Source organism: Mustelus asterias, unplaced genomic scaffold (assembly GCF_964213995.1).
Source record: "Mustelus asterias unplaced genomic scaffold, sMusAst1.hap1.1 HAP1_SCAFFOLD_216, whole genome shotgun sequence".
NCBI classification, from domain to species: Eukaryota; Metazoa; Chordata; class Chondrichthyes; order Carcharhiniformes; family Triakidae; genus Mustelus; species Mustelus asterias.
The window spans coordinates 583,281-655,369 of NW_027590202.1; the positions used below are offsets into that span (position 1 = coordinate 583,281).

Here is a 72,089-nt window from a genome sequence, read left to right on the forward strand (position 1 = left end):
CTCCATCTGACTCTCAGCCAGATCCCTGCTGGAATTGAGTTGAACAACAGAACAACTGTGTCTGCTGTTCGTTTTTCCAGTTTACTACTGTCAGGAAAACAGCGGTAATGATCAATATTTGCATTGTTAAATAGTAGAAGTAAGGAATAGCTTAAAGTGGGTTTAATTTCGTGTTTCTGTGTAAGAGGAATAAAACTCTAACTGGATTCATGCTGGACAAGGGTGTTTGTATCTGTGGGATTTTTGGTCAGTTCAAACTGTGTTTCTCCTGTGCTTAGAGAGGGTAAAACGTAAAAGGTAAACACGCTGGGAGAAGTAAAAGTTGTTGCTGACAAACCAGGTGCACCTTTCGGGTGTCATTTTTAGATAATTTAACAACACTTGCTTTTAGAAAGCTGGAGAGCGAACAGCTCTCTGTTTTGCTGGATAAAAAGCCATACAATGGAGTAATTGCTAATGAATGATGGAAAGCGTCAGATTTTCTGAGATTGAAAATACTCATGTGACAATCATCTGGGGCAGTTTGAGGAGAAAACCACTAAAGATTGGTTGATTGGCACAGGCCATTTAATTTCAGAGTGCGGTGTTACCTTTGAAAACAGTACGCATTTGTGAAGCTGAGAGGGGAGTAAAGGAGTATTGTACTATAATCAAACGTTTAATGTTTAAGAAATGCTTTTTCTGTTAAAAAATTATTAGCAGCCCAATGACTCTGTTCCTCATGTTATCTAAGAAAAAAGAAAAACGTAAAGTCCTGTAAGCTTCCAACCAGTAGTAGTAACATAAGTTGGGGTTGTGACACTTCTGAACCCTTTATATTCAGCTGTTATAATCCGGGCCAGAAGCGCCAAGGTGTTTTATGAAGTCAGCCCAGAGCAGAAGTTTTGCACCTTGAATCTGGCACGGATAAGCATAAAATATTTCGCTCCAGGTAGGATCCAAATGTCCCTCACGGGACCTTTTACCAAACAAAGTTTACTTAAGTACACAGTTAACAGATAATACAGAAATCAGCATAACTTTTACCAATTACAAAAAAAAAACAACCATGATCTTGGATAAGCCTCAACAGCTAAATATACTGTCCCAAACTAAACAGCACCCACAACCATATATCCTGTTCAAGGCTGAGCAAATTAAGCAAGTATGCTCACATGATGCAGCATTTTGCAGTTTCGTAACACCTGCTGCGAATTAGTCCTGTGGAAATGGAATTGAGAGAGAATCACAGAATCACAGAACACTGCAGTGCAGGAGAGGGCCTTTGGCCCATCGAGTCTGCAATGACGGAAGAAATGCCCTGATCTGCCCACCTAATCCCACTTGCCAGCACTTGGCCCATAGCCTTGAATGTTCTGGCTTGCCAAGTACTCATCCAGGTAATTTTTAAAGAATGTGAGTCATCCCGCCTCTACCCCCACCCCTCTGCCCTCCGCCCAGGCAATGCATTCCAGACTGTCACCACCCTCTGAGTAAATAACGTTTTCCTCAAATCTCCCCTAATCCTCCCACCCCTCACTTTTATCCTATGTCCACTCGTCACTGACCTTTCAACTAAGGGGAACAGCTACTCTCCATCCACATTGTCCATGCCCCTCATAATTTCCAACGCCTCAATCAGGTCGCCCCTCAGACTTCTCTGCTCCAACAAAAGCAACTCAAGCCTATACAGCCTCTCTTTATAACGTACATGTTCCATCCCAGGCGGCATCCTGGCAAATAACCTCTGCACTGCCTCCAGTGCTTTCACATCAGTCCTACAATGTGGCGACTAGAGCTGCACGCAGTCCTCCAGCTGTGGGTTCACCAAAGTTCGATGCAACTCCATCATGACCTCTCTGCTTTTGTAATCTAGACCCCGATTGATAAAGGCGAGTGTGCCATGTGCCTTTTTCAACACCCAATTAACCTGCATTTCCGCCTTAAGAGATCTATGGACGAACACGCCAAGGTCCCTTTGTTCTTCGGAACTTCCCAGTGTCGGGCTTTTCATAGCACATTTCCTTGTCAAATTACTCCTTCCAAAGCGCATCACCTCACATTTTTCAGGGTTTAATTCCATCTGCTACTTATCCACCCATTTGGCCATCTCGTCTATATCATCATGTAACCTAAGACACTCAACCTCATTGTTAACCACCTGGCCAATCTTTGTGTCATCGGGAAACCGGGAGGTTTTCTGGCCCTGGAACAATTAGCACAATTCGAGGCAGAAACATTAGTTGCTCTAGCTTTCAGCTAACCAGCCACCCACAGCAGAATTTCCAACACCAGGAACAGAGACAAAAAAACATTGTTTTCAGCCTGCAGTCCAAACAGCTTCTCTGTATTTCTCTCTCTATCTCTTTCTCTCTGTCACTTTATCTCTGTCTCTGAATCTGCATGTCTCCCTCTGTGTTTCTCTCTCTCTGTCTCTCTCTCTGTATCTGTGTGTCGCTCTCTGTATTTCTCTGTGTGTGTCTCTCTCTCAGTATTTCTCTCTTTGTATCTCCCTGTATTTCTCTCTGCCTTTCTCTCTCTGTATTTCTCTGTCCTTGTCTGTCTCTGTATCTGTGTGTGTCTCTCTGTATCTGTGTGTCTCTTTGTATATGTGTGTCTCTCTCTCTCTCAGTATCTGTGTGTCTCTCTGTATCTGGCTGTCTCTCTGTATTTCTCTCTGTCTCGCTCTATATTTTTCTCTGTCTGTCTGTCTCTCTGTTTTTCTCTCTTTCTATTTCTCTGCAATTTTTCTCTCCTTGTCTCTCTCTGCATCTGTGTGTGTCTCTCTCTGCATCTGTGTGTCTCTCTCTCTCTGGATCTGTGTGTCTCTCTCTGCATCTGTTGTCTTTCTCTGTATCTGTGTGTCTGTCTCTGTATCTGTGTGTCTCTCTGCATCTGCGTGTCTCTTTGGACTGTGTGTCCAAAGCCCATCGACACCGCTCTATTTTCCCTATTACACGGTTTCCCCCTTTTCCCAGACAGGGATTTTTCGCCAATCCTGCCTGGGATCTGTTTGAACTCAAGACTCTTCAATGAAAGAGTCACTGCGCCATCTAGCGGCCTATCCGTCTAACGACAGCTTTACCGCTGCCTTTTTCCGATGAACTCCAGAGACAGAATGATTGAACAGCCAGAAGAACCTCGGTGATTTCACCCATAAACTGTTCTGTCACTGTCGAGTGACGGGTAGTTCTCAACAACAAAGGCTCTGCTTCATCAAAGGCCGATACAGCACAGTATATGGGAGAAGAAAGTTTATTTTGCACTGTCCCACCCTAACACTGCAAAGATCGCTGCAGCACAGGTTATCAGAGCAATTTTCTCTCCCCATTGCCCGATTAAATAGTTCGAAGCCAGGTTTGCAACCGGCCAGATATAAAACTCGGTTAGAACAGTTGGGTATTAACCATGAGAGACTGGGATGTTTTCCGCAAAAACATGCAACGAGTACACATTTCCAATGATTGTCAGCAATTGGGGCCTATGAGATATACTAGGGGAAAACACGCAGAAATTCGGAGATCCTGGGGTCAATCTGAAACAACAGATAAACGGAGATTATTGGAAATGGTCCCAGAGATTTCGGTTTAATCTGATACAGAGACTCCCGCTTCTCAATTTCTCTTAAACACATAAATAGATGTTTTGCCCCCATGTTCTGTTAGAAACGCACACGCTCCGTTTTCTGATGAACACACAGCGACTCTCTGCTTCAAACTGTCCGCTTTGCACGAATTAACACTACTCCACTGACTCCATTTCGATGATGCATTATCCCCAATAGACGCCATCCCCTCTGATTCCATCCCCGGAAATCATAGGGTCATAGAGGTTCACAGCATGGAAACAGGCCCTTCGGCCCATCTTGTCCATGCCTCCCTTTTTTTTTTAAACCCCTAAGCTAATCCCAATTGCCCTCATTTGGCCCATATCCCTCTATACCCATAGTACCCATGTAACGATCTAAATGCTTTTTAAAAGATAACATTGTACCCGCCTCTACTACTACCTCTGGCAGCTTGTTCCAGACACTCACCACCCTCTGTCTGAAAAAAATGCCCCTCCGGACACTGTTGTATCTCTCCCCTCTCACCTTAAACCTATGCCCTCTACTTTTAGACTCCCCTACGATTGGGAAAAGGTATTGACTATCTACCTTGTCTTTGCCCCTCATTATTTTATAGACCTCTACAAGGTCACCCCTCAGCCTCCTACGCTCCAGAGAAAAAAGTCCCGGTCTATTCAGCCTCTCCTTATAACTCAATCCATCAAGTCCCGGTAGCATCCTAGTAAAAATAATCACTGAACATCACTCCAGGGATCCTCTCTCCCTGCTTCATTCCCTCTGACTCCATCCCCCTGAACCTGAACTCACTGAACATCACCCCAGGGATCCTCTCTCCCTGCTTCATTCCCTCTGATGCCAACCCCCGAAATCACTGAACATCACCCCAGGGATCCTCTCTCTGCTGCATTCCCATGATACCCTCTGATACGATCTGATACCATCCCCCGGATCTCCCTGAATATCACCTGAAGGATATTCTCTCCCTGTTCCATTCCCTCTGACTCCATCCCCCTGAACTCACTGAATATCACCCGAGGGATTCTCTCTGCCTGCTTCATTTCCTTTGCTGCCATAACCCTGAACCCACTACATATCACCCCAGGGATCTACCAGTGCCATTCCAAACTTTCATGCCCTGACCTTTCTGTCCACCTCCGTCTCATCATGTTCTTCTACAGGCTGTGGATGATATCAACATTTCCTGAGGATTCTGGTCTAGTTCTTTGTATGTTCCAACATTCCTGAAGCTGAGAAGTTTTCATTCTAAAGTTCTGGATTTCAGCTCCGAGATTTGATTTGCTTACATGTCATATCAACTTCAGGTAGAGAAGAATGAACGGCTTGCATGCGAGTTCAAAAGCACTTCTCTGAATGGGTACAGTTGAAAATTAAGTTCCTTTCTGCTCGAATCTCTAATACTCACCATGTGCACCGCCCCACGCAGCCAAGGGCCGACCCTTCCTCACTCTCTTACTTTTACCTTCAGTCGGTATGATTCCCCATCTCGATGTACTTTCCCCAGGATCGGGAGGTCTCACGTTGGTCAGGGCGACCGTTTGTTACTCACGCATGCGGTACTGAATCTGAGAATGAGTGATTGGATAATGTAGAGGGAGATTTGTACTGCATCACACCTATGCCATACCTGTCCTATAATGTGACACCAGATTGTAGAGGGAGGTTTTAATTCTATCTGTGCTTAACCTATTGGACTTCATGACATGCTTTGCTGATAACCAGTATATACACACACACACATGCGCATGCGCGCACACACACACGCATACATTTTTGTTGTTATGAGTCTTTGCTGGTTAGGGCGATGACAAGATTCTATTCACAACAAATTATTAATACAACCTTACGAAAGATGGAATTATTAATAGGAATAAAATTTAACAATTTGGTTAAAGTACCCCAAGTGGTCTCGGAGTATGATTCCTGCTGTTGGTATTTGAGATCAAATGTGCATGAAATGCTGAGTTCAAATCCCGGACATGCCCTGTGATGTTGTTTCCTATTGCCCAATTCGCAGGTTCTGTTCATTTCTTCCCGCTACAGACGGGGGGATTGGTTCACATGGGGCTTGGTTTGAGAATTTGAGTACAAACTGCAGGGAATCTATCATCACAACACGCTCACTCGAAAACAGCTTTCAAAAGGGTTGACTTGGAAGGAGACATTCATTTTATCATCATTCACCTGTTCAAGAGACCCCACAATTGCCCATTCAGGCAGTTGAGGCAGTTGGCTGGATGTTTCTGTTTATTCATTGACGAGATGTGGGTGTCTCTGGCTCGGCCGGCATTTATTACCCATCAGTAATTCCCTTGAAAAGGTGGCGGTGAGCTGCATTCTTGAACTGCTGCAGTCTATTGGTATAGATACATCCATAGTGCTGTTAGTGGCGGGGGAGCGGTTATTCCAGGACCTTCTTCCAATGACGATGAAGGTTCAGCGATACATTTCCAAGTCAACATTGTGATCGGCATGGAGGGGATTCTCCTCGTGATAACGGTCTTGGGTTTGCAAAGTGCTGTCTAAGGTGTATTTGGTGAGTTCCTGCACCGATCAGGCAAGTGGGGTGTATTCACTCACATTCCCGAGTTGTGCCTTGTAGATGGTGGACATGTTCTGGGGAGTCAGGTGAGTTATTCGCCGCAGGATTCCCAGCCTCTGACCTGTTCTTGTGACCACTGCACGAATTGATAAAATGTGTGTTGAGTCAAAATAGGAGCATCACTTTTCCTGCTCAGTGTGCAGTGGATACTCAGCACTTCTATTTCATTTTTTTCTGAATGCATATTGAGGCATATGTAAGAGCTAATGTCATATGCATGCACAGTATTACATTCAAGTAATATTCGAGTGTTGATTCTCTGAGGGGAATGGTTACTGGTTTGGCAGTCTTATAGTCTTTGGACAGCAGTTTGAATTCCACCACGGCGGGTTAACTCAGCAACTCAATTCAAGGGCAATTAGAGGTGATTGTAAATGAAGGAAGACAATCTCAATGATGGACCTTTTCCTCACAAGTAAACGCAAAATTTTGACAAAGTTTCTACCTGAAACTTTCGAAACGTCGGGCCAATATGCAACAACTGTCATATTTTCACATGTGGGCCAGTGGCGCAATGGATAATGAGTCTGACTACGGATCAGAAGATTCCAAGTTCGACTCCTGCTTGGCTCGGTGCAAACGTTTAAATGATGAGTACAGAGCAAAGATAAAATTGCTGTAAAACCGAGATTTGAGTAATATTCAGCAACTAACTAAAATCGTATAAATGACCCACACTATACATGAGAATGCTTAATTAATGTTTCGGCCCAGTTTCAAACCGCGGACTTTTCGTGTGTTGGGCGAACGTGAGAATCACCACACTTATCTTTTAAACAAAATCAAGTACCTTTAAAAGGAACAGATTTAAGAATGATCTACCAGTTATAGTCGATGCCTCTTTATTCTGTCTGTGAAACATTCTGGCGCCTAAATCTCGTTCATCTATCGGAAGTCCAGCAGGTCCGCACTGATTCTCGATTTCCTCATCGGTCTGAATGGTTTTTACTACTTCTTTATTGCGAAGAGAAATTCTAAAAAGATGCGTGTGGGAAATGTGCACCATTTACGATTTCAATTATGTCTGTCTTTTTGAGCACACAATACTATTAGACATGTTTCAGATGGTGATTAACTATGTTGGTCTTCAACTATAAACACATTAAATTCTTTTGTGGACAGAACGAGTTGCGAATACGTGTAAAAACAAGTCATTTATTTCCAGCCATTGCTTCCCAAAATGCGGCATTTCTGATTCTCCGAAATTGATTTGAGGCCGATGGCAAAGGCAACATAACATTGGATTCGCATGAGGTTGAGCAATGAACATACACCATGCAGACTTTTCTCACGCTTCATGAGAAAGATCCAACAGTGTTTCTGCCCGGTTTCGGGCCGGGGATCTTTCGTGTCTAAGGCGAACGTGATAACCACTACACTACGGAAACAGCTAACAGCAAGCTACAGCAGATATAAATCGGCCTGTTTGCGATGTTCAACTTCGCTGTGTTGCTGCAGGTTCCAATGGTTAGACTGAGAGTCCATGTCACTTTATTCAGGAAGATAACCGTGACTTTAAATCTGAATGCTCAACTTATCTTGAACTTCAAAATTTAAAAGGGCTCGCCTCGCAAATATCTAAGGGAGCAATGATTTCTGCCCATTCATTAATGCATAATTCTCATCTTCCTTCCAATAATTTCAAACAATTGTACTCAGTAATAAAAGCAAATTGCTGCGGATGCTAGAATCGGAAACCAAAACAGAAAATGCTGGAAAATCTTACAAGGCCTGGCAGCTTCAGTCAGGAGAGAAAAGAGCAGATGTTTCGAGTCCAGATGACACTTTATCAAAGCTCATTGTACAATTGTACTCAGTATTTGTTTCAATATTTAATATCAATGCATAATTTAACACATATGTCTTCATTATGAATTGAATATCTCTGAAATTGAACATCACTGAATTGCAAACATAACTGACCAACAGAATGAAGCGAATCACCGGGTAATACAGATCGCAAATTTGAGATTGACTATGGTCAGCTTTTAAACAAAGTCAACTCCATTTAAATGGAGGAGAATCAAAAATTATCTGTTCGTGACACTTGAGCCTTTTTTATTATGGGTGTGAAACATTCAGGCGCATAAATTCCGGCCCTTTACAGGAAAGTCCAGTAGATCCGCGCTGAGTCTCGGTTCCCTCATCTGTCTGAGTGGCTTTTCCTGTTTCTTAGTGACGAAAAACCATTTAAAAAAAGATTCTTCTGTGAAATGTGCGCCATTTCCTCTAGTTCACTTACAGTAACACTTGTATCTGTCTTTTTGAACACACACTACTATCAGATATTTCAAATGGTGATTAACCATATTAATCTGCATCTATAAGCCCATTAAATTCTGTTGTAGTCTGAACGGGATGCGAATAAGTGCTCGGTGTCAAAATCGAACTTTCCTGTCAGTGCGTCAGAAAAAGTCGTTTCGTATTTCACAGAAAACACTTGAGAGTGATGCCAGAGCAGTGATAACATGCCTTGAACATCGGGTTTCGGATAATGTTGTAACTATGACTCTCTTAGAAGGGTCTCACTAGAGAGTCATCTCTGGGTAGTTACCTCTGTGAATGTTATTGGCGTGTTTTGGCATTCACAGTGAAGTTGTGCCTCCTCGCGGCCCCGTCGGTAACCTTGGTGGCTTGCCACCAAGGGCTAAACAAGCAATTTTCCCTTACCTGACCTGAGAAAGCTGAATGAATGTTTCTGTGCGGTTTCGAAGCGGGAACTGTTTGCGTGTTACAGGAACGTGATAACCACGATACTACAGAAACAGCTTAAAACAAGTTAGAGTAAATCTGCCTGTCTGCAATGTTCAACTCCGCTGTGTTGCTGCAGGTTCCGATGGTGAGACTGAGAGCCCATGTCACTTAATTCAGGAAGATAACCGTTACTGTCAATCTAATTGCTCAGCTTATCTTAAACATCAAAATTTAAATGGGTTCGTCCCGCAAATATCTAAGGGAGCAATGATTTCTGCCCATTCATTAATGCATTATTCTAATCTTCCTTCGAATAATCTGAACCATTTGTACTCAGTAATAAAAGCAAATTACTGCGGATGCTGGAATCGGAAACCAAAAGAGAAAATGCAGGAAAATCTCACAAGGTCTGGCAGTAAGGATAGAAATTAGCTGACATTTCGAGTCCAGATGAGACATTGTCAAAGCTCATTGTACAATTGTACTCAGTATTTGTTTCAATATTTAATATCAATGTATTATTTAACACACATGTCTTCATTATGAATAGAATATCTCTGAAATTGAATATCACTGAATTGCAAACATAACTGACCAACAGAAGGAATCGGTTCACCGGGTAATACAGATCACAACTTTTTTGATTGACCATAGTCAGCTTTTAAACAAAGTCAGCTACATTTAAATGGAAGGGATTGAAAAGATATCTGTTAGTTACGCTTGAGCTTTTTTATTATGGGCGTGAAATATTCAGGCGCATAATTTCCGGCCATCTTTTGGAAAGTCCAGTAGATCCGGACTGAGTCTCCATTCCCTCATCTGTCTGAGTGTTGTTTCCTATTTCTTTGTTATGAAGAACGATTTTAAAAAAGATTCTTCAGGGAAATATGCTCCATTTCCTCTCGTTCACTTGCAGTATCACTTGTGTCTTTCCTTTTTAGCACACCCTACGATTGGACATGATTCAGATGGTGATTAACGATGTTAGTCTGCACCTATAAACCCATTCATTTCTGTTGTAGACTGAACATGGTGCTATTATGTGCATTGCGTCAAAATCGAAACGTTTCTTTCCTGTCAGTGCGTCAAAAATAAATCGGCATTTCTTATTTTACAGAAAACATTTGAAGCCGAGGTCAGAGCAATGATAATATGGTTGTAAGGTCGAGATTCGGATAATGTTCAGCAACGTACTGAAATCATACCGATTCCCCCCACCCGACATGAGAAAGCTTAATGAACGTTTCAGCCCGGTTTCGAGCCAGAAACTTTGCGTGTGTTCAGCGAATGTGATAACCACTACACGACAGAAACAAGAGACAGTACCACGCCTCCAATTCGCCTGACTACAATGTTCAACTCCACTGTTTTGCTGCAGGTTCTCATGGTTAGATTGAGAGCCCATGTTACTTAATACAACAACAACTCCGTTACTATCCACCTGATTTCTCAACTCATCAAAATTCAAAAGCGTTCTTCTGGGAAATGTCTATGGGAGAAATGATTCCTGCTAAATCATTAATGCATCATTATCATCTTCCGTCGAATAAAAATTATCCAGTATTTGTCGTTATTCAACATTTTATATCAAACATAACTGACCAACAAAAGGAATCGAGTCACCGGTTAATAGATGTAACTAACATTCAGGCGCTTAAAAAATTCTGTCCATCTATAGGAAAGTCCAATAAATCCGCACTAAGTTTCGATTTTCCCATTTGTCTGAGTGTCTTTTTTCTATTTCTTTATTATGAAGAACGATCTTTAAAAAAGAAGGCTCCTTCATTTCACTTACAGCATCACTTGTGTCTGTCTTTTTGAGCACGCACCACTATTAGACATGTTTCAGATGGTGATTAACTATGTTAGTCTGCATCTATTAAACCAACTAAATTCTGTTGTAAACTGAAGCAGATGCTAATATGTTCACGGTGTCAAAATAGGAACGTTTCTTTCCTGACATTGCGTCATAAAATTCAGCATTTCTGATTTTAGAGAAAGCATTTGAGGCCGAGGTCAGAGCAAAGATAATATGGCTGTAACATCGAGATTCGGATAATATTCAGCAAGAAACTGAAATCAGACAGACTTACCTCACCCTACATGAGAAAGTTTAATGAATGTTTCTGCCTAATTTCAAACCGGGATCTTTTTTGCGTTGGAGGCGAACGTGATAACAACTACACGACTGATACCGCAGGCTGCCGGTGTGTTGAAAAATGTCTGTTTGGATTTTCTGGCCGAGTCAGTGTTTTAGAGCAGGGGAAGAACCCCTGGAAATTAATTCACTTAATTCAGGATGTGAAAGAGAGTTTCACAAACTCGACCAATATACGATGCCACCACCGGGTGGCGTGACTTTCATTACGAAGTTTTCAAGTTGGCGCCTGAGAATCAATAAATGTCTTTTCTATTTGTCTCATTCAGTGAATTCATAGTGAGCAGAGAGCATGAGGATGCCACAGTAACTATGAAGCGGACAGATGAAGTCAGCAATACCCATTGAAGGTCACTTGTGTTCCCTGCTGTTGCATTGGCTGGAAATAGATATTGTTCAGCTAACATAAGGAGAGATGGAATTAGGCGCTTTGGAATCACAGAAAAATAGGCAGAGGAATCGACAGAAATGCAAGGACAATGACAAGTCAGTGAGAGAGTTAAGCGGAGACACAGTGAGAAAAATAAATAGACAAAGGGAGAAGCAATGGCTGAGATGGCAGCAGAAATTCAAGGAATATATGAAGTCAACAATATAAAGTACAATCTGATATGGGAAAGGTTTATCCTGAAACATCTACTCGATTGAACTGTGATTGTAGAGCATCAGGCCACTGGTTCATTTAAATAAGTTTAAATTTGGGGCACAGGTAAGGGCCCAGTTGGCTATGTAGAGAGTGGTCATCATTAACAATGGAATTTGATCAATGTAACAGAGTCAAAAACAAACATAGTGATCCCCTAACAAGTAAGGCAAATTATAAGGATGTTTGCAGATTTCTGAATTGGTGACTTATGATGAGAATAATGAAAGTCCTCATTCCCCAGTGCCATGCGACTTCTTGATTGATTAGTTGCAGTGGTCATGAATACGTGATGCATGAGCTCCCTCTGTTGGTGCTGAGTGGTAAATGGCCTTCTTTCTGGAGATTCAATGTATTCATTATATTTTCAAAATATGTTTCTGCCAAATCTTTCCTGATTTGTATTATTGTTACTGTGATGCAACCTGTAGATTTTACGACTCCTGTGAAATTGAATGCGAGTTGTTTTCTACACAGATAGCTTTGAAATTTGCTGTTGAGTGCAATGACGGTGGGTTCAATGCCTGTAACGTTTTGAGAACTGTCCCCAATTAACAAAGAAGGCTTTTATTCCCAACCGTTGTCGCAGCCAATTGAAACATTCCCACGACCAGGACATTAATTGTGTTGCAGCTTGAGGTATTTCCATTCACTGGTATCCAGCTCACCACCGACTGGTGGAGCCAGACCAGAAAAGTGGCATGATTGTCTTTTGGAAGAATGAGTCGAGTATGGTTCTGTGCTGGATCTGCCTGACAGATTGGATTCTGCAGTTTGTTTTCTCCATTGCGGCTGGAAAGAGTTAGGTGTCAATTGCATCTGCGGTTAACTTGGTTTCCTCTGTTTGTGTTTGAGCGGCCGAAAACTCACTTAACATCTGGCCATGAGTCTCAGCAATCCTTAGTCGCCACGGGCTCACATCTCCAGTGTTAAGCAGGTTTCTGAATGAGAGTGAGCCTTCTTTCTATCTCTGTGAGTCTGGACGCGCAATGATAAACGGCAGCATCAGTCAGGCTCAGATCAAATATACTTAAACTCATGAATTTGTACGAGGTCTGGAGGTAGACGTAGAGTCATGAAGTCATAGAGTTAACAGCATGGATCCAGGCCCTTCGGCCCAACTTGTCCATGCCGCCCTTTTTTTAAAAAATCCAAAGCTAGTCCCAATCGCCCGCATTTGACCCATATCCCTCTATACCCATCTTACCCATGTAACTGTCGAAATGCTTTTTAAAAGACAAAATTGTACCCGCTTCTACCACTACCTCTGGCAGCTTGTTCCAGACACTCACCATCCTCTGTGTGAAAAAAACTGCCCCTCTGGACACTTTTGCATCTCTCCCCTCTCACCTTAAACCTATGCCCTCTAGTTTTAGACTCCCCTACCTTTGGGAAAATATATTGACTGTTTAGATGATCCATGCCCCTCATTATTTTATAGACCTCTATAAGATCACCCCTCAACCTTCTACGCTCCGGAGCAAGATTTCCCAGTCTATCCAGCCTCTCCTTATAACTCAAACCATCAAGTCTCGGTAGCATCCTAGTAAATCTTTCCTGCACTCTTTCTAGTTTAATAATGTCCTTTCTATAATAGGGTGTACAGAACTGTACACAGTATTCCAAGTGTAGCCTTACCAATGTCTTGTACAACTTCAACAAGACGTCCCAACCCCTGTATTCAATGTTCTGAGCAATGAAACCAAGCACGCTGAATGTCTTCTTCACCACTCTGTCCACCTGTGGCTCCACTTTCAAGGAGCTATGAACCTGTACCTCTAGATCTCTTTGCTCTGTAACTCTTCTCAATGACCTACCATTAACTGAGTAAGTCCTGCCCTAGTTCAATTTACCAAAATGCATAACCTCGCATTTATCTAAATTAAACTCCATCTGCCATTCGTGAGCCCGCTGGCCCAATTTATCAAGATCCCGTTGCAATCCGAGATAACCTTCTTCACTGTCCACTATGCCACCAATCTTCGTGTCAACTGGAAACTTCCTAAACATGCCTCCTTTTTTCTCACCCAAATCATTAATATAAATGACAAATAACAGTGGACCCAGCACTGATGCCTGAGGCACAACGCTGGTAACAGGCCCCCAGTTTAAAAAACAACCCTCTACAACGCCCTGTGGCTTCTGTCATCAAGCCAATTTTGTATCCATTTTTAGCTACCTCCGACAGAGCGATATTAGCTACATAGAAGCGACTTTTAAAAACATCTGCTTTGTTTTCATAACTATCAGTATCTTTCCGCACTATAAACACGGGCTGCGTGTCTGGATGTTGTCGGTACCAGTGCAGCCGATAGTCGCTCTCTGCTCCTTAAAAGTGGAGTCACAGGTGGACAGAGTGGTGAAGAAGACATTCAGCGTGCTTGGTTTCATTGCTCCAGGTTAAAGTCACGATCTCGCCTTCTCTCTTAACATCTGATGTGAGCGGCTGGGTGACAGAATCTCCATGTCTCAAATATGGAAATAACAACACAGAAAATGGTCAGAAGGGCGTATGATTAATTTGTGGTCTGGAACCAAGCTTGGGAAACGTGTGAAACAGTGCAATGTTTTTTGCACGTAATTACCTGTCAGGAATGATCCCCACAGCAGCTGCATTGCCGCTGTCGCTCTGTAAAAGGGGAGCTGCGTGTTTGATTTTATCCGGTCTAATCCCAGCCTTCAATAATCAGCTTCCTTTTTTCGTATGTTCTCAGCTCCCTCCCTTCTGTCTCCAGTGGTGCTGTGTGACGCCCAGGTGGTGAGATAGCAGACAGTAACAAGACGCACCGTGAGCTGGATTAATATAATCAGCCTTACAGAGAGAACGTACACATTTAGCGATTGACTTGGGGAAGAATGTAGAAAAATGGGGTACAGGAACATGGGAACAGCAGTAGGCCATTCTGTCCTTCGATTCTGCTTCGTCATTCAGTTAGATCAGGGCTGATCAGCCTGAACGCAACTTTCCCGCGCTATCTGCATCGCGCTTAATGCCATTAGGCTCCCAAAAGCTGTTGATTTTTTTGAACATGCTCAATAATTGACATTCCACAAAAAAACCCTTATTTTCTTACTGTGACCCGGAAGCTAATGGAGGCTAAATAGTTCTGTCCTTGTTTTTTTTTTCTCAATACGTCCATTAGCCTTATTATCAGGACAGTTTTAACAGTGATTCCCGTGAATTGTTTCTGTGTGTGGGACATGGATACCACTAGTTGTCCATCGGTAGTTGAGATCAACCACATTGTTTTGGCTTTGGAGTCACGTGTAGGCCAGACCAGGTAAGGACGGCAGATTTCATTCCCCAAAGTACATTAGTGAACAAAATGGGTTTTTCCGACAATCGACAATGGCTTCATGGTCGTCAATAGATTCTTAGTTGTCGATATTGTTTTAGTTGAATCGGGTCCGCGCAACATTCGCTGAGTTTCTGGATTAATAGTCTCAGGATAATACCCCCTCGGCCATCGCCTCTCCTGTTGTGAATATCAGCAATACCGAAAATGTATAGAAGCACCACAGAGTGAATCATGCTCTATTTATAGCCCAATATTATTACCATTCTCTGGTCCGTTCATCTTGTCACTCTGGGGCATTGGTTTTTTTTCATACCAGGCTCCCTCTGGTTTCTGTCACCGCGTCTCTCAGTCCACAGTAATACACCGCGCTGTCCGACAGCCGCAGCTCACACATGCTGAAGTTCCCCTCGCTTTTCGACCTCTCGATATATGCAGAAAATAGTGTTCCCACACCCTTTGCACTGGGAATATCTCCATAATAAGAGATATAGATCAAGAAGATGGGGGCTTTCTCCGTTCTTTTTGCTGGGAACCTTCTCCCGGTCCTGGCGATACAATTGAATGTAATATGCACCAGCTGGTGCGCAGTTAACCTATTGGTCACCGGGGCATTGAGTTTAAAACATGGCGAGTCATACTGCAGCTTTATAGCACGTTAGTTCGGCCGCACTTGGAATATAATTTTCAATTTTGGTCGCCACACTACCAGAACGATGTTGAGGCTTTGGAGAGGCTGCAGAAAAGATTTACCAGGATGTTGCCTGGCATGGAGAGCATCAGAATCATAGAAACCCTGCCGTACAGAAGGAGGCCATTCGGCCCATCGAGTCTGCACTGACCACAATCCCACCCAGACCCTACCCCCACATGTACACGTTAATCCCTCAAACCTACGCATCTCAGAACTCTAAGGGGCAATTTTAGCATGACTAATAAACCTAACCCGCACATTTTTGGACTGTGGGAGGAAATCCGAGCACCTGGAGGAAACCCACGCTGACACGAGGAGAATGTGCTTACGCCACAGACCGTGACCAAAGCCGGGAATCAAACCCAGGTCCCTGGAGCTGTGAAGAAGCAGTGCTAACCACTGTGCTACCATGTCGCCCATTAGCTAAGAAGAGAGGTTGGAGAAACTTGGTTTGTTCTCACTTGAACGACGGAGGTTGAGGGACGACCTGATCCAAGTCTACAAGATTCTGAGGGGCATGGCTAGAGTGGATAGTCAGAAGGTTTTTCCCAGGGTGGAAGAGTCAATTACTAAGGGGCATAGGTTTAAGGTACGAGGGGCAAGGTTGAAAGGAGATTAATGAGGTAAGTGTTTTACATCGAGTGTGATGGGTGCCTGGAACACGCTGCCGGGGGAGGTAGTGGAAACAGATACGATAGTGACATTTAAGGTGCGTCCGGACAAATATATGAGTAAGGTGGGAATAGAGGGATATGGTCCCCGGAAGGATAGCGGGTTTTAGTTCAGTCGGGCAACATGATCGGTGCAGGCTTGGAGGGCCTAAGAGCCTGTAACTTTCTTTGTTCTTTGTTCTTTGAGTCCCATTAAATGGAATGGGTTCAATCTATAATTGTTTGGGTGAAGATATTTACATGTATTTCCGGTCTCTCCAGCGATTGGTTAATTCCCAAACGAATCAACTGGTGACGTCCAATCATGTCCCTGATTCTCCAATTCATCCAATCAGCTCACAGAGCCTTTGTTCTCCAGTTTATTACGTCAGAGCAGGGCCAGTGAATCAATGAAGTTGTTTTCCCCACAGCGGGACCGAAACGAGGATTCACCGCAATGTTGGCCCTTTAGCCAAGACAGCTTCTGAGGTGGTGACAATGAGGTAAATGGTTAATGCTGTCCTTGTAACAATGTCGGGAGTTCCCATTCAACAGTCTGAATATTTTGCATATCCTTTTTCACGTTATATGAACTTGAAAATATCTACAACGAAGAACGAATGTTCCAAAATACCATTTTTGATTTTGATGCCCTTGCATTTAATATCAGCGGGGTTCTTGTCAAACATTTTGGAGGGCCGAAGGGCCTGTTTCCTGTGCTGTACTGTTCTCAACAGTGGGTGGGGGCGGTGGCCGGGGAAGGGGTGTGCTTCCACAGGTTGATCTTCAGATTCAATGTCACCGAGGAGATCCATCTACCTGCCTAAAGAATGTTCCTGGAGACCCATCTTCTTTCTCAGGAGGTCCATGTCCACCTCAGAATTTCTATTACCGAAATTGACCTCATCCAAAACTCTCGGAGGCAATGAGTTCCAGGTCCTGAGCACTCGCTGTGGAAAAGATGTTGCTTCCAAATCTTCTTCGCCCCCGCCTTGCCCAATATCTTAAAAATTGCCCCTCCCCCTCTAAACTTGCCCTAATCTTGTCCACCTCGATTAAATCGCTCCTCAATCTCCTTCGCTCCAATGGACAACAATCCCAGCATCACAAACCAGAAACCTCTGGCTAATTTGAACTTTTCAAAACTAAACTTACTCCAAAGAAATTCCTCCATCTGATTTAACTGAAATTTGTCAACTTTTAAAAAACATTTCTGTGTATTTTGCTTCTTAAAATTAAACATGTTTAATCAGAGTTCATCAACGTTTTAGAAAATGTTTTCACTATTTTGAAAAACGTAATGTTTCCACGTATTTTTCGAGAAATTTCCAACTTTTTAAAAGGTAGCTTAAACTTGCTAACATATTTCCCCGAATACTTTAACGAGAATTCGTCATTTAAATAAACTATTTTTTAAAAAAAAACTTAATTGAACTTTATCAGTATTTTTTTCTTAAAATAGTCAACATTTTTTTGAACAATCATTGGCTAAGATAAATTTCATCACAGAAGCTGACTGCATTTGGTCAACATTTCTCTGAATTGGTCAACACACATTTTTCACCCACACGAATATGGAGTTTGTGAACTACTGTTAAATTATTACACCGAGCCAGCCAGGAGTCGAACCTGGAATCTTCTGATCCGTAGTCAGACGCGTTATCCATTGCGCCACTGGCCCACAGCAAAGCCGCATGCAGCAATGTTTACATATCGGTCCGAGGCTTCAAAATCGGCAGAAACATGGTCAAAACATTTTAATGAGGAAATGTTGCATAATTAAATTTTTCTCTACTCACTTACAGTAATTCTACTTTGCCTTGAATTGAGTTAACCTGCTGTGTTGGAATTCGAACCCTGGTTCCCAAAGCTTCAGCCTGCTTCTCTGCGTTATCAATCCAGCGTCAACAACGTGACTCGAAACCGTACCCCTCCCGCCAGTGAATCCACGATTGAATATTACCTGAATGTAGTATCTTACAATCATATGACATTGGCCCTTACTTGAGCCACAAAATACATTCAGGAAAAGAAAAAAGTGCGGAAAATTCACGACAAACTGAGCAGGAAAGAAGACACACCTATTCTGACTCAGCACGCATGTTATCAGTTTATTCAGTGGCTAAAAGAGCAGGGCAGAGGATGGGAATCCTGTGGGAGTAACTCACCTCCCGACTCCCACAAAACAGTCCACGATCGACGTGGCACAAGTCAGGAGTGCGATAGAATATTCTCCACTTGTCTGCATGATGCAGGAATCCACCAAAGGCATTTTAGACAGCATCTCCCAAACCCAAGAGCGCTTCCACCTGGCCCCTGCCACCCCCCCCCCCCGCCCCCTCTCCCCCCCTCCCCCCTCCAACGCCACACAGCCAACACCACACTCAATTCCCTCAGCATTCTGATTTGGAAATATATCGCCGTTCCTCCACTGTCATTGGGACAAATTCGTGGAATTCCCTCCCTAACAGCACTGTAAGTGTACCTGTACAAATGGATTACAACGTTTCAAGAAGGCAGCTCACCACTACTTTCTCAAGGCTAAATACTGATGGGCAGTGCATGCTGATCTAGCCAGCGACACCCACATGAACAAAAAGAATCATCCAGGCAGCTCACTGAACCCATAATCATGGGGCCAGCTGAAGAGGTGAATGGAGATAAAATGAATGTCAAGTTACATAGCCAACCCTGTTGATCATATATTTATTTTCGAGCGAGTGTGTTGTGCTGATAGTTTCCGCACAGTTTGTGCTCAGGTTCTCAAACGAAACCCCATGTGGACCAATCCCAATGTCTGCAATGCAAAGAAAAAAACAAAACCTGCAGCTCATGAAATCTGATCAAATCTTCGTGGGAGAGGGCGGCACAGTGGCTAATTCTGCTGGCTCACAATACCAGGGACCTGGTTTCGATTCTGGGGTTAGTCACTGTCTATGTGGATGGAGATATACAGCTTTTTAAAGTTGCAGCAGTAGCTCACCGATAGTCCCAGTGACCTAACGCGTAAGGCACTGGCTTCCTAAACCAGGGAGCATGTGTTCGAGGCACTTCTGGGATGCGGCTTATTTTAACACTTAGGTGTCCAACATTGGCAAATGCATTTCTTGCCAACTAATCCTGGCTATTTCTGGGCAGATATGTTTTGGGTGGTACATTGGTTAGCACTGCCGCCTCAAAACGCCAGGGTCCGAGGTTCAAATCTGGCATCGGGTCGCTGTCTGTGTGGAGTTTGCACATTCTCCCGTGTCTGCATGGGTTTCCTCCGGGTGTTCCGGTTTCCTCCCATTGTCCAAAGATGTGCGGCTAATGTTGATTGACCGTGTTAAATTGGCCCTAGTGTCAGGGGTATTAGCAGGGTGAATGCATGTAGTTACAGGAGTGGGGCCTGGATGGGATTGTGGTCAGTACAGACTTGATGGGCCGAATTGGCCTTGTTCTGTACTGCAGGGATTCTATGATTCTAATGGAACCTTATAACATTCTGACCGGGTGAAACAGGGTAGATTCAGAAAGAATATTCTCGTTAGTGGGGAGTCCAGAACTCGGGATAATAGTTTGAGGATAACGGCTGAGATGATGAGACTTCCTTCAGCCAGAGAGTGGTGAATCTGCAGAGTTCACTCCCACAGAAAGTAGTTGAGGCCAAACACTATGATTTCAAGAGAAGTTTAATATAGCTCTTGGGGCTAAATGGCGGATCAGGGTATTGAATTTGATTATCAGGCATGACAACAATGAATGGTAGATGATGTTCCAATGACCTACTCCTGCTTTCGATGTTTTGATGTAACAGGGATAAGAAGAAACAGTAGGGCTAGTCTCGGATTTCAACTCGGGATCTCGGTGGTTAAGGCATACCAAAATGCGATTCATACCCCTGCATCAAGGAGCCTATAAGCAGCCACTGATTGAAAGAAAATATGTTCTCTTGGCCATTCACAGCCGATCAGATAACTGCAGCGAAGGCGGAAGATGCTGCAGAAACCTAGGAATTCAGGCAGAATTTGTTGACAGGGAAACAAATCTCATCTTTTACATCCATGGCCTTTCATTACAACAGGAAAAGGTGAAAAATGTGGGAATTTGAAACGACTGAAACTCAGGAGGGAGGAAATGTAACAACAGGAATAGTCTGGAAGTCAGGAGAAATGAAACGATTAGTTTTATTTATTATTGTCACATGTATTAGTATACAGTGAAAAGCATTTTTTCTTGCGCGCTATACAGACAAAGCGTACTGTTCATAGAGAAGGAAACGGGAGCGCAGAATGTGGTATTACAGTCACTGTCAGGGTATAGACAAAGATCAACTTAATGCAAGGTAATGTCCATTCAAAAGTATGATGGCAGCAGGGAAGAAGCTGTTCTTGAATCGGCTAGCACGTGACCTCAGACTTCTGTATCTTTCTCTCGAAGGAAGAAGATGGAAGAGAGAATGTCCGGGGTGCGTGGGGTCCTTAACAATGCTGGCTGCTTTGCCGAGGCAGCAGGAAGCGTAGACAGAATCAGTGGATGGGAGGCTGGTTTGAGTGATGGATTGGGCTCCATTCACGACTCTTTGTAGTTTATTGCGGTCTTGGGCAGAGCAGAAGCCATATCAAGCTGTGATACAACTTGAAAGAATGTTTTCTATGGTGCACCTGTTGTAGGTAAAAAACCTCTGACACTGTTAGTGGTTCAAAATGCAGTGTTTATTTTCACAATTGTGGGAGAAGTGAGGTTCCTAACAGTGAACCCCCAGCCTTCTCATCGAACACAAGTAAGAACAGAGTTTATATATGTCCCGGGCCCCGCCCTCATTACATTGCAAAACCTGAGATGGCTGTCATTGTTCATGGTGAGATTCTTGTTGTTTTAGCAGTGTCTTCCTCTGCGTAGTTTGTCCGATCTCCAAGGCCACGATTGTTCGTCATTTATATTCTTGAAACAACATCACAGGTTTTGCACAAACAAGTTAACTAATCTACATACAGATTTGTATAATACTTTATATCAGGATAAGATGAATAACGTATGATGAATATATATATATATATATGAATCTATGGTCATACAAAGACAGAAGGTATACATGTCAACTCCATCGTGTTAAACAAAGGTACATAAAAATGGAGACTGTTTAGCTTATTTCGAGCTGGGTTAATCGCATTTCTTGATAACAAATGGAGACAGATGAATAGCTGTTCCTTTTATCTGGCACAGACATGAAAAACACCGAACTCTGACAAAAACATGGACTCTGCAGTGTTCTCAACAAAATTACAGAGTTTGGGTCTTAATGCTTAAGTGTGACAAAGTTCATTAACCCATTCCCGACTGCACTCCCCCCTTTTGGTCGGATGCCAGGTCCAAACATGGCATTTATGACCAACTCAGAACCACATGTTTTCGGGGAATGGGCCTAGCTCCTTAGTTGGGAGGTCTGCCCCCTCCACCTGTACACTTGCGACTGTCATAATTCGCGCTGTTACTGTTTTGCAACAGGCATTCAATAATGCCATACAAACACAGCAAGTAATTACAATTACAATTAATACAATCAATCCATGCATCAGGTATGAACCCCACGACCCAACCATTGCCCCAGCCAGCCAGGAGGGTTATACTCATGATATTGGTTCCCTTCTTCCTGTATTGCTTTTGCTACTTGTTTAATATGATCTGCTAAGCGAGTTATATTCTCCGAAGCTTCGGGAATATACGTACAGCATTCGAAGCCAGCTATGGCACATGTTCCTCCTTGGGAGGCTAGCACATAATCGAGTTCCAATCAGTTCTGTAACGCCACAGTCCGAATAGCTACGACCTCTGCTGACATTTCAGAGATGGCCGTGCTCACCTCCTCGAACCCATCCTTAGTCTTATTTGCAACTTTCTCTAGGGTTGAGGCCATCCGTATCAGTTCCTGTGCTGTCTTTGCCGTCCCAAAAAATTGGTAGGCTATCATGAAGAACCGTTCTGTCTCACTAATGGCTCGCTTAGCCCTAAGCAGGTGTATTTCGGGGTGGTCCCATAAGTCAGTGTAATGGTGAATATAAGGCACCACATATGCCAAATAACACGATCCTGTCCAATTCCAGGGAAGCCACGGATAGGCATTGTTTCCACAGACAAAATAGGTACCATTATATGCAGTCATCTCGCTTACATAAGCGGAGGAGAGGCTAACCGGGACAGTGGCTATGGGGCACTGGATTGTGACCTGTATCATGGCCTCAGCGTCATCAGTGATATCAATCTGTTGTATACAGTAGCTACGGCCAACAGGTATGGTTCCATTTCTTGTCAGGCAGATAACTTCCCTCTGTTTATTTTTCACAACAAAGTAGGGTGGGGATCCTGATCTGTCGTAGCCGGGCTGGTAATTCTTCTTAAAGGACGATAAAGTGCACCCTCCGCCCCCTAGCCTTGAAACAACATCACTGTTGCTGATACCCTGCATAGTGGTACCCGATGGGGTTTTAAATGTCAGTTGCATTGTCCCTTTCTGGGTTCCATTCTGATTTAAAACCCATTCAATTACTTCTAGAGCTGATAAATGGATAGGAAATAAGGGAATTCCTCCCTTTCCTCCATGCATGGGAATGTGTGAACAGACCCAGCACTTGGTCAGATTCGATTGTGATGCTCTCCTGGTACCAGATAAGACATATACACAAAGATGTTCATACAATAGACAGAGTCATCGTTACAGAGATGATCATTGTGCTTCATCCCTAACTCCTCATAATTCAATTTATATTCTCCTGCTATGGCTAACAGGGCCAGGGTCGTGAGCATCAGCATGAGAAGCATCTTATCACTTACTAATATCCCGCCCGACCGTTATACAATGGTCCAAAGGCTATATCGCCCACGCACAACACCGCGGATCCGCGAACCCGTTCAGCTTGCTTGGAGGTCACTTTGTTTGCTTATATCTGTAAGTGGAGTATATCACATATTTTTCCAATTAATTTCAGCATATTCAATTGAGTATATACAGGCACAGATATCTCCACTAATTATAACTTCATGCGGCTCATTTCATTTTTGTACAAGCCCTGATTTGTTAGGTAATATTTTTACTTGGACATCCCACTGTTGGGACTGTCAGGGAGCATGTCAAGCTCTCTCTGCATCTCTTATTTCTTGATTGTCTTTTACCGATTTATGCATCCCTTTTAGTTGGGTGCTTAGTTCCAAAACATATCTCTTGATTTTATCTTTTAGTGGACCTACATCGGTCCCACCTGTTATGGTGCTTTTTGGTAATTGCATCGTCCGTCCTGTCATTAGCTCATAAGGGGTTAATCTGGTTGTTTGGTTTGTAGCAACCCTTAAACTCATTTAGTATGGTGGGCAATACCTTCATCCACGTTTTTTTCCCGATGTCTGTATGGCCTTCGCCAGTGCAAAGTAGTTTTGCCCAATGTAATTAATTGTGCTATGCTTTAAGCTAATTTAAGCTCATTTGGCCTCGGCAGCTTGGAATTCTGAGTCCAATTAGAAACTTAGCTGAATTCTCTGAAAGTACAATGTAAGGTAAACAAACTTTCTCATGGCCAAGTTGTTAATGTCGCTGGAGACTGCTTGTATGCAATAATAATATCTAATTTAGTTATGCTTTAGAAACAGATGTTTTGTTTTGTTCAATCTCAGGCTGGTTTTTGGTTGCTCTCTTTCCCTCTCCTTTCTCTAAAATAACCGTTATTTCGAAAACAATGCTTAAAGAAAGGCATATTTACTTCAGATCAGTCAAGTTTATTCTGAAGAAATAAACAGACCCTTCAGTTGGCTTAGTGCGAATCACACAACACTTTGCACTGGCTGCAGCCGGACATTCTATCAAAAGGCATCGCTTTTCTCATTTAAATCACATACCATACAACTCTGATCGTTATATGATGTATTTTTACATTATATCTAATTTGATCATTTGTTTGTCCACATTTGAAAGTGCAATGTTTCAGCAGAAATGATCCTTCTATAGACAGATTGTCTCACAAGGTAAACACCAGTGTTTCGTGGTCATAGATGCCAATAGTTTATGCTGTCAGACACCGCTCTTTAAAAACACAGATAACCGAATAAGCAGTTTGTTGTGGGCAGTCGAATGCTGCAAGATTTTTGAGTCTGGCTGCAAAGCCAGTCTCCAACTCTTTTTCTCTCTCTCTTAAGTAATCCGGTTTCACTTCCTGTCATGTTAATGTTAATTGTGCAAGCTATTACAAATTATGGCAAAGAATGGTGACATGTTTGGAATAACTAGCCTTTTTTTCACAGACTTATGTTTTTATCAATACACAACATATATTATATCGGGTCTCTCAAAACCCTCTTAATTTAATTTTAAATTAATCTGTTTCCATTTTTAAACTGAGCTCCAGATCAGAATTCCTTGCACTTTCAGAACAGTAACAAGCACAATACATGTAACAATAACAAGAGTTACTTGATTAGAAATGTTTTGGTTTGCTTCCTAGCTGGCTAGGTTCTAAGCTTTGCAGTGTTCTTAGATTTGGAAAACCTTGAACAATAGATAGAACAATTCCAATGGCAGTGTATAATTTTAACTAGTTACACTATCAGAACTATAATCAATGTGAGATGATTTAAATGATGTAATTTGTTGCATGTTATCGGAACATCACACAAGTCTTGAATTTCATATCGGTAACTAACTGGCAACACAAGTTCCAATAATTCATGGTGTTCAATGGTTGGCATCAAATGCAAATTAAAAATACTCAAGGACAACGTCTTTATTTGTATTCACAACTGAGGTTTTAACTGATTTAATCTCCTGCTGTAACTTGGGATAATCGGAACTACGATTCATTGATTTGATAGACTTTAAACTGACTCATAGACAGTATATTCACCTCATTCTTTTGTTCCTGCTTTTCCATTTTTCACCAAATTACTTATGATTTTTTTAACTTCTCAACTACACTCTTATAATTTCAACTTCAAGACAAGGAAAGGCCACATGGTCCTTCCAAGGTTTAACTCCTTTCTCAACATTAAAACGAACAACAACAAAACATTCACGCAATCACGTTGTTAAACACACAGATACACACAGACACACATGGAAGCTTCCAACATTTATTCAGACTTAACATCTTAAACTGGGATGGAAGTAAAACATTTAAGAATACAGACCGTTGATTAACAGTCGCTTTTATGCTGCTGCCTTCCAAGCTGTAATTCAACTCAAAACAGAAGTAAATTCAAGAAATCTTATCACTTTAATCTTTAACCGTTTGTAACAAATACTTCCCCAGCATTTTCTTATCTCATTATTCCACTGAATTATTTCCCTCATCTCTAATTATATTAATTTGTCAATTTGGTATTATAGGCGGGCACTCCCTTTTAGCCCGTCTGTCTTTTAATACAGTTTCATGGTTGATCCATGTAACACATTTTAATTAGAATGCATTATGGCAGTATAATAATTCCCAGTATGACACACGCACTCCCATTCTATCTTATGTAACTCCCTTCTCTGTTAAATTTTGACTATAATCTTAAAATTACTGCAAGTCTTATAACTCAGAGGAACATAAACAAGTGATTAATCATCATTTCAAATACGCAGGAATAAGTTATTTATCTTTTCAACTTCAGTTCTATCAAAAATACATTTTCAAATTTAACAAAAGCCTGATCCAAATAATCCATTTATTTTATCACTTTTAAATATCCCTCCTAAAATAATTATCTTTCCACAGGCAGATGCAGTAACTCTCCTTACGACTCTTCAGATGTAACCTAATGCTATTATTCCCACATTCCTCAAATCTCTGTCCGATGCATTATCGTAAAATTTACTGGGGAACGTAATTTATTAAACTCGCATTGATCTGCTATACCCCATTCCACCGCATGAGGCTCTCGATCGCAATTACATCTTACATCTCTCTCTCTCTCTCCCTCCCTCGAGTGAGAGAAACTTACAACCTGTTTGTTTTCTTTTAACCCTTTATTCCCCTTTTAACTGTTTTGTTGCGGTAATTGGTGTATTCCTTTAACTGAGTCCAATGCTTCCAGACACCCCGACCTTACATATCGATGCAGGCACAGGTGTCTCCACTGATAATGACCTCATAGGAGCCTTTCCATTTGGGGGCAAATCCAGGTTTTCCTGGTAGTGTTTTTACCATAACCTTGCTGCCCGCCGGGGGTACCTCCGGGGTCTGTTCTAGTTTATTTTGCTCATCTATCACTATTTGTTTGTCCCATACTGTTTTCCGCATATCTTTCAATTGGGAGCTTAACTCTGATACATATCGTCTAATCCTGTACCGTAATGGGCCTACATCTGCACATTTCCGTGATCCATCCACAAACAGGACCAAATATGGTGCCTCCAGGGGCGCATCTTTTATTCTACTCTCCTCTACCTCTTCGTCTACGTCCCCACATGAGTGGGGAGACCCTTCACCTAACATTCCTTCTGCGGGGTTCATTCCCATGTCTCGTACAATGGTGATGGACTTAGTGGGTGGGAGAAGCACTGCCTCCCACTTCGCCCCTCTCATGTTTGAGACAGACCGCAATTTTCCTGTGTTCAGCATTTCCACCAAAGTATGTTTGGTGTGTAAAACAATCTTCCCCGTCATTATGATGGGCTCGCTGACCTTTACTGCCCATGCCGCGCAATCTAGTGCGGCTATACATCTGGGTAACCCGGTTACTACGGGGCCCTCCGCTGTGGAATAATAACACACGGGTCGCTGTTTGTCCCCATGGACCTGTGTGACTACTGCCGAATAAAACCCCCCTTCGTGATTACAATAGATAGGAAAATCTTTACTAGCGTCAGGCAGTCCAAGTCCTGGAGCCTTCATTAGTTCTACTTTTAGTTTACTCTGTGCCCTTTCCTGTTCTGATCCCCATTCGATAACTTCTAGAACGGGTTTCCCCCCTTTTACTAGCCTTTGTATTGGTTCGGCTAGCCTTGCGAATTCTGGTATAAAGTTGCGGCTGTAATTAAACAGTCCCAAAACCTTCCTTACCCCTCGGACGGTTACTGGTCTTGGCATTTGCTGAATGGCTGTTTTCCTGTCCAGTGGCATTTCTTTGGTCCCCTGGGATATCAGGTGTCCCAAATATAACACCTGCGCTTTCCCTATTTGGGCCTTCCTGGGGCTCGCCTTTAGTCCCTGTTCGTCTAAGTGTTTCAGGACTGAGTATAGTGCCGTCTGGTGATTATCTACACTGGGTCAATTCCACCACTCCTGTTCATTCGTATCGGGAATTTGGAACAACATTGGCAAGCCAGATACCTCTTTATCTTTCCTTTGATTCTCACATTCACTGATCCCTCTTCTTAATTGTTTTATTGTGGTAATTCTGCTCCAATAAGTGGGAGCATTCCCTCATACTCTCTGAATCTCTGTTTTACACTGGGTGACGGGTTTATAATTTTGCTTTTGGCCGTGCACCAGTTCCCCTCCGGGTTACTGGTGCTGAGTTGTATTCTAGCACTTCCCACTCCTCAGGAGGAGCGGTGTGGTCCCTGTGTGGACTCATTAGGAGGTAGAGGAACAGTTTCCTCTCTCTATTGTTTTTCTTCGAAGACTTGGTTTTGTTTCTCCAATTCTCTTATTCTGAATTCTAGTTCTCTAATCTTTTTTCTATCTTGCTCAATTAGTCCAGCTAACTGATGTATTAACAATACTCCTATCTTCTTTGCCTCATTTCTCTTTTCTTTATATATCCACATTTTCTGCTACTCTAAGGTCTGAGACGTATCCCAGCCATCCTTTTGCATCCTCTTTATTAATGCTTTTTTCTTTGATAAGTACACGTCAATGAGAGGACCTGCAGATTCCCTCATCCTTCATTATCTGCCATTTTGCAGATTTCACTACCCCCCTTTGGAGCCCTACAGTGCCTGACAAAGTGACCCAGTTTCCTACAATTATGGCACGCACCCCTTGGTTTAGCTCCTCCACTGTTTGCACGAACATTTTCCTGTTTTATTTGTAGGTATGGTTTCTCATCTGGTCCATCTCTAATTCCAGATGCCCAATTCCACTAATTCATCATAGATCTGGGTATTGAGAACTCCCATTTTAAGGATGTTTTGGTGAGCTGGCGACAGCCCGTCTTTAAATGCTTGTAAAAAGGCTCTATCTGTTCGGGCAGTTTCGGGTACTCCCCAACATTCTTGGTATATTCTAAAGAGTCGCTCCCCAAATTCGGAGGCTCTTTCACCCCTTTGTTGATTAACATTTTAATTTTTTCTTTGACATCAGCCCATTTCTTACCCGAGACTGAAACCTGTTCAATTAATCCAGCCAATTGATGAACTAAGAGAACTCCAATTTTCTTAGTTTTGTTTTTCTTTTCCTCTTCCAGCCATTTTTGTTGTTGGTCTAGTGGATGGTCTAAATCCCATCCCGCTGTTATCATCTGTTTTATGAGTCTGTCCCTCTTAGTCATAAATTCATTTATCAGGGACCCAGGGGGTCCCCACTGTCTTTGTCCCGCCATAACACTGATAAGTTTATACTCACCACCTGGAGTGACTTATTCTCCCTTCTTGCTCTCCCTCTCCCAGGTCGCTCTGATCGGAGTCCGGTGATACCTGTAAGGGTTGATCAGATCCCTCCGTACCACCGCTTATACTATTTTTTTTAAGCCGGCTTCTCCTTAGAAGGCTTTTCCTTCTAACTCTTACACATGAAGGCTTTTCCTTCAAACCCCGGCGATCACTCAGACAGTCTCTATCTCACTCACGTCTAAACATCACACACTCTTATCACAGATGATTACCCACTGCATTTTGACCCACTCTATTTAGAGTTCGATAATCTATTCCGGTGTCCCGGTCGTGGCCATTCGACTGGACCGTAAACAGATTATCCCGGACGAGCCCCCAATTGTTGTAGGTAAAAAACCTCTGACACTATTAGTGGTTCAAAATGCAGTGTTTATTTTCACAATTGTGGGAGAAGTGAGGTTCCTAACAGTGGAGCCCCAGCCTTCTCATCGAACACAAGTAAGAACAGAGTTTATATATGTCCCGGGCCCCGCCCTCATTACATTGCAAAACCTGAGATGGCTGTCATTGTTCATGGTGAGATTCTTGTTGTTTTAGCAGTATCTTCCTCTGCGTAGTTTGTTCGATCTCCAAGGCCATGATTGTTCGTCATTTATATTCTTGAAACAACATCACAGGTTTTGCACAAACAAGTTAACTAATCTACATGCAGGTTTGTATAATACTTTATATCAGGATAAGATGAATAACGTATGATGAATATATATATATATGAATCTATGGTGATTCAAAGACAGAAGGCATACATGCCAACTCCATCGTTTTAAACAAAGGTACATAAAATGGAGACTGTTTAGCTTATTTCGAGCTGGGTCAATCGCATTTCTTGATAACAAATGGAGACAGATGAATAGCTGTTCCTTTTATCTGGCACAGACATGAAAAACACCGAACTCTGACAAAAACATGGACTCTGCAGTGTTCTAAACAAAATCACAGAGTTCGGGTCTTACTGCTTTAGTGTGACAAGGGTCATTAACCCATTCCCGACTGCACAGCCCTTCAGATGGTGAGCCATATGAGAAATAATGGGTATTATTTTGGCTGTCGATATATAAATGGAAATGCAAATGTCTTTCAGACAATCCAGAGAATGTTTGCTTAACGATTTCCAGTAATGAGCGGGTTGCCTTATGGAAATATTTGGACAGGGTAGACACATACATACTGGAAGTTCGAATAGTGTGAGACGTCTTAATGGAAGAGTTTCAGATCTTGAGGGATGTTGACATTGTGGATGTGCACAGAATGTTTCCGCTTTCGGGGCGAATCCAAAACCCAGTGAGAATGTTTTAAAATAAGGGGTCACTCATTGAAGCCAATGATGAGGAACATTTTATCTCTCAGATCGTCGTATGAACAATCAAAAGAGGAACATGCGTAGGCCATTAAGCCCTCGAGCCCGCTCCTCCATTTCATCACTTTTCTTCTAACATCAAATTTGCAATCCACGTACACCTGATCACCAATCAGTATGACTCAGCAAAACCTTATCTACATTTACCTTAAAAATAAGTAAAGTTCTGCTGCCATCGCTTATTGAGAAAGAGAGTTCCAAAACATGAGGACCAAAAAGACTATAAGGAATAGGAACAAGTGTAAGTCGTTCAGCCCTTCGTGCCTTTTCAGCCATTACTGGAATTGTATAGGGCATTGGTGAGACGAACGACACCGGGAATATTGTGTTCAGTTTTGCTGTCCTTATCTGTGGAAGGAATTCCTTGCCCGAGAGGGAGTTCAGTGAAAGTTTACAGGCTTATTCCTGGGATGGCATATGAGGGATTAGCATTACATTCACTCTAGTTCAGGTGACTGAAAGGGGACTCATCGCAACTTATCATATTCTAACAGGGTTATACAGGGTAGATTCAGAAAACACAATGTTCCTCATCGCCTCGCATTCTTCTAATCTCCAGTAAACTTCAGCCCAATTTATTCACCCTCTCATCACAGGACAACTCCCTCTTCCCAGGGACCAATCTGGTGAACCTTGTCTGTATCGTTTCCAACGCAAGCATGTCCTTAACTAAATGTGGATATCATAACTGCACAGAATATTCAGGATGTGGTCTCAACTAAACGGTGTACAACTGCAGCAACTCCTCGTTATTCTTGTACTCCAGTTTGCCATGAATCAAGACCAAACTGTAACGCCCCTTCCGAGTTATTTGCTACACATAGATGCGAGCTTGTACGAACACATCTATTTTGTTTTGAATATCAACACATTTTTCACTTTTTCAAATATCACAATGATTAGATATTCTTTTCTTCGTAAAAATAGGTAGAGCAGGACATATTTGAAAAAGTGACGGCAGATTTAAAACTAAGATGACGGGAAACTACTTCTCGCAGTGGGTGGTGAATTGGTGGAACTCGCTGCCCCATTGCGCGGTGGAGTCTGGTTCGTTGAATGGTTTCAAGAAGGGACGGATATATTTCTGATAAAGAAAAACGCATGAAAGGAGAACAAATGGGGAGGTGGATTGCCGACAAGGGAGAGATCAACCTGGATCTGATTGAATGGTGGAGCAGAATCAAAGGGCTGAATTTGCCTACATCTTTTCTCAGTTCCTATGTTCCTATGCTTCTTTGAAAGTGTTACTTTCAATTTTCAAAGACCACCAAACTCATCACTGTGGTTCTGTTTCAGTCTATGTACAATACATCCTCTGGTTTCCCCTTCACCCACAACACATGTGAGTCCTGCAAATAACTTTGTAATCACCTCATTCTGTGGTGTAACCATTCTGTTATTCTATGTTTCCCCCATTTATTTTCTCCTGACTTCCACCCTACCAGATGTTGTTATGTGTCCTCCCTGCCGGATTTCATTTGTTTTAAACTTCCTACATTTCTAACCATTCCCAGTGATAATGAAAGGTCATGGAGGTGAAAGTTAATTTCTGTTTCCCTATGCATACAAGCTGACGGACTTCCTGAGTTTTTCCATCATTATCGCCATTCAGTGAAGATGGCTGATCCGCTTTGGATGGCAAAGCTGACATATTTCCATACAAATGGCTTTTTGGTCGAGGGGTATGAATCTCGCTTTGGGTGTTAAAATCCGCAACTTTGTGAGAGGTCATGGTTCAAGACCCTGTTAAGGTCTCATTTAGCTGTTGTTTCGTATTGGGCAAGTCATGGATTTCATTCTCCTATTTCCCGTGCAAATGCTGGGATTGGCTTTCATGGGGTCTGATTTGAGAACCGGACCACACACTGCAAGGCTTCTGTTCGCAAAATACTCACAAAGAATCAGGGCATTTTCAAATGTTGAATCTGTTTACAGACATGAACTTAATCCAATTCAGAGGACACCATATTCAGACGGCTGTTGTGTGTATATTGGGATGTGGATCTCTAACCTTGTTCAGTCGCAATATACCTGTCTCAGACTCTTTCACTCAGTCAGTCTCTCGCTCTGTGAATCAATTACTATTCCCTCTTTTGCTCTTTGCTCCCTCTAATTTCTCGCTGTCTATGTTTAACCGAGGTTCACTGCATTGGTTCTTGTGACGAGGCCATTGTCCTGGGGAGACAGATTCGGTGGGATGAGTCTGCCTTGTCTGTTGATTAGAATGATGAGAGGTGATCAGATTGAAAATTCTGAAAATAGGGAGACAATTTGCCTTCGGACATACTGACACGCTGTTTCCCCACCTGGTTTGAGTATTTAGATAAAAAAAATTAAGGTTTGCAATGTTTGGAAGGAGGTGCAGCTAAGAAGTGAAAGATGTGAATGAAGTTATTGATGATTGAGAGGAATGCATTCTAACCTCAGGGATTCTGTAGGTTGATCAATTGTAAACATTGTAACCAAAACAAGCTGAGACACCAGATGGAAAAGCTATATTTATCTCCACGCATGTTAGGATATTGAGTGCCGTCTCCTATATGTGTCGGGCTAGCTGAGTCGCTAGAACATGCGATTCTTACTCTTCGAGCCCCACGTTGGGCACTGCTGTTTTTAAACTTTCCCCTTTCCTGGGTGAACTCCAAATCTCCATTCCTCCGGCAGTGTCATCGCTCACACTGAGTCTTTCTCCCTCCCGCGTTGTTAATCCCACAGTTACTGGTTTCTGAGTTAAACCGATCTCTGCTTCCATGGAAGTGGAAGAGTTTACTGCTTAATTCAGCGAGAAGTTTTCTACTGATTTTCGCGAAATTTGAACCCAGATCGGGGAGATTGTTTCAGTGGAAACTATAATTTCACCCATTGTCATTCAATCACTCCAGTCTTACATCCTATCACATGCCTTCCTCCTCTCGCCCTCTATTTTCCTTGACTCTGTATTTGCTCGTAACCCATTTAATCTCTAATTTCTTTCAGTATGGATAAAAGGTCAGTGACCCGAAACATTCACGCTGTTTCCATCTCTATAGACGCTGGTTAACCTGCTGAGTTTTTCCAACATTTTCTGTTTTGAGATGGGATTTGCATTAACTGCAGTATCATTTTTTTCTGGTTCAATTTGGATCAGTTTTCTTTGACTGAGCCTTACCTGTTGAAATCGTTAAAGGGGTGAGTTTTTAAATAATAAGATACAAGGATATGTCACCCTGTTTGACATAAATTGAAACAAAATGAGGATTAATCATTTTAGAAGATGTAACTAATTCAATATATATTTTGCAGGGGGTCCACTTACGGCTGCCATTCACTTTCATCTATCCCAATTTAAGCAAGAAGTGGGACGGCGAGACTCGAGTGCTAAGAGTTACACCATGAAACCAACAACAATCTGACCTAAGAGACCTCTAGCCTTTCTCACAAAGCACATAGGCCTTTCTCCCAATACACACACACACACACACACACACGCACTTGCTCAATAATTGCCAGTCTCCAGTCGAATAGTTGTTGTTGCGTGACACTAACTGAACCTTTCTTTCAAAAGAGGAGTTAAAGAGTAGCGAAAAGATGGAAAAAAACATTGATGTTGCAGGCATCTGGAAAGCTCTGGAAAAGAATGGTTCAATCAAGCAGGTGCAGCATGGATTCATGAAGGGAAAGTCATGTTTGACTAATTTACTGGAATCTTTAGAGGATATAACGAGTGCGGATGACAGAGGGGAACCGGTGGATGTGGTGTATTTAGATTTCTCGATGGCATTCGATAAGGTGCCTCACAAAAGGTTGCTGCATAAGATAAAGGCACACGGAGTTGAGGAGTGTTAGCGTGGATTGAGGATTGGCTATCTAAGAGAAAGCAGAGAGTCGGAATAAATGGGTGCTTTTTCAGTTGGCAATTAGTGACTAGTGGCGTGCCGCAGGGATCGGTGCTGGGGCCTCAACCATTTACCATATACATAGACGATCTGGAGGAGGGGACCGAGTGTAGGGTAACAAAGTTTGTGGATGACACAAAGATGAGTGGGAAAGCAAATTGCGTGGAGGACACAGAGAGTCTGCAGAGAGACTTGGATAGCCTAAGTGAGCGGGCACGGATCTGGCAGATGGAGTATGACGTTGGTAAGTGTGAGGGTATCTACTTTGAAAGGAATAGGAGTAAAATGGACTATTATTTAAACGGTGAAAAATTACAACATGCTACTGTGCAGAGGGACCTGGGGCTCCTTGTGCATGAATCACAAAAACTCAGTTTGCAGGTGCAGCAGGTAATCACGAAGGCAAATGGAATGTTGGCCTTTATCGCGAGAGGGATGGAGTATAAAAGCAGGGAGGTCTTGCTGCACCTGTACAGGGTACTGCTGAGGTCGCACCTCGAGTACTGTGTACAATTTTGGTCCCCTTATTTAAGAAAGGATATATTAGCTTTGGAGGGGGTACAGAGAAGGTTCACCAGGTTGACTCCGGAGATGAGGGGGTTAGCTTATGAGGAAAGATTGAGTGGACTGGGCCTGTACTCATTGGAGTTTAGAAGGTTGAGGAGAGATCTTATAGAGACATACAAGATAATAAAGGGGCTAGACAGGGTAGAAGCAGTGGGTTATTTCAACTTACAATGGAAACAAGAACTCGGGGCATAGCCTCAAAATACGGGGGAGTCAATTTGGAACAGAGTTGAGGAGGAACTTCTTCTCCCAGAGGGTGGTGAATCTTTGGAAATCTCTGCCCAATGAAGCAGTGGAGACTACCTCGTTAAATGTGTTTAAGTCACAGATAAATAGATTTTTAACCACTAAGGGAATTAGGGTTTTGGTGAGCGGGCGGGTAAGTGGAACTGACCCCACTATCAGATCAGCCATGATCTTATTGAATGGCGGAGCAGGCTTGAGGGGCTAGATGGCCTATTCCTGCTCCTATTTCTTATGTTCTTATGTTCTTATGTTCATCTGGCGCCAGAGGCTCAGCAACGTGCAATGTAAGAGAAGTTGAACTGGCTGACAAACTGTCCTCCAGATTCCTACTTCATGAGAAATTTAAACAATAGGTCGCTCAACAAATCAATCCTCAGTAATTGGAAAGAAGAGCAAGCATCCAACTAAACTTAAACCTGGTTCGCTGGTTTCAGAGTGCTCTCCATTAGACCAGAAAACCGATAACATAGCAGTCAGCTGTAAATGGTCACTCAAAGCATTTGACCCACGATTGTTGCTGTCACATTGAATGGAAAAAGGTCACATGCTTTGAGTCAATAATTGCATGAGGCGGCTCTCTTCCTGGTTCTGTGGTGTAACAGTGAGCACTCTGGGCTCTGAATTCAGTGATATGAGTTCAGATCTCGGTGAAACGTTGCTTCTATTTGCTAAAGCCGGTGACTGGTTTGCTGAAGGACATTTTATTTGAAATTCTGAGAAAGCGAATTTTTGACTCTGAGGATATTTCAGCAAAATCCACCGCAATCACATTGCAGACGATGCAGCGGATGATTCTCCTGGTTTCATTGTTTCAGCCCCAGAGGACGATAGCTCAAGAATGCAAAGAGCTCGGATCATAAAATCCGTACAGTTCAGAAGGAAGCCATTCGGCCCATCGAACCTACACAGACAACAGTCCCCCCCCACCCCTCCCCCCACACCCCCAGACCCTATCCCCATACACTTACCCTCTTTGTCCCCCAGACAGTACGGGAAATGTAACATGGCCAATCAACCTACCCGCACATCTCTGTATTGCGCACCGCGTGCAAGCTTCCTTCGACACACGCAGACACGCGGAGAATGTGCAAACTGTAGAGAGTCACCCGAGGGCAGAATTGAAACCCGGTCCCTGACACTGTGATGCAGCATTGCGCCACTGCGCCAGAAAAGCCACAGAGGGCAGGGGTTCCCCAACCGGAATCATGCACTGAGTCCTCTCTGCCAATTTAAACAAACTTAGAACGAAAGGAAAAAGGCTCTACGGAGATTCAAACTCAGTTTGCTTGATTCCCAATCCAGACGCTAACCAGTTCACCATAGAACAGAAAGGCCGCTTGCTTAACACAAGCAGGCCATTTCCCCAGATGTTTCTCTTACTCACACACACACACACATTTTCTCTGCAATGTGCATTGCCATTGCAGCTGAACTGGCTCTCAAATTGTCCTCTCGATTAATACTTTGTGAGAAAGTCAAACATCGGTTGCCTTGGCAAAGCAGCTGACATAATTAAGGACCCCGCGCACCCCGGACATTCTCTCTTTTACCTTCATCCGTGGGGAAACAGATAGTCTGAGGTCACGTACCAACCGACTCAAGAACAGTTTCTTCCCTCCTGCCATCAAACTTTTCAATGGACCTACCTTCCATTAAGTTGACCTTTCCCTCCACCGTGGCTATGACTGTTACATTGCATTCTGCACTCTTTCGTTTCCTTCTCTATGTACGGTAAGCTTTGTCTGTATAGCGCGCAAGAAACAATACTTTTCATTGTGTACAAATAGATGTGACAATGATAAACCAAATCAAAATCAAATCAAATATCATCGAGCAAATCAATCATCAGAATTGGCAATGAAAAAACAATGTTCCACCGAGATTCGAACTCAGATCGCTGGATTCAGACTCCAGAATGCCCACAATTTCACCAGAGAACAAAATGCGTTTGGTGACGATTTGCAGGGAGCGCCCGTGTTTCCGGTTGTGTCGTGTAATGGTGAGCATTCTGAACACTAAATTCATATCTCGGTGGAGGCTTGCTTTTCTTTACCAAAGCCGATGATTGGTTTGCTGAAGGGTATTTTATTTAAAATTGTCAGAAAGTGGAATTTTAAACTCTGAAGAAATTTCAGCAAATTCCACCGCAATCACATTGGAGTCGATGCAGAAAATGATTTCCTCGCATAACGGTTTCAGGCCTAGAGGACGATTGCTCAAGAATATAAAGAGCTGGAAGACAGAATCATAGAACCCAGATAGTGCAGAAGGAAGCCATTCGGCCCATTTAGCCTGCACCAGCAGCAATCGCACCCAGGCTCTATCCCCATAATCCCACATGTTTACCCTGTTAGTCCCCTGATTCTAAGGGCAACGGAACATGACCAATCAACCTAACCCGCACGTCATCGGATTGTGCGCCGGGTGCTCGGTTTTCTTCCACACACGCAGAGAATGTGCAAACTGCACACCGTCACCCGAAGCCAGAACGAAACCCCGGGCCCTTGTATTGCGATGCAGCAGTGCTGACCACTGTGCCACAAAAGGCACAGTGAATCTACCGATATCATTCGCTGAGGTACGTGTTCTAAGTTAAGCAAGAGTTGGGGCGTTGAGAGCAGTGGTTGCATCGAGATTCGAACTCGGATTGTTGGATTCAAAGTGCAGAGTGCTCACCGTTACACCATGGAACCAACGGGGGAGCGGTTTAAGGCAGGAGGTATTTCACACAGATCTCACACATACACACTCTTGCTCAATTATTGCCAGACTCCAGTCGGATTGTTGTTGTTTGACACCAACTGCTCCTTTGATTGACAGAGCGTCAAAGAGCAGCGAAAACTGAAAAAAGAAAAACACAGATGCTGCAAGCATCTGGCGCCAGAGTCTCAGCAATGTGCATTGACAAATTGTCCTCTCGATTCGTACTTGGTGAAAAATGTAAACGAAATGTCCTTCAGAAAATCAATTATCAACATTCGTAAAGGAAAGCAAGGTTCTGCCGAGGTTACAACTCTGACCGCGGGATTCAAAATCCAGGGAGCTCAGCATTACACCACGGAACACAAAATACAGCAAGCGGCTGCAAATGTCCTGTGAAATATGACTATTTCTGGAGATATCTCCCGATACGTCGAGCAATGAAATGATTTGCTGTAAATTTGGGCACTCTGTCTTCTGAGCTTTTCTGCTATCAACGGTGGCGCATAACGACACATTGTTATCACACTTGCTGTTGCTGTCACATCGAATGAAAGATATCAAATTCTTCGGGTGACCATTTGCCGGCGCTGGGCGTGTTCTGTGATCTGTGGTGTACCAGTGAGCTCTCTGGAATCTGAATCCAACAATCCGAATTCGTATCATGGCAGAGCCTTGCTTTTTTTTTGCTAAACCCAATGATGGGTTTGCAGAAGGGCATTTTAGTTTAAATTGTCAGAAAGTGGAAATCTAAACACTGACGAAATCTCAGCAAATTCCACGGCAATCAAATTGCAGACGCTGCAGCGAATCTCTCTCCTGGCGTCATTGCATCAGCCCCAGAGGATGATTGCTCACGAATACAGAACGCTGAGAGGCAGGGAAGCCACAGGAGGCAGGGGGGGTCCAGCTTCATGTGTCGTGTCATTCACTCACTCATCTGTCCCAATTTAAACAAGAGTTCGGAAACGAAAGGCCAGAATGCGATCCGCTGCACCATGGAATCGACAGCACTGCACACCGAAGACACTAGACTTCTCTCCCAAAACACACACGCGTACCTACACACACACTCTCTCTCAAACACACACACACACACACGCACACTTGCTCAATAATTGCCAGCCTCCATTCGAATTCGTACTTTGTGAAAAAATGGAACGAAACGTCCTTCTGCAAATCAACAATCAGCATTAACAAATTAAAGCAAGGCTCTGCCGAGATTTGAACTCGGATCGCGAGATTCAGAATCCAGAATCATTCCCATTCCACAATCCCGTCAATTACCCACAGCAATTCATATTGACATTGCCCTTGTTGTTTCCTCCTAAAATAACGAGTACTCTACCTTCAACTGCATTAAATTTCACTGCAGCTCACCACATTCAAAGAGCAATGTTAGGATCGAACTGTTATAAACTTTATTGCGGTAAATCCAGTGAACAGCATCAGCTGTTCACAGCTCTGTTTTCGTCACATTGGAAGCCAGTGTGAAAATGTGAACAATTTCTAATCTTAACAGACAGGAAGGAGAGTGTGACTGTGGATAATTGGCACTCTGCACATTGCTGCAATCAGTCTCTGGGAGAATCGGGCAGGTGGGATCCTGGTCGCCCAGTGGTGAGGGGTCGGCGCTTTCAGGGTCGCAGACTGGCTTCGATGTACTAAGATTTAATGTTTTTGATTTTTTTTTGAAATCCTGAAATACTTCCTGATCGAAAGCAGCTCTGTCATAATCAGTGGACTGAGATTTGTAGTTTTGCTTGCGAGCTGGAAACGTCACATGTGCAACAGATCAAGAACAAACACAGATAGTGACGGACAGTGATAGGTTGTAAGGTTCTGCCGATAGAGATGCTGATACAAGGTAAAGTCTAGGTGGGAATGGCCCAGATTTAACCGTTTACACTGACAAAAATATCACTAACTTCTGGATAAAAATTCCCAGGCTAAGATGTAAACTTCTCACTGAATGAACACTAAACTCTTTCACCTCTATTGATTGCAAGCAGTTTTCGTTCAGAAACTGAGGTCAATAAAGCGGGATGGAGAAAGACTCAGTTTGATTGATGACACTGCCAGAGGAATGGTAAGCTGGAGTTCTCCGAGGAAAGCAGTAAAGTTTAAACATGGATGGAGCCCAATGTGGGGCTGCAACCAACGATTCGGAAATTACATCTGATATGCTACGACTAAGCTAACCGTCCTACTGCTGTAGCGATGCTTGCACCCTTTCTTAACATACATGAAGCCAAATGCTGGTTCCATCTGGCGTCTCAGCTTGTTCTGAATCCAGAGTTTACAATTAACCAATTAACAAAATGCATTCCTCTCAATCATCAGTAACATCATTCACATCTTCCATTTCTTTGCTGCATCTCCTTCCAAACATTACAAACTTCTCTTACATCATTAACTCTGATCTTTTTACTGACACATTTCATGATTGAACTTTTGAACGAATGTGAATAATTTTGTGACGGTAAGAAGCTGTTCATTTCCAAGGGGGAGCTAAGGCACATTGACGCACACAGAGCAACCCAGACACCTGCACACATCCAGGGTGACAGAGGCCGAAGGAGAGACAACACACTGAAAACACAACCTGGCTCCGTCTCTCTTCCATTTCTGACTGCAAGTTCCGTGATGCTTTTGTGAATGAACGGAAATGTGAAACCGCCCGAATGTTTGGGTGGATTTGATTCAATTCGCTCTGTGGGCACAGAGTTAAAATCAGGAATGATCAGAAGCGGGAAATCCCAATGGATTTGAACTCCACGTTAACCACTCGGCCACGATGACTGACGCTCTGAGCTATGAAGCTAACCGCATGTCCATTTTAACAGTTACTCTACTATAATCAGTGGAACGAGCATCAGGGCGAAGATTTTGTGGATCATATTTCATTCCTAGGAAATGTCTGAGATGGAGAACACGAAGTTCAAAGATGTTACTGGAAAGCAACAGCATTCGAGCTGTGTCAGTTACTTTCAGTGATCAATCTCTGCTGTGTTTGCCGTGTGATTCTTCGTCAGAGCTTATTGCTGACGTCACATCTCTGACTTTTCCAACTCTAGTACAAATTCATCCAGCTGGAAGATTAACCTTCACAGATGCTGTGAGGTGTATTTACATTAAATGAGGAATGATAGAAAGTTATTCACTCCGTGGCTGGAAATCAAACCCGGACCACCGGACTGAATCCTGATCACGAGACTTGCAGTGAAGCTGATATGAGAGATTTGCAATCAGTTGGTCATCGCCGCTTTAGTCATTGCTTCATTTCTGGCCACTTTCGCCTGAGACAGATTTACTGAACCATGATATCATTTTATGATTCCAGTAAAATGCATCTCTTTCCTTCTGTTCAGATCCAATTATCCCCACAGACGGAGCAAATTCAAAATGTTCTACTTAGGAATCGATTGTTATAAACACCGGACCCTGGCAGTGAAAACATTGACTTGGCACCAGTAGATCACCCGGACTCCACCATCACCAGCTCAATGTTGCCCTTGTCCATCATTCCTTGTGTCAGTTAATCCATCCTCTCTTGCTCTCTATCACATACCTTCCGTTTTGTTCTCATTTCAGAGCAATTCCCGACTTAAATGCTGCAATAACTCAACAGTCCAATTAAAGTTTCGTGAGAAACGAGAATAATTCTGAAATATGAATCAGTGTGCAAGAAAAAGCATTTGGAAATGTTTCTACGCGCTTTTGATCCAGAGACGTTTCACGTGTGAGATGAGCGTGATAACCACTACACTACCGAAACGCAGCAGTTCCTGTAGCTGAAACAGATCTGGCTTACCGTAGAGGCAACAAAACTGCTTCCACAATCCCGTCAGTTTCTCATTTTACATTGCCTCTTCTAGCTCCCCAAATCAAAGTGAATGATGATACATTCCACTGCGAAACATTTTGGTGATCACATGTTTGCCCAAAGTTATTCATTACGATTAAAGCAAATTAAGTGAATATCTCACGATGGAGGAATCTCAACTCACTTCTCCACAAATATCGTTATCCTCAATTTAGTGTCTTAGAATTCTCATCAATGATACCATCAGAAGTGATTGCTATCAGAGGTGGTATTGGCAGGCAACAGAATCAATGGATGGGATTTGATCATATGTCCCATTGAGTCCCCTCCGTCACTTAAAATCAAGACGTGTGCCTAGCTCAACAACCCCTCATCTCAGGAATCAATTCAATGAAATTTGGTTCCACCCAGACATGGAGAGTTTAGGATGAATATAAAAGAACAAAAGAAGGGAATTGGATAGAGAGACTGAGCGAGTGAAGAACCCGACGCAGATCTACAAAGAGAAAGATAGAGACAGAGTAGGAAGACACTGAACGAAAAAAATGCACTGAGCAATTCCATTTGATTTCAATTTTTAAAAAAGTTGAAGGCATTGAAAACAGCAAATGCTGTGGCCGTAAAAATATATTTTGGCAATGGTGCTGAAGAATTCAGATTCAGAACTTGCCGCAATCCGAGCTAAGCTGTTCCTCGGCTACAACACTGTCATGTGACCGCCAATGGTACAATTTGCCCAAGATTGCCCGGTTTACAAAAATCAGGTCAAGTCCAACGCCGCAAATTATCATCAGGCTACTCTTGATCATCTGTAACGTGACGAAAGGGACAATAAATAATGGTATCAGGAGGCACTCCAATGCAAGCAGGAGGAACACGGTAGCACAGTGGTTAGCACTGCTGCTTCACAGCGCCAGGGACGTGAGTTCGATTCCCGGCTCGGGTCACTGTCTGTGTGGAGTTTGCACATTGTCTGCGTGGGTTTCCTCCGGGTGCTCCGGTTTCTTCCCACAGTCCAAAGGTGTGCGGGTTAGGTTGATTGGCCAGGTTACAAAATTGCCCCTTCGAGTCCTGGGATGTGTAGGTTGGAGGGCTAAGCGGGTAAAATATGTGGGGGTAGGGCCTGGTTGGGATTGTGGTCGGTGCAGACGCGATGGGCCGAATGGCCTCCTTCTGCACTGTAGGGTTTCTATCATTTCTATGAACATCACCCGATGTCACGATTCGGCACTTACTGCGTTCAACACTTAACACTGAGTTCAACAACTTCAGAGCATCCCCATTTCCATATATTTTGTTTTATTTCATTTTATCTTATTTATTTTATTATTTTATATCTTATTTTATATATATATTTATTTTTTAATTTCCATGTTTTGCATTGTTTATTTAAAATCTCACTTTCCATTTTGTTGCCCCCTCTCCCTCCACCCCACTCGGGCCGTCTCTTACATTTCCTTTGTTCTGCCATTTACATATTCAGATCTCTTAATGGGCAGCCAGCAGCACCCTTCTCAGCCATGATCACCACCATTAAAATTCCCTTTTTCTTAATTTATATGTAACACCTTTGTCACCCACCCCACACCCATATCCCTCACTATTACAGTATAAATCTCATCCAAATTTCTTTGTCTTCAGCTCTGACGATGGGCCATCCAGATTTTGAACGTTAGCTCTATTCTCCCTTCACAGTTGCTTTCAGACCTGTTGAGATTTTCCAGCATTTTCTGTTCTTGTTTTAGGTTCCAGCATCCGCAGTAAATGTGTTTTTTCAAGAGGCACTTGTCAGACAGACTTGTCCCTGGTGTACAAAAAAATGCTGGAATAGGAATAAAAAGGCCAAGTTAGCATGGAAAGATTAGATTAGAATACTCGCAGGCAGTTTCCTTGATGATCTCGTGGTTAGGATTTGGCGCTTTCACTGCAGCGGTTCGATTCCTGGTCAGAAAATTAAGATTTATTGTTTTCTCGCAGCACATGATTTAAGTGGAGTTGGAATTACTTCCTGCTGGAAAACAGGAGTGATATTGGTGCCAGTTTCAACAGCACAGAGAAAAAATCTGTCGCATTCCACAAGCCCGTCAATTACAAGAATTTATATTTGCATTGCCTCTTTTGGTTCCTCCAGTCAAAATGAATGATGATATATTCTCGTAGAATCCCTATAGTACAGAAGGAGGCCGTTCGGCCCATCGAGTCCGCACCGACAACAATCCCACCCACGCCCTATTCCTGGAAACCCACATATTTACCCTGATAATCCCGCTGACAGGCGGGTCAATTTAGCATGGCCAAGCAACCGAAATCACACATGTTTGGAAAAGAAACCGGAGCAATCCCACGCTGACACGGGGAGAACGTGCAAACTCCGCACAGAGTGACCCGAGAAATTTAATCTGAGCCACTGGCGCTGTGAGGCATCATTGCTAACCACTGTGTCATCCTGCCGTCCTTTTCATAGAATCATAGAAACTCTACAGTACAGAAAGAGGCCATTCGGCCCATCGCGTCTGCACCGACCACAATCCGACCCAGGCCCTACCTCTACATATTTTACCCACTAATCCCTCTAACCTACACATCTCAGGACACTAAGGGGTAATTTTAACACGGCCAATAAACCTAACCCGCACATCTTTGGACTGTGGGAGGAAACCAGAGCACCCGGAGGAAACCCACGCAGACACGAGGAGGATGTGCAAACTCCACACAGACAGTGACCCAAGCCGGGAATCGAACGCAGGTCCCTGGAGCTGTGAAGCAGCAGTGCTAACCACTCTGCGACCGTGCTACGATTCTACTGCATCGAATTTTACTGCAGTGTTAGTACCAACCTGTGATAAACCATTTTGTGGTAATTCTGCTGATCAACATTAACTTATCAGCGTTAATGGACGGTGGGTTCCAGCCCCAAGTTGGGGCCACGGTTTGTACAGAAGGAGGTTTGTACAGAAGAAGCAACTTTGCTGCTTTTCTGGGTGAACTCCAGCTCTCCATTCCTCCCGCAGCGTCACCGCTCAAACTGAGTCTTTCTCCATCCCGCGCCGTTAATCTCACAGCTACTGCTTTCTGAGTGAAAACTGCCTCCACTTCACTGGAGGTCGGAGAGTTACAATTATAGGTCTTGTCACTGAGTCCGAGATTTGGACCCAGACCTGCGAGGTATTTGTGTCAGTAGAAACAATAAAATCTACTCCATCAACAGTCAGATCTATATCGTCAGCGCTTTGTATCCTATTTCTCTCTTTTTTTTGTTCTTGACATGTGACATTTCCAATTCAGACACAAAAGAGGAAATCTCCCTGCTCCTGATTCCCACAGAACTGGTACAAACCTGGAAGGAACGCAGGATTTTTACGCAGCAATAAATCTACTTTCCCTGACTGGGAATCGAACCCGGGCCGCGGCGATGGAAGCGCCGAATCCTAACCACTCGACCACCAGGGAAGCTGGCCCAAACTCTTTAAAAGATTAATTTATCCATGAGCCTTTCATTTTTATTTCAGACTCTTTATTCACCAAAAACAAGTTTCTCCTTTAAATTGTCATGTTTAGATCAAACCCAAGGGACTGTTCAGCTAATGAAAACAGCGAAACCTGTTAGCTGCAACATGAAATCGACCGTGAGGTGAAAGAGTCCCGCAGCTGGTCATGTGGCACTTTCAATTTCCAAAACCCACCAAACTCATCACTGTGGCTTCTGTGAAACTTGCAAGGTAACACACGGCAGACATTCACCACGGAGAGCAAGTGGCAGAACTCATTTATGAAACATTATCCTGTCGCTTCTCTTCCTGTTTCTGTCGCTGCTTCTCATCCAGCTCCCTCTGGTTATCCATTTCCCAGGATCAGTTAGCTGCTTGATACAGACACAGAGAGTTGGTGAACCCGATCTTTACCTGGAAAGCAAGGAAAGCGAATGTATGACACACGGCATTGAGAGGAGATTCAGTTTAGAGATAATAGTATAAAGAGACACATATATCTCATCTTCCTGATCCAGTTCCTGATTGCAGGAACGTACACAGTGCCAATTATCGACTGTCACGCTCTCCTTCCAGTCTTGAGCACGGAGTTAAGATTTGAAGTGTTTGAAGTCTTGCTACAGTTATTCAGGGTTTTATTGAGACCACATTTGGAATAGTGTGTTCAGTTTGCATCTCCCCATTTTAGACAAAATAAAAGCAAAATCTGAAGATGCTGGAATCTGAATCAAGAACAGAAAAAGTTGGAAAACCTCAACAGCTTTAACGAGAAAGAATAGATAACATTGAAAAACTGCAGGGATTCTATGATTCTATGAGTTTGATAGGGTGGATGCTGAGACATTATTTTCCCTGGTCCGGGAATCTAAAGCACGGGGGTACAATCTCAGGATAAGGCGCGGATGATTTCGGACTGCGATGAACAGACATTTCTTCACTCAAAGGATAGTGAATTTGGGGAATTCTCTGTGCCAGAGGGTTGTAGATGCTCCATCATTGAACACATTTCAGCTCGGGTTGGATAGATTTATGATCTATTCAGGAATGAATGGAAGCAGGGGAATGGAATTGGAGCAGATGCTCAACCACAAATTAATGTTTCCATTCTAATTGCTAAGCTAAATGGTATAATGGAAGCATGTATATCATATTATATGTAATATGTCTGAAGTCAATAGTCATTAAATAATGTTGGTGACAACAGATAACAGTACAGCCGTTAACACTTGAGAGCTACTTTTCATTGACGACGACGGACCTATTGCCAACACACAACTGTTTGCCTATGAATGCAGATGGTGAGAAAACAATAAAATCACGGCCCCTGGGTGGTTTCGAAACACCAACCTTGCGGTGAACAGTCGAGCGCGCTGACCGATTGCGCCACAGAGACTAAGACAATAGCTGCAAACGATATTCTAAGCTAGGGTGTCAATAACCACAATTCTCTTTCTGCAAAACCTGTTCCAGGACTGCAGCATGACCGCACCGTTTAGAATTCTATCCAAGTATCTTTGGTTATGTTGATCCCGCAGCATTTCTGTAGTGTGTTGGTTATTCTCTTTTTCCTATGAACGTGTAGGTAAAATGAATCCATGTCTCTTATCACAGGGAGGAATTCAACGGGAGGGAAGGGAACTGACCACCAGAAGCCCAAGGGTCCAATAGTTTCCACTCAATCATCAATAACACCATTTACAGCTGCACCTGCATCCAAATATTGTGACCCATTTCCCTCAGGATTTGTTCCAAGATTTAATATTTTCCTTGTTTTCTCCTCATTTTGAAATGAGATTCGCTTCAATATACAACTCAAATGGAATTGGAAACCTGACGGACTAATAGTCACTGGGTAACATAAACCCCATGATGTTCATTTCCAGATTCACAACACTCAGCTTTTCAATCAAATGGAGGAATTTACTACTGAAACGTTTTGGAAAATTGGTTTGAATATTGTTTGTGACTCACTCAGATACTGTTTAAATTATACTCGAAGGTTCAGTGCGCGGGATATAATCCATAAACGTTTTGCTGACCTTGTGTTCGGTGTATTGTGAGGTTTGAATGGGGTTGAATCTTGTGTCCCACGGATGGGCGGTAACCCACCAACTGAAGCGGCAGTCGCCGCTTTTCTGCTGGCAGCGGATGGATGATTGGAGAATGCGGGGTAAAATGCTGCTGTTTGTCCCTGTCTCACTTACTGTGGAATCGGGGAAGAGAGAATCATTGATGCGTTTGTTCCCCGTCTATGTTGCCTCCAATGACTGTTGTTAACGGAGGTGACGCTGTAGAAGTCTTTAATAATAGAACATAGAACAGTACAGCACAGAACAAGCCCTTCGGCCCACGATGTTGTGCCGAGCTTTGACAAAAATCATTCCAACACAGTGCTCCAGTGGTGCAATCGGTTAGCGCGTGGTACTTATGCAGCCAGCGGGCTATGCCGAGGTTATGAGTTCGAGTCCTGCAACAGCTGAATTAGGTGAGAGGGTGGCCTCGTGTTGTTATCGCTCGACCCCAGCATTGGGGACGGTTATGGTAGGAAGCGAAATTTGAATTCAATGAAAGAAATATCTGGCATTGAGAATCCATTGATGACCATGAAAACATTTCCGACTGTTGGAGGAAGCTATATGCTTCACTCATGTATTTTAGGAAATAAATCTGCTGTTCTTACCTGGTCTGGCCGACTTGTGACTCCAGAGCCACAGCAATACGCTTGCAACTCAACTCGGGATGGGCATTAAATGCTGGCCAGCGACGCCAATGTTTCACGAATGACCAAAAGAAAAAGCCCGAATGTGCAAGTTTGAGAGAAGCTTTCTGAACTGACAGAGCTGGAAACGGGAGTCAGTTAAAGATATTCTGTCGGGTTTGAGTGTGCACAGAAATGTGGACGGGAAAGCGAAATGTAACATCGTGTAAGTTACTGTATTCAGCTCATATTCAGCAATAAACGTGAATTATTTCCATTTCCCTCACTCCGAGGTGAAACGTATATAAAAATGTTTCCTCCCGTTTCCGAATCGGGAATTTTTCGTGTGTTTAGGTGAATGTGATAATTATTACAGACATAAACGATGCTCTCCAACTCTGCAACAGACTGGGGTGTCGAACCGTGCAGTTTGATTGTACTTCAGAGTTTCTGAAGTGTGGTGTTTTATACATTCACCTAACACATGAAAGGTTTCCTGTCTGAAATAGTAAACTAACTGACTCATCTCTCAGTGTGAGGAAACGTTACCTCATTTTCTCTTGTTATTAAATATTGAAAGAAAACATTATCTCTCAGTCTAACTGCAGTTGCACTTCCCAAGTGTGAAATGATATTCTGCAAAATGCTCAGTTAAAATAAAGTTATTTATTAGTCACATGTAAGGCTTACATTAACACTGTAACGAAGACACTGTCAAATTCTCTGGTCGCCAAACTCCGGCGGCTGTTCGGGTCAATGCACCGAACCAGCACGTCTTTCCGGCTGTGAGAAGAAACCGGACGATGCAAAGGAAACTCATGCAAACACTGGGAGAACGTGCAAACGTCAAATAGACAGAGACCCAAACCGGGAATCGATCTTTAGCACTGTGAGATGGCAGTGTTGACTACTGTGCCACAGTGCAACCACCGTCCCCACTCCCCGACACCCCCCCCCCGCCCCCGCCGCCCACTCAGACGTGGTAAAAGAGAAAAAATGGCACAAATGTCATTTACTGATTCTAATGTTAGATGAATTTCTCTGCCGCATGAGAAAAGGTTTTTAGCCGAATTATACTTCCACGAATCAGGTTATAAAGTTAATTCAGACTGTACTGTTTGGCCATCTAGTCGCTTTAATCCTGAGCAGACTTTGTGTATTGAAGGGGTAATCACATTCTATTCATTTTTGCGCAGGTCCCAGGCGCTAAACCGGGCAGAAATGTTGTCAAAACCCACTGCTCTGAAGTTTCCGAATTCAAGTTTATTGTTAAATGTGAACTGAATTGGGGATCAATCAAAATATTTAATATTTACTCTTCACCATTTCATGGAAAACAGACACAGCTAAATCGCCTGTCCTTTTTGCTGGCAGGGGATGCTTGGAGAGTGGGGGCTGGAAGATTGCTGCTTTTCCCTGTCTCACTCATTGTGTAATGTAGAAAGAGAGAATAATTAATGAGTTTGTTAGAATGGAATAACTGAATGGATTTCTAATGGGTTAGTTAAGTCTAACAGTCAGAGCCCATCCATTGCAGACACATCCATGCCACCGGGAACCAACTCTCCTACAACTGTCAGACAGTTCACCCTTCAATCTCCTCTGGTTCCGGTTCCCAAACAGTTTCTCAAGATTCGCAAAGCTTGAGACAGTGTTTTCTGGTTTGATTCCTTCTCCATTTTCCCCACCTGCCAACTGACAATATTTTCCAAAATCTCCGCTCAATCATCCGCCTTGCATCATGTCCAGGGATGAGGAAATTCAGTTTTGTGGTGAGGTAATAGAGACCGGGACTGTACTCTTGGGAGCAACGCTAGTTAGAAAGAGGGCGGCACGGTAGCACAGTAGCTCAGTGGTTAGCACTGCTGCTTCACAGCTCCAGGGACCTGGGTTCGATTCCCGGCTTGGGTCACTGTCTGTGTGGAGTTTGCACATTCTCCTCGTGTCTGCGTGGGTTTCCTCCGGGTGCTCCGGTTTCCTCCCACAGTCCAATGATATGCGGGTTAGGTTGATTGGCCATGCTAAAAATTGCCCTTAGTGTCCTGAGATGCGTAGGTTAGAGGGATTAGTGGGTAAATATGTAGGGATATGGGGGTAGGGCCTGGGTGGGATTGTGGTCAGTGCAGACTCGATGGGCCGAAAGGCCCCTTTCTGTACTGTAGGGTTTCTATGATTCATGGAGCTGCGGGGAGAATTGGATGATTTGGAGAACTCCTCCAAGGCGACATAGATACGTGGAATGACCTCATCTACTAATCAAAGATTCTATGATTCTCGTTGCTTCATGTCGCAGTCGCTTTATTTATTGTTAGACACCTGAACAATGAACAGGCGCAGGATGATCAGAGACTTCTGTAGATTCAACTGGCGCTCTTTCCGGCCCAACAGTTCCGAGTGCAGCTGAGAGTCACCGCACACTTCACTCAACATTGAGTCTGCAGTATCCCCACCCACAGCTTCCGATTGGTGCTCTCACTCTGACCCGATTGTGTGATTGGACAGATTGCTGGCGTTGCGCCATTCCTCTCATTGGTTGGATAAGCAGTGCAATGGGACGGGGATCTGTATTTCTGTCTCTGACTGTGGATTTCTCTCACTGCTGAGTTACCGACTCAGGGAGGATCATGAAGAACTGGCTCGCTCAGGCCCTCATCGCTATCTCACTCCTCAGTAAGGTTTTTTTCCCTTCCCAGTAAAACTACATGCTCCTGCTGACTGCTGCAACCCAGATGTTATTGTTGCTAAAACAACAGTGATGGTGGAGTTTATAATTGTATCGCTGAACATGAGGCTGACTCTGATTGTCATTATTGTTGTTATTTCTGTTAGAATGGAACCATCAAGCCAAAGTGGAACAACTGAGTCCTGAAATATCGGTTAAAGAGGAAAGTAATGTGACACTAACCTGTACGTTGGTAACTAGTCATTCTAATCCTTATGTATACTGTTATAGTCAGATTGCGTGGAAAGCGCCAGTGTACCTGTTTCAGTTTATTGGAGAGCAAAGGAACACCGACCTCAATGATCGGGTTTCCTCTAAATTTGAATAAAAAACGAACAATACTAGCGAGCTAACGTTCACTAACACACTGATTTCCGACAGCGCCGTGTATTTCTGTGCCACACTGCTGCAGAGATATATCGAATGCGGTACAAAAATCCCACACTGGCAGTTCCAGTTAGTGCCCAACACACGCGCGGCAAATTCAGTTTCCACAGAGAATGACGGAGATTCTTAACATTGCAGCAAGAAAAACACTCAGAAATAGCAGCTGGTGTGGTCCAGTTGCACAGCTGTATTAATTGATGATTGTAACTTATGGCTGCAGAACAATGAAATCATACAATCCCTCCAGTGCAGAAGGAGGCCATTCAGCTCATCGAGTCTACGCCGACCACAATCCAAACCAGGCCCTTTCCCGTAACCCCACATATTTACCTCGATAATCCCCCTTACACTTGGGTTAATTCAGCATGGCCAATCAATCTAATTGATAAGATTGACCAATCGATCTGAGATTTGTTAAGTGGTTTTCCACGCCTTTCTCTGCCTACTTGTTCCTGACTGATTCTTTACTGATTTATGACAACTATGCCCATTTCCATTTCCCAGCCTTGAACGTAAATATTTAATGCTTTTTCTGTTACCTTGTAGTTTCATTCAAAGTTCTCCAATCTGGCTGCTCGGCTATTCGGTCCAGCTTTCCATCCACATCACTGATGAAGATTTCGCTTTGTATTGAATCATATACTAACCCTGACACTCCTGGTGCGAGCCCGCTGGTCCGCAGTATGGAATGAACATTCGGCTCCGCTCTTGCAGAGAGACAAAGTTATAGAATTTTCAAAGTGACATTGTTATTGCGTTCAGTTCTTTGCAGATAAATTCGACCTGTGACCACACTGCCTATGTTAAGCCCCGCCCACAGCTTTCCTGTGCTATTCTAACTCTGATCAGTCTCACCTGTGCTGTTTTATGAGAGATTTTATTGTAGATATTGATGTTTGTGGCTTTTTTCTGTTTGGCACTGTCTGGGTCAGCTATACTTCCCCTCTGGAAGAGGATTTCACATACTGCAAAGTTACAAATTGAGGGAACATCATATGGAAATATCTCAGACTATTCATTATTCTATCACTTCTTATCAAGTAGATGCTCCAACAAAAAAAAATCATCCTCCCCCGCACCACACCTGCTATCCCAAACATGATTAATAACAAACTGCTCCTCATGTTGCTGTAATGATGGATATTGTCATTCTCCATGTCAGAACAGCCATCAAGACTCAGGGGATCAGTCGGTTTCTGAAATGACAGTTGAAGAGGAAAGAGGAAAGCTCATTGTTCCACTGGAGCAAGCAGAGAGGGAGTGATTTGTGGCAGGAGTGCTGGTGAGAGATTTGTTTATTTATTTAGTATCTTTTTTGCCTTTATTTTTCGAGTAGTTTTTTTTATTCTGAATTTTAAACTGAAAACCGGAAGTGGGCCGCTAAGGAGTCTGGGAAGGGTTTCGTTAAGCGCGCGAAGTATAAAAAGTAGACTGCAGTATATAGCGGGCAGCGTCGGGAGCGGGAAGCAGAGTGTGAGCTGTAAGGCCCTTGGCTCACAGGGCTTCGGGGGACAGGGCGAGCAGGGGTGAGTTTTAATTCTTATTTACTTTTCTCTGTGTACCTTGGTAAAAAGGGTCAAATACGAGTGTGAAGCCAGTGTGTTGTTCCCAGTGTAGGATGTGGGAGGTCCTGGAAGCACCTGGCCTCCCGGACATCCACATCTGTGAGGGCTGTGTCGAGCTGCAGTTCCTAAGGGACCGTGCTAAGGAGCTGGAACTGCAGCTCGAGGATCTTCGGCTGTTAACGGAGAATGAGGAGGTGATAGACAAGAGCTATCATCAGGTGGTCACACCAGCGCCACGGGTGGAGGCCAACTGGGTGACGGCCAGGAAGGGTAAAGCTCGGGTGATTGAGAGCACCACGGTGGATGTGCCCCTACACAATAAGTACCCCTGCCTGAGTACTGTTGGGGGGGGACAGCCCGCCTGGGGGAAGCAGCAGTGGCCAGACCTCCGGAGTGGAGTCCGGCCCTGTAACTCAGAGGGCGAAGGAAAGGGGAGGAAGACAATGTTAATCGGGGACTCGACAGTAAGGGGGTCGGACAAGCCTTTTTTCGGAGGCAAGCGGGAGTCTCGGATGGTGGTCTGCCTCCCTGGGGCTGGGATCCAGGATGTCGCTGATCGAGTCCCACAGATCCTGAGGTGGGAGGGAGAGGAGCCAAAGGTAGGGGTAAATATTGGTACCACTGATGTTGGTGGGAAGGGGTCATGAAAAGAGAGTATAGGGAATTAGGGAGACAGCTGAGAATTAGGAAAACAAAGGTAGTAATCTCAGGATTGCTGCATGTGCCACGGGAAGGTAAGGGCAGGAGTGGAGTGAGGTGGAGGATGAATGTGTGGCTGAGGGACTGGTGCAGGGGGCAGGGATTCAGGTTCCTGGACCATTGGGACCTCTTTAGGGGCAGATGTGTCCTGTTCACAAAAAACGGGTGGCACTTGAATCCCAGGGGGACCAATATCCTGGCGGGAAGGTTGGCTAAGGCTACTGCGGAGAGTTCAAACTAGATAGGTTGGGGGGAGGAGATCGAGACGAGGAGACTGGGAGTGAGGAAGTTAGCTCACAAACAGAGAAGGGTTATAGACAGTGCAAGAGGGAGGATGGACGGGGGATCGAGAAGGGGAGAGCTCAGACCAAAGGATTGAGATGTGTTTGCTTTCATGCCAGGAGTATAGTGAATAAAGGGGATGAGCTCAGAGCGTGGATCGATGCCTGGAAGTGTGATGTGGTGGCCATTTCGGAGAATTGGATGTCTCAGGGTCAGGACTGGATACTCCAGGTGCTGGGATTCAGATGCTTCAGGGAGGGAGGCAAGAGAGGGGGTGGAGTGGCACTGTTCATCAGGGATAGTGTCACAGCTGTCGAGAAGGTGTATGCTGTGGAGGGACTGTCTACAGAGTCTCTGTGAGTGGTAGTTCGGAGTGGGAAGGGGTCGATCACTTTGCTGGGAGTTTTCTACAGGCCGCCCAATAGTAACAGGGAGGTGGAAGAGCAGATAGGAAAACAGATCCTGGAGAGATGCAGTAATAGCAGAGTGTTGTGATGGGAGACTTTAATTTCCCAAACATAGATTGGAATATCCCGAGGTAAAGGGGATTGGATGGGGAGGAGTTCGTTAGGTGTGTTCAGGAGGGTTTCCTGACACAGCATGTGGACAAGCCTACAGGAGGAGAGGCTCTACTTGATCTGATACTGACCAGTGAACCTGGACAGCTGTCAGATCTCTCAGTGGGAGAGCATCTTGAGGATAGCGATCATAACTCTATCTCCTTTATGCTTGCATTGGAAAAAGAGAGGAGCAGGCAAGCTAGGAAACCGTTTATATGGGGTAAGGGGAAATATGAAGACATAAGGCAGCAAATTAGAGGAGTAAATTGGAAGGAGGTATTCTCGGGGAAATGTACTGAAGAGAGGTGGCAGTTTTTCAAGGAATGACTGTCTAGAGTTCTACAGGACAACGTTCCGAGCAGACAGGGAGGTGTTGGTAGGTTAAAGGAACCGTGATCCACGGAAGCTGTGAGGGACCTCGTCGCGAAGAAAAGGAAAGCATACAAAAGGTTCAGAGAGCTTGGCGAAGACAGGGATCCAGATGATTATATGGCTTGTAGGAAGGGACTAAAGACGGAAATTAGGAGAGCCAGAAGGGGTCACGAAAAGGCCTTGGCAGGTAGGATTAAGGAGAACCCGAAGGCGTTCCATAAATATGTGAAAAGCAAAAAGAATGAGACGTGAAGGAATAGGGCCTATAAAAGGTGAAGGCGGGAAAGTCTGTACGGAACCAGTAGAAATGGTAGAGGTACTGAATGAGTATTTTGCCTTGGTTTTCACAGAGGAAAATGACCTGGGTGGATGTACTGTGGGCTTGCGGTGGACTGAAAAGATTGAGTATGTGGACTTTAAGGAAGAGGTTGTGCTGGAATCTTTGAATGGCATCAAGATAGATAAGTCGCCGGGTCCGGATGGGATGTACCCCAGGTTCCTATGGGAGGCGAGGGAAGAGATTTCCGAGTCTCTGGTGATGACCTTTGCATCGTCGATGGAGACGGGAGAGGTGCCGGAGTATTGGAGGATTGCGGATGTGGTTCCTATTTTCAAGAAGGGGAATAGGGATAACCCAGGAAATTACCGACCGGTGAGTCTCACCTCAGTGGTTGGTAAGCTGATGGAGAAGATCCTGAGGGACAGGATTTATGAGCTTATAGAGAGGTTCAATATGCTCAAAAATACTCAGCACGGCTTTGTCAAATGCAGAGAGTGCCTTACGAGCCTGGTGGAGTTTTTCGAAAACGTGACTAATCACATTGATGAAGGGAAAGCATTAGATGCGGTTTATATGGATTTTAGCAAGGCGTTCGATAAGGTCCCCCATGCAAGGCTTCGAGAAAAAGTGAGAGGCATGGGATCCAAGATGCTGCTGCCCTGTGGATCCAGAACTGGCTTGCCCAAAGGAGGCAGAGAGTGTGTAGAGATGGGTCTTTTTCTAAATGGAGGTCGGTCACCAGTGGTGTGCCCCAGGGATCTGTTCTGGGACCCTTGCTGTTTGTCATTTTCAGAAATGACCTGGATGAGGAAGTGGAGGGAGGGGTTGGTAAGTTTGCCGACGACATGAAGGTTGGTGGGGTTGTGCATAGTCCGGAGGGATGTCAGAAGTTACAGAGGGACATAGATAGGATGCAAGACTGGGCGGAGAAGTGGCAGATGGACTTCAACCCAGATAAATGCGTAGTGGTCCATTTTGGCAGGTCAAATGGGATGAAGGAGTACAATATGTGGTGAGACCACATTTGGAATATTGTGTGCAGTTCTGGTCACCTCACTATCAGAAGGATGTGGAAGCGCTGGAAAGAGTGCAGAGGAGATTTACCAGGATGCTGCCTGGTTTGGAGGATAGGTCTTATGAGGAAAGGTTGAGCGAGCTAGGGCTGTTCTCTCTGTAGCGGCGGAGGCTGAGGGGAGACTTAATAGAGGTTTATAAAATGATAAAGGGGATAGATAGAGTGAACGTTCAAAGACTATTTCCTCGGGTGGATGGAGCTATTACAAGCGGGCATAACTATAGGTTTCATAGTGGGAGATATAGGACGGATATCAGAGGTGGGTTCTTTACGCAGAGAGTGGTTGGGGTGTGGAATGGACTGCCTGCAGTGATAGTGGAGTCAGACACTTTAGGAACATTTAAGCGGTTATTGGATAGGCACATGGAGCATACCAGGATGATAGGGAGTGGGATAGCTTGATCTTGGTTTCAGATAAAGCTCGGCACAACATCGTGGGCCGAAGGACCTGTTCTGTGCTGTACTGTTCTATGTCTATGTCTAATATAAAGGGAAAGACTCTTCGTACAGTAGAGGATCAGAAGGACCTTGGGGTCCGGGTCCATAGGACTCTAAAATCGGCCCCGCAGGTGGAGGAGGTGGTTAAGAAGGTGTATGGTGTGCTGGCCTTTATCAATCGAGGGATTGAGTTTCGGTGTCCGGGGATAATGATGCAGCTATATAAGACCCCCGTCAGACCCCACTTGGAGTAAAGTGCTCAGTTCTGGACGCCTCATTACAGGAAGGATGTGGAAAAGATTGAAAGGGTGCAGAGGAGATTTACAAGGATGTTGCCTGGATTGAGTGGCATGCCTTATGAGGATAGGCTGAAGGAGATCAGTGATTTCTCCTTAGAGAGACTTCGGATGAGAGAAGACCTAATAGAGGTATATAAGATGTTGAGAGGCACAGATCGGGTGGACTCTCAGAGGCATTTTCCCAGGGTGGAAATGGCTGCTACGAGAGGATACAGGTTTAAGGTGCTGCGGGGGGGGGGCGGGGGGGCGGGGGCAGTAGGTACAGGGGAAATGTTAGGGGGAAGTTTTTCACACAGAGGGCGGTGGGCGAGTGGAATCGGCTGCCGTCAGTGGTGGTGGAGGCAAACTCAATAGGGTCTTTTAAGAGACTCCTGGATGAGTACATGGGACTTAGTAGGATGGAGGGTTATAGGTAGGCCTAGAAGGTAGGGATATGTTCGGCACAACTTGTGGGGCCGAAGGGCCTGTTTGTGCGGTAGTTTTTCTATGTTTCTATGTTCAGTTGTTCGGTAATTATTCCACTTCAAGCAATACTTCTTACTTATTCTGGACCGTCAGATTCTAGCGGCTCCATGAAGTATCTATTGCTGAGATATAGATACAGCGAGGACACACGGAGATCCCCAGGGGACCGTTTTTTACCGGAATTCAATGATACATCCCGCACTGTCCCGCTGAAAGTGTCTAAAACAGAGCTGGCAGACTCCGGCATGTATTACTACGCACGGAGTGCCACAGAGACACGGAGCAGGGCTGAATCTGTAAAAAGACTCTCAGAGCCTCACTCAAAGTAGCAGAGCGTTAGGCAAACATTGTGATCAGAGTGAGTCTGAAATGGAACCTGAAATCATGGTGATTTCTCAAACTTCTAATTCTAGAATATGCTTTTATTAATAATAAATATTTGACCAGCATAACGAAATGGCGACAGTTTGAAGAATTAACATTAGTATATATATAAAGTTTGATGTTCCAAAGTGTTTCCCCGTCACGGTTGAAAACACAATAGTCAATTTGGGCTCAGCATATCATTTAATCCAGTAATATTGCAGTGTTCTGTCTGTTTCAGTGATTGTGATTGATGAACAGATATCAAACAGGACATTTCTCCTGGTCTTCTTGGAAACAATGGCCATGTGATGCATCACGTCCACCTGAGAAGGAAGACGGTGTCCTCGATTTAACAGGTCACCGAGAGGCTGGCAGCTCTGACGGTGCATCATTACCTGAGCACTGCACTGTCTCCTCGGTAAGATCCCGGAGTGTTGTTCCTGACTGACTGCCGCTGTCCTGTGGAACGGAAAGAGTCTCTGAACCGACTGGAGACGGAATCCTGGAAATTCCAGGAAGTGGTGATCACGCATTAACCCAATCCTGGAAAAAATAGTAAAATAAAAGCAATACAACTAAAAATAAACCTCACTGGGCCCCGTAGAAACAGGAGGACAATGAAGTTAGCTTCTCGAATCAAATTTCTCTCGAAAAGAGAAACTCTTACTTTTATTGCGGCTTTTACAGATTCCAGATGTCCTAAAACAGTTTCTAACTGACGGAAGCTCATTCCCAGTGTAATCGCTGCAGTTACGTTAGAAACTGTATTAACACCGAGAGCAGTGGGAATGTTCAATTATCAGTCAGAAAGGACTGTCACTCTGACCCTGGAGTAAAGGAATTGGGGAGTCCAGGAATTTCCGGGCTATTTCGATCTTGTCACAAACAGTAACCAAATGGACACCTCTTTCTCTTTCTCTCTCTGTTTTTCACTCTCTCTCTTTATGCTACATTGAGGAACCACGTTGATTAGTAACATTGTGCTAATCGTCTTATCCATACTACCCAGCGACAGTGGAATACATTGATTAATAAAATTCAATCTGAAAGCCTCCTGCGCCACCCTCCACATCTTCCAGATGTTTCCATTAGATTGGTCAATGATTTTGCCTGAAAACATACCGCAGCAGTTTCCATTACCTCCTGCAATATCACCAATGAGGAAACTCACCAGCTCTTACCACCTGTCATTAAGCAGATTGGAAGAGTTTGAAAGCTGATCATCAACCTGTGCAATCGGAAAAGGATCACACATTCTGTAGACATAAGGTCCTGAAGTGGGATTGGAACCCGAAGCTTCTGGTCCAGAAGACATCGTTCTGTGTCGGTGCTTCCATAATTCATATAGAGACTCTTGTCCTAAATAAAATGTGTTTTTTGGTAGTGTCGCGACGCACAGATATTTTCTGTAACTCCAGCCATCACCTGTAATAGCGGTGAACTGATAGATCTGCAAGTTTTGTTCATAGATGCTATGGAGCGCCATCTAGTGGAATCTTGTCTGTGAAGAAGCAATTATCAATATGTTCCCCAATATTGCTACATGATATTGCTGTATTATTATTATTATGGCAGTTTATTTTAGGTTTTATTACTTTGACGTTATTTCTGCATATGATGTCTTTTTCACAAAATTTGCTATTTATGATTGAACTGAGAACATTTACCACAGTTTCTGACGCGCCTACTTGGATAGCACAGTATGTGTTCATTTGGATGAAAAGATGAACTGAACATAGTCACAACTCCACATGTGGCAATTTTGTATTGTTCATTTCGGAAGAATGGAAGTTCCAAAAGCTCCTTAACATCAAACATGGATGCTGACCAAATAGCAATAAGCCATTTTTCCCCCCATAGTGGTTTACATTAGAAAGAATAGCGACCAGACGGACTAACGGATTTCTTTCCAACCGTTTCCAAAGTTCCCTGATTGGGAACAAATCTGTCAGACCATTTCTGGACCTTCTCTCCCCTGGTGAAACGGTTTCCATTGTTGAAGCGTCTGTTCAGGATTATCATCTCCCCTCCCTGCTTCATCTCGCTCGGTCTCTCCTGTCTTTGATCTTAAACAGAAACGAAAGAAGATTCAGGAAACCGAACCAAGTGCTTGAACTGTGCTCTCAGCAATGATGTGTGCAGATTTATTCATATGTTCTATAATCCATGTGACTGATGATAAATATTGGATTCTTAAACTGTTTCACAAGAACAATTAATAGACCCTCATTTTCTGCAGCAGAGCCCTGGATTATTTTTCCTTCTTGTCTCCTCTAAATTAATATTTCGTTCTCAGTTTCTTTCGCTTCTCCACTATACAGTTTGCATATTTCTTTTTCTCGGAAACAAAAAGATACGGCGGTTTTTGGTTGTACTTCAGACAGAGCAGAACATCATCGGTGTCCTCCAGCAGTCCGGTAGCATCAGAGGAAAATACACTGACAAGACACGCTGTGAATTTGCACTATTTTATGTTTTTTTCAGGCCAACCATTAGTTCAACGAAGATAAACGCAAAATACTGTGGATGCTGGAATGTGAAACAAAAACAGAACATGCTGGAAAATCTCAGCAGGTCTGACAGCATCTGTGGAAAGAGAATAGAACCAATGTTTCGAGCCTGGGAGACCCTTCGTCAGAGCTTAGTTCAGCCTTGAAACGTTGGTTCGATTAGTTCAACTAAGTTGCCCAGTCCATTATGGCAGTAACTGTGTTGAGCTGGACTTTCTTCCAGTGGAAAAAAAATCGTTTTCAAATAGACGTCGTCAACTGAAAATATAGGTGTGTTTGCCAGAATTAAGTGATTTATGATGTCAACAATGAATATAACCATACTGAATTGGACCTGGCAACACTCAGTTGAGCCTTGTAAAGTAGATTTCTCGGGCACCTGGGAATTTGCTGGGATGGATCTGGTCAACATTGAACATACACAAGCCAGTTTGGGCATGTACACGCCGATTGCAACGAAGCTGAACTGGAACCGTTTAGACTACATTACAGATATTGAACAGGGTATGCCAACATCAACTGTACCAGTGCAAAGTCGGGGATTTCGGCCTGAAAGTAACTGGGATGGACTGGAACTGAAACTTGGCTGAATTGATACAATTGAAATAGCCTGGCAAAAATTAACGTAATCGTGAAGAAGGGAGACTGTGCACTCCTAACGTAACCATAGTTAAATGGCCTTCTCATCGTCACTAATAGATGGGTGGAAGTGGGTTGACTCAATGAGAGATCTTTAGAACCAAATTGCAACCTATCATTTGATCGGGATTTTGAACATTTCTGTTGTGTTTTCCACGGACTATTTGCATTCCTCAATGCAGTCAGAAGCAAACAGCTATCTTCTGTACTGACACCAATATCCAGGCAAATTATTGCTTATGATAGATTATGCCGTAGTCTCTGGGCATTTCACTCCAGGATGTTTGAGAATTCATTAAAAAAAACCCATTGTATTTGATCAAAACATAAAAGGCAGCTGGGTAGCACCTGCGCTAATTTGTTTCTCACAGTAAAAATGATTAATGTAAAAGAAAAAAAAACTAATCATTTCCCTGGAGCCTCACATAATGTATAAATGTTAGAACATTTACTGTCATACCGTACACGCTCTGCCCCTCCGATAGAAATGCATGTACCTGCAAAAGGGCTGGTGTTTGCCATTTACTATCCAGTCATTGCAGCTATCGGGGTTCCAGGTACAGTATGGTAGTTAGTTATTATAATGTAACATCTTTGTTCATATGCAACCTTTTTCAATTTTATTAGTACCGCATCTCCAAGACACGGAATTCATTTCTATCATTTAAAGTGATGAATTTTCCCCTAAAATGTGTAGATTCTTCTGGTTAACTGATACATTTTGTCCTCTTTTACAGGATCACTTTATCAATTTTAAGAACTTTATTCTTCATTTTAATGATAAAATATCTTGAATCTGTTACCAGAATTTATCTGAATGAATGGTGAATATTGCCGTTTTAAGCAGTGTCATTTCACTCAAATAACAGCAAAAGGTATTCAAATTATAATGTCTCCCGTTCAACTTTGTTCTGCCTGCCTCTGACCTGTGCCACACTTTTGTCTCCCCCTCTAACCCGTCCCTCCTTGCCATTTACCACTGCAAACTCAATTTAGAAATACAGTTATGTTTTTCTTAGCAATACTATTGTAGATGGATTACTTCAAAGTTGTTATATTGTACATGTAGTTCGATTACGACCTTGACACACTAACTACTCCGAATTTTCATTCGGATAACACCGCATGAATCCATTTCTCCAGTATCATTGTTGCTGCTATTGGAAGTTACAGTTATTGAAGTGGAAACGTGTAACTTTTGTATTATCAGTATCATTGTTGTGCTTGAATTATCGCATTGTCACCTCCCTGTACATGTAAATACGTTATCGTCTTCTCCCTGTTCCAGGGACGAATTACCACAATGTTATCACGGTATAATTCTAGACATTTTTCGTGTTGTTGATATTGAGAGCAATGGATTGAGTTGGACAAATAATTGCTATCTGAACATAATGAAAGATTTTATTGACAGACCTTAGGTGTCAACGGGTTTTTGACAGTATAGGAGGATTGCAATAGCGGCTCTTTGGTGAGTAATTGGCACACACCCATAAAAAACAAAGCATACTGTTTTTGTCTCCGTTTCGACCCTCGACTCTCATTGCACAAGTCACCACTTCTCTCCATTCTTTTCTGATTGCTTTGACGATGTTGACCAAGGCACGGTAACTGACGACATATTTTGCATGGAATATAAGTGATTTTGGAAATGCCTGCGGTCAGTTGCGTGCCTCTATCTGAAATTTCAGAAGACATGTTGAAAGGACCCAGTACTGCTTGTGAGCTCTTAATCTGATAATTACCTTCAAATATCCACTTCTGGTCAGATTTGTTCATTAACCCCTGCAATGAGAGCAACACTCTCTCCAATTGCGTCCTTTACATCTGCCAGTTCGAGTGTTGCATGATACACCAGCAATTAAAAAAGGAAGGAGACAAAAGGCGGGTAACTATCGGCCGGTCAGCTTAACGTCTGTAGTAGGGAAAATGCTGGAATCCATTATTCAAGAGGAGATAGCAGGGCATCTGGATAGAAATGGTTCGATCAATCAGACGCAGCATGGATTCATGAGGGGAAAGTCGTGCTTGACGAACATGTTGGATTTTTATGAAGATGTGACGAGGGCGGTTGATGGAGGAGAACCGGTGGATGCGGTGTTTTTGGATTTCCAAAAGGCGTTTGATAAGGTGCCCCATAAAAGGCTGCTGAAGAAGATTAGGGCACACGGAGTTGGGGGTAGTGTGTTAAAGTGGACTGGGGACTGGCTATCCGACAGGAAGCAAAGAGTCGGAATAAATGGGTGTTTTTCCGGTTGGAGGAAGGTAACTAGTGGCGTGCCGCAGGGATCGGTACTCGGGCCGCAACTGTTTACCATTTATATAGATGATCTGGAGGAGGGGACGGAGTGTAGGGTAACGAAGTTTGCAGACGACACAAAGATAAGTGGAAAAGTGAATCGTGTGGAGGACGGAGAAGATCTGCAGAGAGATTTGGACAGGCTGAGTGAGTGGGCGAGGATATGGCAAATGGAGTATAACGTTGATAAATGCGAGGTTATACACTTTGGAGGAAATAATAACAAATGGGATTACTATCTCAATGGAAACAAATTAAAACATGCTACCGTGCAAAGGGACCTGGGGGTCCTTGTGCATGAGACGCAAAAGCCCAGTCTGCAGGTACAACAGGTGATCAAGAAGGCAAATGGGATGTTGGCCGAGATTGCGAGGGGGATAGAATATAAAAGCAGGGATGTCTTGATGCACCTGTACAGGGCATTGGTGAGGCCGCAGCTGGAATACTGTGTGCAGTATTGGTCCCCTTATATGAGGAAGGATATATTGGCATTGGAGGGAGTGCAGAGAAGGTTCACCAGGTTGATACCGGAGATGAGGGGTTTGGATTATGAGGAGAGGCTGAGGAGATTGGGTTTGTACTCGTTGGAGTTTAGAAGGATGAGGGGGGATCTTATGGAGACTTATAAGATAATGCGGGGGCTGGATAGGGTGGAGGCGGAGAGATTCTTTCCACTTAGTAAGGAAGTTAAAACTAGAGGACACAGCCTCAAAATAAAGGGGGGTCGGTTTAAGACAGAGTTGAGGAGGAACTTCTTCTCCCAGAGGGTGGTGAATCTCTGGAATTCTCTGCCCACTGAGGTGGTGGAGGCTACCTCGCTGAATATGTTTAAAGCGCGGATGGATGGATTCCTGAGCGGTAAGGGAATTAAGGGTTATGGGGATCAGGCGGGTAAGTGGTACTGATCCACGTCAGATCAGCCATGATCTTATTGAATGGCGGGGCAGGCTCGAGGGGCTAGATGGCCTACTCCTGCTCCTATTTCTTATGTTCTTATGTTCTTATGTAATTACGACTAATTTTTAGGTTAGAAGCTCCTTTCAACATTTCCTCTATAAATTCAGAGAAACGCCAATTGGTTCCCACTTTTTTAATTGAAGATTTTTTTTTGGTTTAATGCAGGCATTTCCAACGGTGAATTGTTAAAGAATAATTCGCCAAATGGGGCAACTTTTGAAATTGAGTGAGATGGAAACTTTCCAGTTGAATATGGCAATGAATGTTTTTTTTATAATTTCATATCCAACGTGTTCTGTAATAAATTGCTGACTATTCCTGAAGTTGCATAGATGGTTTTTCAATATTTCCTTATCTTTCATTATATTGTATTGCATTATTATGCAATTACATGTCACTGACCCAGCTTATTTATAATTATTGTGATTATGTGCATGGAAACCCGAACAAGGGACAGTTTGCAAAGCAGAATCAAGTCGCAAAAGTTTCAATTTCTTTCATAATCTTGTTTCATTTCGATGGGAGTTGAGAAAGTAACATCTTGTCTCTCGTGCTGTCACCCATATGTTTCCTTTCCTTCTCTATTTTACAGCTAACTTGGCAGTCATTTTAATCCTGTACCGAAGAAGCTGTGGTCTCTCCAGATGTATAATTTACTATGTGGTGTCCATGGCGGTGACGGATCTCTTGGTCATTATGACCAGCGTGATATTAAACCGGATTGCTGGGATTTATTTCCCCGGCAGTTTCCTGTCAATCACACCAATATGCAGTCTGCATGTTGTGATAATCTACGCAACCATTGACAGTTCTGCCTGGTTAACGGTTGCTTTCACCTTTGATCGATTTGTGACCATTTGCTGCCAGAAGCTGAAAATCAAATACTGCACGGAGAAGACAGCGGCGTGGGTAATAGGGACCGTCTGCACATTGAGCTCTCTAAAAACATCCTTCCTATATTTTATCTTTGAACCGTTGTATATCATTAACAACATAACTTGGTTCTGTGTTATAAAACAAGTATTTTATACATCCCCGCATGGAACGCCTATGATTGGATTCGAACAATTTCAATGCCCTGTATCCCATTCATTCTGATTTTATTGTTCAATGCTTTGACCGTCAGACACATTCTCGCGGCCAATCGGGCCCGCAGGAGACTCCGGGCACAGAGTAATGGAGAAAAACAGAGTGACCGAGAGATGGAGAAACGGAGAAAGTCCATTATTTTACTCTTTGCCATCTCGGGCAGTTTCATTCTCTTGTATACGTTATTTTTTGTGACGGTTCTCTATGTCCAAATTGCAAAGGTTCCTTATTTCTCAGTTCCTGATATTAGTGAATGGTCATTTATCTTGGAGGAAAGCGGATATATGCTTCAGTTTCTGAGTTCTTGCATCAACCCATTTATTTATGCTGGGACTCAGAGGAATTTCAGAGCCGAGTTAAAGAATGGAGTGAATTATCCACTGAGATTATTTGTTAACTTGTTTAAGTTTTGAAAAGATGAGATCGAAAGCGAAAATTTCATTAAACTCCAACAATTCCTCTATTTCTCAGTGTCACACAAGACCACCCTTCAAATGTTTCTTGTTTGTCGACACGTACACAATATGCGAATACAAAAAATTATAAGGGAAACTGAATCACCGTTAAAAAAATCGGTATTGCAATCTCGAGAATCCACGGTCTTTGCATGTCTCCAAACTCAGTGGTGGTCCATTGATCAAGATTCGACCCGTTTCCCTCCACGGGCCCGGTTTGATTCACGGTCAGTTAATATGGACCAATTCATTGTTCACCAATTATAATAATACGACTCATAGGAAATGCTTAACTCTTCTGAATGAGTGGATTGAGAGTTGAACACGCAGACAAGGAACAGGACGAGCCCGATCAGACTCTCGAACATTCTCATCCATTTTAATAATATCATGACTAATTTGATAGTAACCTACGCTCCTCATATTCAGGATAATCTAACACCCCTTTGCTGACCAAGAATCTATCCGCCTCTGCCATAAAAACATTCAAAGAATATGTTTCTACCGCCTTTTCAGGCAGAGAGTTCCAAAGATTCACGAGCCTCTGAGTGAAAAGATTTTGCCTCGTCTCCATTCTAAGTTTGTGCGCCATAACTTTTAAAATTTGTACCCTAGTTGCTGTGTATACAACAAGTAGAAACATCCTCTCTGCATCCACTCTGTCAGGACTCATCGGGATCTTTTATATTTCAGTCAAGTCAACCCTCACTCTGCTAAATTCTAACAGATAAAGTTTACCCTGTCTCACCTTTCCTCATAAAACAGCCCACCCATTCCAGGTATTAGAATGATAAACGGTTCCTGAATACATTTACAGATTCAAAAAGCAAGGTTGCTAATACCATGCACTGTACACCAAAATGGTCTCACTGGTAACTTGCATAGCTGAAACATTATCGTGGTACTTTTGTAATCAATTCCTTTAGCATCAAGTGATAACAATCTACTAGTTTACCTAACTATTTGATGTACCTGCATAATAGCCTTTAGTGATTCGTGCACTCGGACACTCACATTCCTCTGCTCCTCAGAGCTCCGGAATATCTCGTCATTTAGATAGTATGATTCATTCTCACAAAATGGACAATTTGATTTTCTTTGTCATCTAAAGCTCATCAGATTTCTGCATCTGTGGACCAGAATGCTAAAAAAAAACTAGCATTTCTGGAAGCATTTGTGGATAGATAATTGAAACTCATATTTTACGTTCGTGACCTTTCATATTGATTCCAGGGCAGTCAGAGACAAATGCTTGTAAAAGGTCCTTGAAACTCCAAGAGATACAGCACCCAATGTTGCCAGCTCTGCTCTCTTGAACAGGGGTTTGACCGGTATAAGGAAATCATAAATTACCACTACACTGCACAATGCTTCGTTGAAAGTGAATGTTAAAACATGCTTTTACATTGTACTTCATAACTTGCTTTGTCGACGTACAATTCGGTGAAAAACCATCGCCATGTGGCAGAGAAATTGATCCAACATTAGAATCATAAAGTCATTGAAGACCAGGGGCTGAGATAAATCTAGGGGGACTCGATATGGCTCAAAGTAACAAGAGATTCATTGCCAACAATCTTTCAGCATTTACAACAATAGCTCAAACAAAATCTATGATGCAGATATGATTCCGAAGGATCTTAGCATGCATCACATCAAGTGAACAATGAGGGAAATAATGCAACTCTCCTCTCAGTCTCATGGGGCAATGGTCTGTGAGCAACTCAAGGGAGAGGTGTCTACGGAAAACAAAATCCAGAAAGAAGCATTCTCCTGCTGCATCTTTCCAACCTTTTTTCCCCCTCTCAGAACCATTTTTACATGAAACTGCACAACAAACGTGAACAAGGCTTTTGATGCAAAATAACTATAATGAGACATTCCAGATCCTTGCCCATTCTCAGTGCAGCACAGAAATCCCTTTAAATTTGTTTGGTTTATTTTCTGCTGCCTCTTCTCTCCGACCGAAATGAATCAGTTCACCCTTCCTTATATTAACTTCCAGCTATCCACCCAGATGGATGTGTTAACGAGCCCGAAAGGAGAACCAAAAGAAACTGGGAGTGAAAGAGTGAGAATAAAAGAAGAAGAGAGAGGCTGCGTTTTGTCGATCCCACGGGAAAGAGACTCCAGGCTCAGTTCATTGTGACAGTTCACACAGCAACGAGGAAGCAACATTCCTTGATGAAGCCTCATATGTTAACTGAACATTTTTGCTGTTTTATTGAAGCAGGAGAAGGAGTGTTGAATAAAAGCGTGTTTCAATAAAACATAGCAAAAGTATTCAGTTAATAACAGCATCCGTGTGTTGCACATGAACATGAAGTGAACCGTGAGGGGAAATAGTGCCACAAGCTGCGAATGTACAACTTTTAATTTCCTACTTTAGCAGGGAAAATGAAGAGCTGGGGAGAATACTTGTAGAAGGACATGCAGCAAAGTCCAAGTTGATTAATTTGTCGTTCGATATCTATTAACGATTTCTGAGAGAACATTTTAGGGAGAACTTTCATTTAAGTTTAACACTAAGTGGATAGAACAACTGAGAGTTTCATTGAGAACAAATACAACAACTGAGAGATTCATTGAGAACACAACACATGCAGTCTGAGCCGCCAGCTGCCTTTAAAATGTTAACGTACTAGACAGCAAATATGACCTCAATGTCAAAGAAGGAAACTTTTTTTGTTCATTCATGGGACATTGGGCGTCGCTGGCTTGCCAGAATTTATTGCCAGTCCCGAGCTACCTGAGAGTGATTGAAAGTCAACCACATTGCTGTGGCTCTGGAGTCATATGTAGGTCAGGCCAGGTGTAGATAGCAGATTTTCTTCACTAAAAGAGATGAACGAACCTGAATGATTTTTCCGACAATCGAGAAAGTTTTTATCGTCATCAGTAGATTCTTAATTTCAAATTGATATTAAAACCCACCACCTGCCATGGCAAGTTTCCAAACTGGGTTCCCAGAACATTAGTTGATCTTCTAGGATTAATAGTCCCGCGATAACGCCACTAGGCCACCGCCTCCATTTCCACGCAAAGCGTCAGAATCCCCATCTATTTACACATTAACTGTAATTGAAGTGAAAATCCAGGCGACATTAAATGTAGAATCATAACTACCTCGCAGATTTAAAAATAAATTCCATTCATAATTCTTGACAGCTACAGATTAAGAATGCTAAAAGCAGCTCGGAAGTACTGGACTTGAATACTTCTGAAAAGACAGATATGATTCCGAAGGATACTGACATGCAAGATAAAAATAAAGAACTTCAACGTGATCCCTTTCTCTTCACCAAGACTGCTGGCATCATGAACTCAAAACATTTTACTTTCAGAGCCATCAAAATGATATATTTATTTTTGTAATCGAGATGTTCCCATAAACACGGAAGAAGACCATGGGCGCCCGACGTTTAACTGATCACTCGACTTGTACGTGAAAACAAAATGAAGCAGATATTTTGTGATCTGTCGCAATTACGTCAGATATTTTTAAATGAATCATGTGGATTTTTGTTTGTTAAATCGATGATGAAGAATGAAGAGTGAGTGGATTGAATCTTCTCACCTTCACCAGAGTGACTGCAGTGCTGTAGAAAATGCTGAAGATAAACAAGGCGATGAATGGAGAAGCGGTTGTCCAGATGTTGCCATTATCATCGCCAGAGTCTTCAATCCACATCTGGTCTGCGAAATCTACGGAAATCTGGACGTGGAAATTATTTCGGCCTTTTTAATTTTACTGTTATTTCCCTTCCTCTGTTATTTTCCTTAAGTGATTATTCCGCTGTATAGTTGAACTTTCATACTATCCCTACTTTTGAATTAATCTGTCTCAGCAATCTATCCCTGCTACCTGATACAACAACTTTTCCTTTATTACCTTCTGTTACGATTCTGGACCAGACTACCAAGTTTTTGGTACAAACAGTTGCCCGAATTTTCCTCATCTGTCTGAAATTTGCGAACTATTATTTCAAAACAATGACCCCCTCGCTCTTGATTCTCCCACAAGAAGAAACATCCTTTCCACATCTGTTATATCAAGACGCCTAAGCATTATAAATGCGTCAATCAACTCGGTTCGTCCTATTTAAATCTCCAGTACATACAAGGGCAGCGGTTTCAAACTTTTCTCATCAGACAACCTCTTGGTGTTGTCTGGTGAACCTTTTCTGAAGTGCATTTACATTCATGCTTCCATAAGGAAATCAATACTGTTCAGAATACATCAAATATGGTTTTACCAATGCCCTGTATAATTGACGCATCGCACAGAATCATGGAATCAAAGAATCATACAGTATAGAGGAGGTTCTTCGGCCCATCGAGTTTTTCACACGAGAAATACTTGACCTCCCACGGAATCCCATTTACCTGCACTTGGCCCACATTCTTGAATGTATGTCATTCCAAGTGTTCATCCAGGTACTTTCGAAAGGATGATTCATGAAACAATGTTCACGCTGTGGGATTACATAGAATGTTTCTACGTGCCCTAATATAACCTTTCAACAATATTCCCTCTGACAGAAGTTCAGCTCATTTACCTGTAGTTTCCTAGAGGCAACCCGCCTCTTCCACACTCCCAGGCAGCATTTCCGGACAGGAACCACCTCTTTCGTAATTTGTTTCTTTTCTTATCCCCCCTAATTTGCCTGCCCTTCACTTTGAACCTCTGTCCTCTCGTGACTGACCCTTCAGTAAAGGGGAACAACTGCTCTTTATCTATTCTGTCCATTCCCCTCATGATCTTGTACACCTCGAGCACGTCACCCCTCAGTTTTCTCTGTTCCAAAGAAAACAACCGAAGTCTATCCAATCCCTCGTCATAACTTAAATTTCCATCCCAGGCAGCATTCTGGTAAATCTCCTCTGCACCCCTCCAGTGCAATCACATTCCTCTGATAATGTGGTGGCCAGAACTGCGCACAGTATTCTATTTGTGGCCTCAGCAAAGTTTCATGCAACTCCAACATGACTTCCTAGCTTTTGTAATCAATGCCTCGATTCATCATGGCAATTGTCACATACGTTTTTTCATCACACTACGAGCATGTCCTTCCGGCTTTAGAGATCTATGGACAAACACACCAAGGTCCCTTTGTTCCACACAACTACCCTTGCCCACATGGCTCTGTCAATCAAATTAATCAAACCCCAGCCTTTGATCACTGTCTGTGCAGTTTGCACATTCTCTCTGTGTCTGCGTGGGTTTCTTCGGGGTGCTCCAGATTCTTCTGACAGTCCAGTTTATGCAGGTTAGGTGGGCTGGCCATGCTAAATTGCCGCTTGGTGTCAGGGGGACTAGCAGGGTAAATACATAAGGTTATGGGGATAGTGCCTGGGTGGGATTGTTGTCCGTGCAAGTTCAATGGGCGAAATGGCCTTCTTCTGCACTGTAGTGATTTTATGATTCATCCCCTCTCAGCGCGGTCAGTTTGTCTCAACCACAAATGGACACTTTGGAGAAACTCCTTAATGACATGGGTCCATGGAATCATACGTTGGTAGCAGTTGACCCTTTCATTGGACAACTGACAGGAAAAGGAAAGAAAAATAATGCATTGTCAAAGTTATTTCTGGGAAGAAGTGATTTCTGTCCCTTAATTTCCTCACAGTAGAAGTCTTTATTCTAATAGTTAAAAAGTTGTTCACATATTCCTGTTACGGGCAAAACAATAGTGATAAGCAGCTGGTAAATTGTTGGCATTATCCATGGAGTGTACTTTTATTGAACAAGTGAATTATCTTGGATGTTTTCAGTGATTGGTGGGGACTGCTGGACTGTGTAAGTGTTTATGTTCCTTGGGATCATGCTGATGTGCAAGGAAGCCGGTTACTGGGCACAGTCGCAGGAGCAAAGCAGCAAGGGCCATTGGCTGGAACTTTAGAATGTATCAGAGCTTTAATGGCCGTAAATCCTAACCACTTTCAGAATGTTGGAATGAGGCACAATCGCAGATGGAGCGGGTCTGAAAACCACTGCATGATCAATTGATGGTGAGGTGGGATGTTTTGTCTTCTCTGACACCCCAACTCCACGTCTCCCTCGAAACATTCACTGCTTCCCATCTCAGTGTGGCTCCGCTGAAGGTAATGTGACAACTCCAGTTTTCATTGAATCATGCAGAGCTGGAGGAGACCTTTCAGCCCATCACAGACATTTCAGCTACTGTAGAAATACCCAATTTTTCCCACTCACCAGTTTTCCTCATATTCTTACATTTTTTCAATGGCTCTGGCCAAGTCCCCTTTAAAAGTTCTGAGTGACCAATATTCAGATTTTTCACCAATGGTCTTTAGTCTGTGACATCTGGTTACCAAGCCTGCCATCAGGGGAATTACTTTCTCCCTACTTACGCAGTCAAAACCTCTCATCATTTTGACTACTTCTGTCAAATCTCCCCTTCTCCTCCATTATTCAAAGAAGAACAACCCCAGCATTACTGGTCAAGCTACTTTGTTCTATTTTTAAATTGACTCTCTCATACACTAGCCTAATATCTCGGTATGTAGGTTACTGCAGACTCAGAGGGTATCTCCAAACTTCACTTCTTATGATTTTGACAATTGTATAAACACCTTCTTGACATTATCCTTACCTACTGAAACACACGGTCCTCTAACAACAGCAGACCCTGGCTGATGAAAGTTTCCACAAGTGAAATATTCTAATGGTTTTTACAACACAGAACTATGAAGTAAAATTTGTTTATGCAATAACCAGATACTTTTTCAAAAGCAATAAGTTCTCACAATGGTTTGATCATTCTATTTTAAATTATAAACATGGAGACGGTTTAAACCATGACAACGTAGTCTACAAGAGAGGATAGCCGTTTTGTGGCTTCATAGTGACTGGAGTCAATGTGTTGGAAAAATTGTCCATTTCAGGACTGCTATTTTTGAGAGTTATTCCTGATCTCTTTCTCTTTGTGAACAGCTGCTGATCAGATTGGTAAAGCTTACAATGGTTGAAGCCAGGAGAAAGGACAGA

The 72,089-nt window shown here is 43.2% G+C and overlaps 2 non-coding genes across 2 annotated transcripts; both read right to left on the bottom strand.

Annotated features, from left to right (window-relative positions):
• Positions 1–17,910: 17,910 nt before the first annotated feature.
• Positions 17,911–17,983, bottom strand: trnar-acg (transfer RNA arginine (anticodon ACG)). Its single transcript has one exon. It is a non-coding gene; the product is annotated as a tRNA-Arg (tRNA).
• Positions 17,984–44,813: 26,830 nt separating this feature from the next.
• Positions 44,814–44,885, bottom strand: trnag-ucc (transfer RNA glycine (anticodon UCC)). The gene has a single exon. It is a non-coding gene; the product is annotated as a tRNA-Gly (tRNA).
• Positions 44,886–72,089: the final 27,204 nt, after the last annotated feature.